The 71,269-nt window shown below is 49.6% G+C and overlaps 1 protein-coding gene across 2 annotated transcripts; it reads left to right on the forward strand.

Annotated features, from left to right (window-relative positions):
• The first annotated feature begins 11,283 nt into the window (after positions 1-11,283).
• Positions 11,284-58,717, forward strand: ANGPT4 (angiopoietin 4). 2 transcript variants are annotated; one of them, XM_061126978.1, is made up of 10 exons: positions 11,284-11,810; positions 34,445-34,600; positions 36,134-36,255; positions 38,944-39,176; positions 40,862-40,912; positions 43,195-43,310; positions 45,239-45,340; positions 46,816-46,982; positions 52,272-52,402; positions 53,333-58,717. In XM_061126978.1, the coding sequence occupies exons 1-10, from the start codon at positions 11,487-11,489 to the stop codon at positions 53,491-53,493; spliced, it is 1,563 nt and encodes a 520-aa protein (XP_060982961.1). In that variant the 5' UTR covers positions 11,284-11,486; the 3' UTR covers positions 53,494-58,717. The 2 variants fall into 2 exon arrangements, with proteins under 2 accessions (XP_060982961.1, XP_060982962.1); XM_061126979.1 differs by lacking the exon at positions 34,445-34,600.
• Positions 58,718-71,269: the final 12,552 nt, after the last annotated feature.

The following is a 71,269-nucleotide window of genomic DNA, read 5'->3' on the forward strand; positions in this document are numbered from 1 at the left end:
TGGTAGGGATGGGATGTTAACTTAAGTGAACATTAAATACTTAAATTCTCATGTTTGCTTTTACATTTAAATGGTGATACCATCATGCAGAAGCTTTGGATAAAGAGGGGAAGCAGGAAGAACCAAGGGGACATGAGAAAATTTGCCAAGTCTAAGAGTACCGGGACCTGAAAGAGAACCTGCTGGGTACCCATGCCTCGCTGGGTGACACATGTGCCACCTTATTTATCCTCATAGTGACTTGAGGGATAGGTATTATCCGCCATTCTACTGAGGAGGAACTGAGACTCAGCAACTTGCCTAAGATACACAGCCTCAGTGAGCTGAACAAAAGGAAGAGCTGACTGGAGCCACATCAGCTCTGGTGCTAATGTGTGCTAAATTGCTTCAGTTGTGTTTGACTCTCCCAAATTTGGTGGCTTAACAAAAGAAATATCTACTATCGTCATTTTTCTGTGAGTCACCTGGACAATTTTTCTGGTCTGGACTGTGTGGTCTAGAATGTCTTTAGCTAGGCCTGGGTGGTCAGGGATGGCCTCACTCATCTGGAGTTCAGTTTAATGTCAGCTGGGGTGATAGGATGACTTGACCACATGTCCTTCATCATCCAACAGGCTAGCTGGGGCTTGCTCACACCACGGTTCCAGGGTCCCAGGTGAGCTAGAGAGAAAGCCCCAGCCACAACCTCTTTCAGGCCTCACATTTGAAACTGTTTTGCTGGCCAAAGCAAGTCACATGGCCAAGGCCAGCTTCAAAGGGTGGAGACATAGGCTCCATCTCTTAAAGGGAGGAGCTGGAAAGACACATTGCAAAGAAACATGCTTACAGGGGTGGGGATCTGTGGTCAGTATTACAGTCTACCCCAAAACAAAACCCAGTGTCCAACAACAGGAAATGAATTAAGAAAGCCTTGGCTGTACAAGTGGAGGCTTATGCCACCATTAAACATGTGCTTAGAGAAGTATCTTCTGCTGTAGAAAGTACTTCATAATACATCAGTTCAGTTCAGTCACTCAGTCGTCTCCGACTCTCTGCGACTCCACGGACGGCAGCACGCCTAGAGCATTAAATACATAGGAAGTGCAGGCTATGAAATTACATATACCACTTCATAGCCATCAGATTGCCACAGAATTAAAGTGTGACAATACCAAGGGATGCCAGGAGTGTAGAGAATGGAAACTCGGTGCAGCCACTCCACTTGGAAGCACAGGCTGGAAACCTACCCAGACTGGCCACACATGTCCCCCACATCCCAGAAGGAGCACCCCTCCATTAAGACCCTACATAAGCACTTGGTCATGGCACAAGGGCTAGTGTGTAAGAGCCACAGAAGCCTGGTTAGGAATTACTGAAGATTGCACTAACCCCATGTCCATCCACTGAGGCTGAATAAATAGAAAGTAGTGTGATTACATGCTGCACAAATGCACAGCCGCGGAAAGACGAGGACCCCAGTCATGGGATCTATATGTGACATTTGTGTAGATCTGGGAAACACAGTGTGCCCGCAGGACATTGCTTACAGTTTAATAGCATATGTTTGAGTTTTGAAAACACAAAAATAGTACCACTATTTATGGATACGTACATATGGACCTGTGGGCCTGGAGGAGAGAAAACGAGACTGGAGAAGGAGGATGTCGGGGAGGCCGACTTAACCTGTATTAGTATATCATGTCTTTAAAAAATCTGGGAAAACTTGCAAAATGTTGACAGGTGCCCATTTGGAGTGATGAGTATAGGGAGTGGTATTATATTACCCTGTGCATTTTTTAAGTTCCTGTGTCAAAAAAATAAATCCAGTGTAAGTAAAATGAAATTAAAAATGACTTAGAAAATGTTGCTTTGACGTTTGGGGGAGGTTTGTTTAGGGTTTCGTTTTTTTTTTTTTTTTCTAGAAAATCACCCCAAAATATGTGCATCTATTTGTAGAATGGTTGGGGGAAAGATATTCCAAAATGCTAGCTATGGTTTTTGCCCCTGGCTTGGGAGAGCACAGGCACCATGTATTTTTTCCCTTCTGGCTAATATGTATCTTCTGATTCTTCTGCGAGGGACATGCTGTGCTCGTTTAATAAAAACAAACAAAATACAGAGGGGCCTGTTGGTTCTCTGGGTCACAGGCTCCCCTGGGCCTCCCGGGGATGCCAGGTTCCAAAATAGATCTGCCCTCCGACCTGGCAGCCTCACTCTTCATGTCCTGCAGTGAGTGCCAGGCATGGGCTCAGAGGCAGTGGGGCTCCCCAGGCCTGAGAAAGGAAGGACGTGGATGGTGGCCCAGCCTGAGCAGCACAGCCACGAGGTGCATGTACTCCATCCTGGTCCCCTCTGGGGTGGCAGAGCCCGCACAGTGCCATTGTTCAGAGGGGAAACCAAGGCCCACATGGAGACTCTGGGGAGAGCCGATTGTTGCTAACAGCAGAGGCAGCCGTCTGAAGCTTGTCTAGTGGGGACCAGACTGGGTGCTGATATGGTGGGTGACTTTGGACAAATCCCAGAGTATTTCTGGGCCAATTTCTCTGGCAGTCCCAATGGAAATAATCTCACTTCCTCCAACACCTTTAGCCATCAGAAGGTCTGGAGGACATTTTCGTGCAAAGAGATGCTGGATCTTTCCCATAACAGCAGGGGTAGTAATAACAGCTACCAACGATTAAGCACTTCTGCACTAAACACTTAAATGGCATTTTCTCTGCCCTTCTGTGGCAGATTATATTTTTCCAAAAAAGGCCACATCTCTCATCCCACATGCTCTTCCAAAACCTGGCCACTGTCCATTAAGAGGTAGGCTGTTGCCCTGCTCCTTGAACTCAGATGGGACTTCGTGACTGCCTCTATGAATAGAGTGGAGAAGAGCTGGCCTTGCATGATTCATGAGGCTAGGTCGTAAAGGTTATGTGCCTTCTGCCTGATTCTCTTGAAATGATCCCCCCTGATACCCAGGCCAGTCATGAACCACCCCAGCCCCCTTACATGGAGAGGCCATACATAGCCATTAGGGCCGACGGCCCCAGTTGAGATCTCAGTTATATCAACGGATGAGTTTTCAGATGATTCCAGGTTCTAGCCCTCAGCTGCCCCCACTAATGTCAAATGGAGTCACATCAAGCCATCCCCACTAAATCTGGCTTAAATTGCATGTCTATGAGTAAAATAGGTGTTGCCATTGCTTTAGAACACCAAGCATTGGGTACTTTATTACATAGCCCTGGTAACTGGAAGCCCCACTGCAATACCTTGCTAATGAGGGATTGTTCTCCCATTATACAGATGAAGAAACCAAGTCTCACCTCCCAAAGTAGAATCAAGATTCAGTGTCATGAGTGGGGAGCTCTTAATCGATAGGTGTGGGTCACAGGAGTGACCTCAATATCCAACCTGGGTCCTTTCTGATCCATTGATTTTATTGTGGCTCTAGGTTTGGGTGGCAGAAAGCAGAGGCAGGAAACAATTGACAGACTGCTGTCTTGAGGGGAAAGTATCATGGGGATACCATGACTTCTGCTCCACAAGAACCCTCTTGACCTCCTGAGGACACTGACAGACCATCCCCAGTGTGGTCAGCAGCTCTGAGCTTCCTGCCAGGACTCACCCCATTGCCACCAGAGGCCCTGGGAGATGCCAGGTCATGTTCTCAGGGAAGTGAAGAGTAGAGAACAAGAGGCTTGGGAAGCTTCAAGTTGCCTACTTGCAACCCTCAGTTATCACTCTGGGTGTTGAAATGTAGGAAGTTTGAAAGGGAAGGGGAGGGGGAAGTGCTGGATTGCAGAGATGAGACCAGGAGTGGGAGACTCAGACCTGTGACTTAATCCTCTTCTTTGGATCCAAAATCAGCAGGTGACTCTCCAAGAATGATCCCGTTTTCTCCGCCTTTGTTCCCAGGAGCAGGAAGGGCCATGCTTCTAAGAAAATCAATTCCAGTGTGTGACTTGGGGCAAAGTTGCTTCATGAGCTAAATGTGAGGTAGGAACTCATGGAATCCCCAGTTACGCTAAGGCTCCACTGGCTTGGTGGCAGGGATACCAAGAAACCAGTTGATGAATGACTAGCGTGGGGAGGCAGTGGGCAGGTGGTCTGCACCCATCAATATGCATCTCCCTCCTGGTCTCCCTTTCCCAGGTCTCCTTGAGAACCACCCTACCCTTCCCTCTATCACTTTGGGTGCCACGAGGTTGACCCATGAGAGGCACATAGCCCAGCCTGACCAACCAGAGTATTTCATCCCTCTGGCTACAGTAGTTGGTTCAGGAATGGCCATGTGACAAGCCAGAACTTTCCCAAGAGCTATTAGGAAAGAGGGTCTCCATTTCTGGGGCGGAGGCAGGGGCTTTGCTAAGTTGATAGATTGGAGCTGCTGTCATCAATTGTGGAGGTAATGGTGGTGGGAACTGTCAGAGGATAAGCTAACAGAGAAAAACGAGAGCCTAGAGTTGGAGGAAAAGGAGGGTGGGGAAGAATTCCTAATATCATTTGAGTACCTGGATCCAGCTATGCCTGAAGCTAAATATCCCTACACTTTTCAGTTTCATCAGCCAATAAGTTCTCTTTTGCTCCAAGACATTTGAGTAAAAGCCAAATTCTCCAGATGGATACGAGTATTTTCTCCAAGCTCTGGCTCCATGGCAACAACAGGCCAGCAAAGGGAAAATAAAGCAGGGGTAGAGGGGTTGTTTTAAGTGTTTGGAGGCAAGATACTTGAAATATCCCACACAAAGTTCCTGGGGCCGTTGCTCTGGAAAGGGTGATTTCCTGAGTCTCCACCTGGGGACTGCAGCTCCAACCCACATCCCAAAGTGGAGATTGTAGGGCACAGACCACTCAACAAGCACTCTTGAGAACCTACTATGATGCTGACCTTTGAATAGGCAACATAGAAATGGAAAGTGTGGTTGATACTCTGAAAAGGTTTTCAAACTAGAGGGGGATAAAAGCCTGCAAACAAGGGTGAAAACTGTGAGAAGCGCAGGCAGGGGGCCTCGGGCTTCTAAAGAAAGAGGACCTGTGTGCACCAAAGGATGGAGGTTGATGGAGAAGGCTTCCCAGAGACGGTGATACCTGAGGTTAAGACCCAGAGGACAGGTAGAAGGAAGTCAGTGAATAAAGGTGAAGAGGATTGTCCAAGCAGAGGTTACTACAAACAAAGGTACTGAGCTGGAGAGAGTAGAGAGCGTGTTGGAAAGTAAAAGCAATACCTTATTATAAAGTACCAAGTCCTAGGATAAGAGCAATGAAGCTGAAGGCCAGATCCTGCGGGGATTTATAAATCATATAAGTAATTTGGAGTTTCAAACTGAAGGGTTTTAATCAAAAGAGTTGGGAGCTGCATTTGTGTCTTAGAAAAATCACTGACTGCAGCACCAAAGATGGATTAACAAGAAGAGTTCAGTCCTGAGGCTATTATTCTCCCCTTGGCAAGGGATGAAGATGCTGGGCTAAAAAAGTGACAGTCAGGAATGATGACAATGTTGGCTATCATTTATTGAGCACTTAGTATGTGCCCAGTATCAGTTTTTTAATCCTTTTAACAATTCTACCAGGTAATGGCTAACATCAACCCCATTTGACAGAATAGAAAACTGAAGTACAAATGAAGCACATTGGCCTAGCCCATACATTTGGGAGATGGGAAAGTCAGAATTCCAACTCAGACAGGCTGGCTCCAGTATGCTCAGAAGAGTGAAGAGGGGCACAGAGGGGAGAACTATTTAAAGGGTCATGTTGGCAGAACAGGTTTGATTGGGTGACAGGTGGGGTGAAGTGGATGGTGGGGCCTCAAGTCTCCCTGGCAAGACTGGCTATGTAATTTGAAAGGCCCAGTGCAGAATGAAAAGGGCCAGACCCTGTGTTCAGAACTTATTAAGAATCTTGAGATGGTACCAGCAGAGCATTAAACCAAGCCATGGGAGGCTTCTTGGGAGTGGGGCCCTGTGTGACCACAGAGGTCATCACACACCCATGAAGCCAAGCCTGCTTCCAGGCTTCTGGTCCACGTGCCTGGTCAGGTTGGGCAATTCCCAGAGATGAAAGAACCCAGAAGAAATTCATTTGGAGTGGAGTCAGAAGAGGAGAAAATGGGGAGTTCTGTTTGAGACCTAAGGGAGTCATCTCCAGAAGGCAAATGGTTCTGGGTCTGGTGCTCAGAAGGAAATTCAGGGCTGGGAGTCCACGGCACAGAGCATGCTGGTCACCAAAGTCCGTTCCAGGTCCAAAGTTCACTGCTGAGCTTGCTAACTGACCCCAGGCCTCTTTCCAGTTTCCTCTCTGGGTTCAGCCACTAGCTCCTCCTGCCTGCTGCCACCTGGATACCTGCTGCTTCTCATGGGAATGGGTGGCTCCCATTTCCCTGAGGTTCAAGAGGTAACTTTGTAAACCCTCCACCTCCCAGCCAGACCTATGCCCAGACCATCTCCGACACTGGCCCCAAGGCCCTGTGTTCAAAGATCCTGTGGCCTGACAGTGTGCAAACCTCCCCCCCGAGAGCACTCCTCTGCAAGATCTCAGGAGACGTGGTCAAGCCTGTTCACGTCCTCCAGCCAAGGAGGAGGAAGCTTCGGCCCCAAATGCTAATCTGCCCTAGGCCTCCCAGCTGGGACTTGCCCTGGAGTTACAGCCCCATGGGAGCCCCACAGACTCCTGCCCCTCGTCGGTCCAACAGGAAGAGCCTGACTCTAGCATTCATTCATTCATTCAATAGATATTTATTTACTGAGAACATACTGTATATCAATTGCTGAGAACAGAGGGAGATGAGTAATTACACAAGTAATTAACCTCTGAGCACCTTGAGAAGGCTAAAGATAAAGGGGTGGGGCTCCAAGAGGAGCAATTCTGGTTTGGACAGGGCTAAGCCGCCTAAGTGTCAGTTCTTTGACCTGTAGATTTTCCCAGAGGTGGCTACTTCAATGCACTTTCCTATCCTGGAGGCTCATCGTATGACAATGATACTCCTCCACTGAGGGATGACATCCTGCCCTGAACCTGGGCAGACCCTGATCATATGGTAGAGCTTCCACTGAATGACTTCCCAGGCTAGGTCATAAAAGGCGATGTAGGGACTTCCCTGGTGATTCAGTGGTTAAGACTCCAGGCTCCCAGTACAGGGGGCACCAGGTTCAATCTCTGGTCAGCGAGCTAGATTCCACATGCTGTGTTGTGGCCAAAAAAAATAAAAATAAAAGTGATGTAACTTCCACCTGGCTCTCTGGGGATACGTGCCTTTGTAGCCTGGAGGGACTAGGAAGGAAAGCCAGCTGCCCAAAGTCACCGTGCTGGAGACATCATTGCAGGGAGTGAGAGGGGTGCTCACTTAGGTGCTGACAGGTGAGAGAAACCTTCAAGATGACCCTGATTCAGCCACCAGTGAAGAACCAACTCACTGGGAAAGACCCTGATGCCAGGAAAGATAGAAGGCAGGAGGAGAAGCGGGCAATAGAGGATGAGATGGTTGGATGGCATCATCGACTCGATGGACATGAGCTTGAGCAAGCTCCAGGAGATAGAGAAGAACAGGGAAGCCTGGTGTGCTTCAGTTCATGGGGTTGCAAAGAGCTGCACACAACTGAGCAACTGAACCACAGCAGCCACCATCTGTCTTCAACCTCATCAGAGACTGGAGTAGACTGCCCAGCTGAGCTGCTCCTGAATTCCTGACCCACAGAAACCGCAAGATAATACATGGTTATTTTTTATTTAAACCACTAAGTGTTGAGGTCCTTTTCTGGCAGCCACAGTAACTGGAATGCTGATGAAAGGTGGAAGAGGTGAGGACATGTGGACAGTAGTTTCTGGACAGAGAAAGCAGCATATGCAAAGGTCCTGAGGTGAGAAGGAAGTGCTGAAATGAAGGTGTGAAGGCTGGCAAGCTTTCCAAAACTCTTCTTTTGATTCTACCTGCATTTCTCCTGTGAATAGGTAATCCTATTTCCTCTCTGTGCAGAGCACCCTTCTGTGTTTGTGCAATTATGGGGCCCATGTCTACTTAATTAAGTAGCGGGGAGGGAGTAGGTAACATTCATTCATTCTTTTAACCAGTAAGATTAAATGCATTACCTGTGCCAGGAGCTTCCCTTGTTATCTCGATGCGTGTGTGTGTGTGTGTGTGTGTGTGTGTGTGTGTGCGCTAAGTCGTTTCAATCATATCCAGCTCTTTGTGACCCTATGGACTATAGCCCACCAGGCTCCTCTGTCCATGTGATTCTCCAAGTGAGAATACTAGAGTGGGTTGCCATGCCCTCCTCCAGGGGATCTTCACGATCAAGGGATCAAACCCGTGTCTCTTAGGTCTCCTGCATTGGCAGGTGGGTTCTTTACCACTAGCGCCTCCTGGGAAGCCCATCTTCCAGTATTAATGCTCCCTCCAGTGTATGGATGAGGAGGCCAAGGTTGAGAGGCGGTGTGCTCACGCACTGCCTTGACAGGTAAGTGGAAGGAAGTGGAATGGGTCCTGAGGCCAGCGTGGCTGGCCAGTTCTAGTTCCCAATCAAGTCCCTCCATAGTTTTTCTGTTTGTTTAAGGGTTTTGTTGTGTTGTTTTTTTTTTAATTTGGAGTATAACTGCTTTATAATATTGTGTTAGTCCAACGAAGTGAATCAGCTATATGTATACATATATTCCCTCCCTCCTGAATCTGCCCTCTAACCCCCCATCCCAGCCCTCTAGGTCATCACAGAGCACTGAGCTGAGCTCCCTGTGCTATATAGCAGCTTCCCACTGGCTGTCTATTTTACACATGGTAGTGTGCATATGTGAATCCTACTCTCAATTCCTACTACCCTCTCCTTCCGCTGTTGAGTCTGTAAGTCTGCTCTCTGTATCTGTGTCTCTATTCCTGTCCTGAAAATAGGTTTATTTGTACCATTTTTCTAGATTCCATGTCTCGCAAATAGATGGGGAAACAGTAGAAACAATGGCTGACTTTAATTTTGGGGGCTCCAAAATCACTGCAGATGGTGATTGCAGCCATGAAATTAAAAGACACTTACTCCTTGGAAAGAAAGTTATGACCAACCTAGACAGCATATTAAAAAGCAGAGACATTACTTTGTCAACAAAGGTCCGTCTAGTCAAGGCTATGGTTTTTCCAGTCGTCATGTATGGATGTGAGAGTTGGACTATAAGAAAAGCTGAGCACTGAAGAACTGATGCTTTACAACTGTGGTGTTGGAGAAGACTCTTGAGAGTCCCTTGGGCTACAAGGAGATCCAACCAGTCCATCCTAAAGGACATCAGCCCTGGGTGTTCATTGGAAGGACTGATGTTAAAGCTGAAACTCCAATACTTTGGCCACCTAATGCGAAGAGCTGACTCATTGGAAAAGACCTTGATGCTGGGAAAGACTGAGGGCAGGAGGAGAAGGGGACAACAGAGGATGAGATGGTTGGATGGCGTCACCAACTCAGTGGACACAGGTTTGGGTGGACTCCGGGAGTTGGTGATAGACAGGTAGGTCTGGCGTGCTGCAGTTCATGGGGTCGCAAAGAGTCAGACACAACTGAGTGACTGAACTGACTGATGTCTTGTGTGACTTTGGGCAAATCATTTTCTTCTCTGGGTTTCAGTTTTCTCCTCTGTAAAATGGGGAGGATAATACTGCTGGCCTCACTGAAATCAAGTCTCAGCTGGCACACTCCTAACAGTAGTTGCCTTTACTCTGGGCTCATCTGTACATGGCACTATGATAAACTCATGAGACTTGAATTAACACACTTCTTCCTTGCAAGGTCGGAGGTGGTGCGACCCAGTTTTCAGTGGAGGCAGAGGCGGGCAAGCAGGGCTCCGTGAATGCTGGTGGCTGATGACCAGCTGCCTTGCCTTTTCCTGCCAAAGGAAATCACATACCTGATTTCATGTTCTTAGTCCCCCAGATGAGCCCCTAGTTTGCTGCCGTCCCAAGCTAGTCCAGTTCAAAATTCCGTCAGGATTTGGGAAAACAAAGGGAAAAAAAAAAACAAAAAACAATACCAGAGAGCCGGATAGGCCCCCACTCTGGGAAAACAGCAGAGAAAGGCAGCCCACAGAGGAGGGGCCCAACCAATTCCTGGGAGTCTTCTGCCCAACGACCAGGTCTCCCAAGGACAAATCTTTGCCCTTGTGGGGTTTATATTCCAGTAGGTTGGACAAGGGGCGATACATAGTAACTACAACACTGACAACAGCCAAAACATGTATTCGCGCTCATGTATTTGTGCCAGCACTGCTTTGACTCATAATTTTCACACCCTGTGAAGTGGATGGTATTAATATTATTTCTCAGTTCACCAAGAGGAAACAGAGGCACAGAGAGGTTAAGTGACTTACCTAAAGTCACACAGCTGATGAGTGGTGGAACCTGGATTTGACTCAGTAAACAGGTAAACAAGAATCAAAAATTCCTCTGTCCCCATGCCAAGAACTCATATATATTCCTCATGCATGAGATGAGGTTTCCGCCTCAGGGTATGGAGGTTGAGAGAGGTGAAGCTACCGGTACAAAGTCTCAGGGTCAGTGGTTGGGGAGGAGGATTTAGAGCCCACTGCCTCTAAATTGGGAGTTGGTCAAGACACTGCTGTACCTCAGGCTCTTCTCCCCAAAATCTACTTGCCCATTCCAGCCAAAGGCAGCCCCAGCACAATCTGCCCCAAGACAAGAACACGTTCTCATTACTATCACAGCACTGGAGCCAGGGCCACCCTAAGGTCCGGCATCCCTCCAGGCTCCAAGGGAGAAGGGAGGATGGGAGCCTGACTGCGGCGCCCACTTCCCAGCCTTGCAAGGATTTTCTCTGTCTCTAGAAACAGATTGAACTGGCTGCCTCCTCCCCAGCCTCACCCCACTGCCCCCCTCCCCGTTGCTCTGTCTAAGGTCACTCTGCTGTGTTCCAAGGCTAACACGAAATCAGAAGGGGTAGGTGGAGCGGGAGAAGGAGAAGGCGCTGGGGGCTGAAATTTGAGATCCCAGCCTTGCGAGGAGAGGTTGGAGAGAGACACGGAAAGACAGAGACAGAAAAAGAGAATTCAGTTGCCTTTGGTTTTCCGAAGCGGGCAGCTTGCGGGTTTGGGGTGTGTGTGTGTGTGTGTGTGTGTGTGTGTGTGTGTGTCTTGTTTTCTTTCCTCCCCTCTGGCAGGGAGGCCAGGCCTCCACTGGATCATAAAAGGACTCAGAGGCAAGGCAGGCAGAGCCAGCCAGTGCAGGGAAATAGCAGCAGTGTGTGGACACGCGTGAAGAGGCAGGAAGGGAAAGGGGGAAGAATAGAGGTGAGGGGGTGGCCGGGGGCGGGAGCGTGCGGCGGTGGGAGGAAGCGGAGCAGCTGTGGTATTTGGAGCAATTATAAATAGCCGCCTGGACAGAGCTTGGCCAAACAGGGCTTTGCAGCTGCGGCGGCTGTGCAGGCAAGCCTGGCCACTGTTGGCCAACGGCGGGTGCAAACAGCGTGCAGAGATAGGTGGCGGACAGGCCCAGCCCCAGGGCTCTGACTCGACACCCCTCACCATCGCCACATCTCTGGATGCCCTCCCGACCAGCCATGCTGCTGGGTGGCCTCCTCCTCATTATGGCCTCTACAACTATGGCCTCTACAACTGTGGCCCAGCGGAAGGGGAAGGAAGCCGCCTGGCGCCACCGGGCCCACCGAGTCCAGCAGGGCCAATGCAGCTACACCTTCGTGCTGCCAGAGCCTGAGCCCTGCCCACCCAAGCCTAAGGTCTTCGGGAGCTCTAACAGTCTCCAGAGGGACTCCCCGGCGGCTACACTGAACCTAGGAGACTGGTCAAGACAGCGGATGCAACAGCTGGAAAAAATGCTGGAGAACAACACACAGTGGCTGCAGAAGGTAAGGGCTGGGTCTGCAGGGCGGTGAGGGCAGCGAACAGCAGGTGGAGCATCTACCCCAGAGCCCTGCCCTGGACACAGATGACCAGGCTAATAGGGCCCTTGTCTCTGAATTGTACATATTGGAATGATGAGGCCCAGAGAGGGGCAGAGATGAGCCTGAGACCACACAACGAGACTGGGAGAAGTCAGAACTGGAAACCTAACTCCCCAACTGCCATTCATTCATCCAGTGTGGACAAGTCCCATCTTAGGAGCAGCAAATGCAACAATAAGCAGAAGAGTACATTCCCTTCTGGACCAGTATAGGAAAGAGACAATAAAGGGATGAATAATATGTACTCTGTCAGAGGTGAAGCAAAATGAGAAAGGGAAAAAGGCAAGGAGTGACTAGAGGTGGCTATTTGAAGTCAGATAATCAGAGGATGGGGCTTCCCTGGTAGCTCAGACGGTAAAGCGTCTGCCTCCAATGTGGGAGACCCAGGTTCAATCCCTGGGTCGGGAAGATCCCCTGGAGAAGGAAATGGCAACCCACTCCAGTATTCTTGCCTGGAAAATCCCATGGACTGAGGATCCTGGTAGGCAGTCCATGGGGTCACAAAGAGTTGGACACGACTGAGCGACTTCACTTCTTCACTTCAATCAGAGAGGATTTCTCAGAGGAGGTGACATTTGAGACCAGAGAACAAGTGAAGTGATGGAGCAACCTGGGAAGGTTTCTGGGGGGAAGCTATTCCCAGCCAATGGAGCCGCAAGTGCAAAGGCTGTGTGGTGGGAATGTAGTTGGGGTACATGGGGAACAGCAGCATGGCTGGAACAGAGAAGGAGGGCGACAGAGGGTTGAGGGACAAAATCCAAGAGGTGAGGGGAGGGCAGACCATGTCGGGCCTTGAGGGCCACTGGAAGAACTTTGGCTCTTCCTCTGAGCTTCACAGGAGCCATCGCAGGGTTTTGAGTAGGTGAGACACACCTGAGTTAGTTTTAACAGAATAGACTATAAGGGACAGATTTGATGCTGGGAGCCCAAGGAAGAGACCACTGTAGCCACCAGGCAAGAAGTGATGGAGGTGTGAAGCAGGACAGGACAGCAGGGGGGGTGTGGCTGGTCAGATTCTGGTATATTCCGAAGGGGAAGCTAATGGGCTCTGCTGATGAAATGGATATGGGGTGGCAGAGCTGAGGGGGCTGAGGACCCCACTGCCATTTTGACCTGATGCTGGGGCCACTCTAGGGTCCCCTGTCCTCATTCTTTCAGCAGATATTCTGAGCATCTGCTGTGTGCCAGGCTCTAGGCAAGAAACCGAGGTGAACAGAGCAATTTCAACCCTGGGTGGGGCGAGGAAAGCATCCTATGACGTCCAAGATGGGGAGCAGTCCCTCTTTATCCCATGGTTCAAATTGTTCAAACCGTTTGCCTGGTCAGCAAACAATGTTTTGCTCCCCCAGTACATGCATATTTATTTAGTATTTGTGCACCCTATTAATATAATATGTACAGGGTATGACACAAATGAAAACTCTGAGAAGATAACATGAAATCACATAAATTAGAGTTCCAGTGGCTTCCTCCTGTTTTCTAAAGGACGGCCTTTTGCATACCCTGGGTTGACCATCTCCCAGGTGGAGAGTTATACTTATCTAACCAAGCTGATTTGTGCACATACTCGAATACACGCTTAAACTCCTGTTTCATTCCTGCCCTGACCATCTATCTCCTCAGCCTCCTATTCACCACCTTCCCATAGTCCCTGTCTACTTGCCCCTCCTACCTTGCAACACTTACAGCTGTCACCATCCTACTCTTAGGTCCCCCCTCAAGGGAGCTCTTGGCCGCATACACTGGATCGCAGAGGGCTCCATGCTGCCTGAAATCTATGTGTCTTCCGGCAGCTGTTTCCAGTCCTGTAAGGGTCATGCCAAGCCTCGTCTCCTCCTTAGCCTCCATTTCACCATCCTCTCACCAGACCATGGATCTCCTACTTCAAAGTATGGGGCCTACCCCACACTTGCAGATTCACCTATGCACCCACCAGTCCCCAGGGCCTTTCTCTAGCTCATGGGCCAAAGTCACTCTTTCACACCTGTGGGTCGCATCCCTTGCAACCCCTGAACCTCCTCAAACCAACCATTCCTCCTCTGTCTCTAACAACTCCTCCCTTTAGGCTGTTCCTTCCCCTCAGTCTTTAGTTGCATTTCCCATGTTAAAGAAAGAAAGAAAGAGGAAGGGGAGAAGGAGGAGGAGAGAGAACAAGACCCTTCTCCAGCCTATACCTTCTGACTTCTGGCCCGGCTCTCAGAAGTGTACAAGCTCTGCCTCCACTTCCTCCTCCATCCCATCCTTTCCCTAAGTAGCCTCCCACTTCCCATTTCCTACATCCAGTGGCCACCACTCAGTCTTCATCTTACTTGACCTCTTGGCAAATTTAGTATCGCTAACCAATACCATCCTTCCACAAACTGTCTCCATCAGCCCGTCCTCATCTACCACTCTGACTGCTTTCCCTACCTCCATCCTGGACCAGTCACCTCCATCTCCTACTTGGATGGCCATCACAACTGCTGTCCTAGGCTCCATTTCCACCCAGACCCTAATAGTCCATTCTGTGTTCAGCAGACAGAGGGGTCCTGTTAAAACCTAAGCTAGGTTAGTTTTTCCTCAAAACCCTCCTGGGGCTCCCACTCTCTTTAGTTATTCTTTTACTGAGCAAAAATCCTTGCTAGCTGCAACACCCATCACCCAGACATGTAAGTAGCTCACTCCTGACCCACCTCAGGTCTGCTACTTAGACTTCACCTCCTTGGAAAGGCCCCTCCTGACCACCACATTTAAAATAGCCACCCTCCTTATGGTCCATTCACCCAGCTTTGGTTTTCTCCCTTAGCACCTACCACCACCTGTCCTTAAAAACATTTCTTTTGGTCTGTGAGCTCTAAGAAGATAGGGGCCACGTCGGTTTTGTTTGTTACTGGGTTCTCAGGGGCTTAGAATAGTGCCTGGCACATAGTAGGTATTCAATATATGTCTGTTGAATGGCTGGATGCACCATGGTCTTCCCATCTCTCAGGCCATTCCTGCTCCTCCCCTCCTCCTGAAACGTTGCTGTTTTCCAGGGCAGTCTGTTTGTTGCTTCCTCTCACAGTTTGTGGCACAACCCCCAGGGCTGCCCCCACCTCCAGCACTCCCGTAGCACCATCTCCTCCTGCTCCATGATGACACCAAATCAACATCTGAGGGGCTCCCGACCTCCCCTCTGAGGGCTCACAGGTTCTCAACTCCAAAGCTGCGTGAAACTAAGATCTTCCCTCCCACCCCCCCACCCCACCTATTCTGCTGAAGGTAGTACCACCCAGCCAGCAGGTCATCTGTGGCCCTGGGGTGTCCTTAACCCCACCCCACTCCCAGGCAGCAGGTCCTATCCATCCTGTCCCCTCAGCTTCTCAGCTCATCCTCCTGTCTTCCTCACTGCCCTGGCCCTTGTCACCTCTCTCCTGGACACTGCTCTCACCTTCCACCTGCTTTGTCTACCCCAAGCCTCACCCTCTCATCCCTCTTCAACTCCCCTGGGTGCCTGGTGCTTGGATAACATTGGTTGAGCCAGATGATAGATTTAAACCAGTGGGTTTCAGGTTAGGAGGTCACCCAGCTCACCTCTTCATCTGGCAGTCGAGTGTCCTCTCCAAATAGCTGTCCACATAGCCTGATAATCCCGGGCAAGGCTCACCATGGAGCCCTGTGGGGTTAAAGATTTCCCATGTGGGAATCAGGTGGATCTGAGTTTACATCCCAGCCCCAGCACTTGCTTGCCACGTGGCTGTGGATGAGCAAGGCTCAGTTTTCCCTTCCTCGAAGTGGAGACAATAACAGTACGGTAGAGGGTTGGCTGCGAGGATCAGTGAGACCACTAACTCACCCCTGTCAGCTGCATGGGTAACTGACCCAGGCAAGGATGCAGTAGCTGAACCAGCTATTACTTAATTCAGCATCATCTTTATAGGAGCCCTGCACCACTGGTCCTGGTCAAGTCAATCCAAGGGTGGCAGCTAACTTGGGGCAGGGAGTGTCACTTGTCCATACTGGTGTTCTCTGCAGTCCCCAGTCCTACCCGATCTCTACTGGGGTCCAAGCAGAGGTTTGTCCTGCCATCTCCTGAGTGTGCTTGGGTTGCGTGTTCCCTTCAGGCCGTTTGGTCTTTGGGTCACCGCCAGGTCAGCCTGTGACAATGGAGCCTGCCCCAAGGTCAGACCCCATCAGCAGTCACTTTTCTCTGGGTCCCGTCACCTCTTTAGGCAGCAGCATAGCCTGGAAAGTGAGAGCCCCAACTCCGGAGCCCAACTTTTTGAATTGGAGACTCAATCTGCCCTTTTCTGACTGTGTAACCTATGGCAAGTTGCTTCACCTCTCTGAATCTCCGTTTCCTCACCAATAAAATGCAGTGCCAACACTACCTACCTCTAAGAAGGTTTACTGAGATAACGTACATGAAGTCCTTGGCCCAGAACCTGTCATACAGTAAATTCTCAATCAATGTTGGCTGTTTCCATGAGGAACTCTCCATGGAGAGAAACACAAATCCCGAAATTCTTGAGTCCTTCCTTCCCCAGATAAGACACGGGGCCACTGGCTCAGGGGTATGAGGCACCTGAACAGTCCTCTCTCTCCCTCCAATCAGGAATACTTGCTACCTTGTGACCATGACCTTCCTCTGGTTCTTCTCTCATGCATTCTCTTAGTCTGGGCTTGTCTCAGAGTCTTTGAAACTTGAGGGCCTCTTTTTGGCTTCTGCTACAATCTCTCAGAAGAGAAAAAAAAAAAAAAGAGTTTTAAAATAGTCTCATCACCATTGCCATCGGGGATGACTGGGGAAGACCGGCCTCCCAGACCGAGCTCTCAGCAAGTTTCATTCAGCTGGGAAGTTACAGAGAAGAGCTTCCCTCCCTCATGTCCCCAACCCCTCTTCCTCTTTCCAGTCCAGTGTACAGATGAGCAAACTCAGAGGCCAGAGAGCGGAAGGAACTTGCCAGAATGGCACAGCAGGGAGAACCAACGTCCACTTCTCCAAAGTCGGGGCTCCTCCTGCAACTCTGGAGGGTGTGAAGGAGGTGGGGGAGGCCAGATCTGAGACAATGGGGGTGCTCCCTTCCAGAATCCTGAATTCCCTAATACCCACTCTCTTCTTCCAGCTATTTGGCCTATGCTCAGGGTGCATGGGGGTGCCCCATCCCTGCTCCCTCTCCCCCTTCCTCACTCCCCTCCCCTTCCCTTCCTCCCACTGGTCTCCTTTTCCTCCCCCTCCCCCTCCTCCTGGAAGCCTCTGCCCCAATGACTCATGTCTGGAGTCATCAGCTCGGTGGGCTGCACATCAGCTCTTGGCTCTGCTCCACTCCTTAATCTGGGTGAAGAGCTGCAGCAGGAATGTTGAGGGGAACGGGGGGGTTGGGGGGGGGCAGAGCCAGCTGGAGAGCAGGCATCCCTCGCTGGGCTGTGCAGCCCAGTGGTTAGTGCCTGGCTCCTGAGTCCCTCGCAGACTCAGGAATACTTGCTGTGAGTGTGAGACAAGAGAGTGAAAGCACCTACTCCTGACATTTGATGTGGGGCTAAGAGAGGCAGAGCCCGGAAAGCATCCGCCCAGAGCAGGTGCTTAATAAAGACCCACTCCTGTCCTGTCACCCTCCAGCACCCCGGGCCTCTCAATCAGGAAGTGCCACACTTAGTCCTCGTCGCATGAGAAAGCGTGAGGAAACACAAGTCCCCAGGGTCCTGTCCCACCCTCAGCACCTGAGGGCAGCAGAGCTTCCACTGAGTCTCCAGGGTCCCAGGAGCAGGGCAGACTCTGAACCGCCAAACCTGGGGGCCCTCTACTTTCTCATCTGTACCAAGAACAGCTAGCCCTCTCTGCTTGTCTTCCTGTGTATCTCCGCCTCTCTCTCTCTGTCTCTGTGTCTCTCTGTCTCTCGTCCTGTGGCTCTCACGGTGGCCTGACTCACCTTCTCTAAGTCTGTGGGTGCCCGTCACTAGCATTCTCTCTCCTGTCTGGCTGGCGTCTCCCTAGCTTTCTCCCTGTCTCACACTTGGGCTCCCCCTGGTCCGCCCACTCCTATGCCACCCATCTCTCCTGCTTTTACCTCCTGGGGTGTCTGCATGCTCCGTCCACACTGGAGGACATCCCGGCGCTATGGCCAGCACCCCACTCCCAGCTCGGCTCAGCTGGGGCCTCCTTCTCTTCCCCTTCTGTGCCCAAAGCCAAGCAGAGGAGGGTCAGGGGCTGTACAGGAGCCCCCCAGCCTCTGCTGCTCTCTCCGGGACCCTGACGTCAAACCTCAGAATAACTCAGCCCCTCGGCCCAGTGGTCGTAAGGCCTTTCCTGGCTGGATGTGGGTCAGAAGCGCGTCCAGCGGGAGCACAGCGTGGGGTCCTGCCCCAGCCCAAGATCCTCCCAAACTGGCCAGGACTCCCAACTGCCCCGGCCTCCCCAGGCTGCCCGTAAATTCTTGGCATTTTCGGCCTTTGGTTATCCAAACAAGAAATGGATCTCGGCTGCCGAACAAAATGTCTTGGGGTTTGATTTCCTAACCTCACTGCTGGCTCCTCTAGACAGTTCGGGGCTGGGGGAGGGGGTGGGGAGAACAGCATCTGCTTCTTGGAAGAATGCTTCTCCCTTTTCCAAGAAGGGAGCCTAGAAACAGCTGGCACAGATGCCCTGGGCCTAGGGATGACCAGGGGGCAGCAGCAGTGCGGCCCCTCACGCGGGATTCCCCAGAGGAACCGGCCGGCCCTGTACTCTCTCCTGTCTCTCTCCTCCTGGTCCCCAGAGCTCAGCCGGGCTGGAATATACACAGATCCTCTCTCCCCTTCATTCCTTGAGCGGGAAATGTGAGAAAACAGGCCCCAGGTCTGCCCTTAAGCCTGTACCTCTGCCTAGACTCTGGCCTCTGAGTGTTTGCTTAGCCCTGGAGTTGGCTCTGAAATGCCTGGAATGGAGCCTGAATCAAGGGCCATGTCCCAGAGGGCTTGCCAACCAGCTGTGGGCCCTGGGGAAGCCACCTGCCTCAAATAGTGCCTCTGCAAAGTGGAATTTAAAATACTGCCTCCCAGCGAGAGGGTAGGATAAAGAAATAGACCAGGAGTTATGGCTGGCATTTATGAAGCCCTTCCTGTGTGCCAGACACTGTCCTTTGTGCCTTGTGAGAATGATTGCACTGAATTGTCACAATGAGCCTGTAAAGGAAGATTGCCTGCCCATTCGCAGATGAAAAAACAAGAGGTGGTGACTTGCCCAAGGTCCCATGACCAGGAAAGGTGGGTCACGTTCACCCTTAGACTGTCTAATGCCAGAAACCACACTCTCAGCACTTACGCCAGTTCCTGGCTAATCGACAAGACCCATCCATTGTGTCCTGGTCCCCGGGTACTCAGCTGGGGCCTGGGGAGCAGAGGTCCTTGGCCGCCAGAGGGGAAACTCACAGGGGCTAGATTTTTCCCCTTCCCCCAGGAGGCCCTCAGCCAAGGAGAACTTGTGCCAGAGAAGATTCACATAGCACCTCAGTCTTCAAGGACAGCCCTTGAGAACTGAGGAGACTCCAAACCTCCATCTTGGTGTCCTCACTGTTACAACCTCCCTCCTTGTACCAGGGCCTGGGGTAAATCCGACAGAAACTGAGCATGAGCCTTGGGGTTCCACTGACTCAACCTGAATCCCATCTCCACTGCTTGCTGGCTGTGTGTTCTCACTTTGCCAGTTTGTGCCTCAATTTTCTTGTCTATGAAACAGGGACAATAGTAGATGTCACTTTGCAGGTTGTCATGGAGATTGAATGAATGAATATACATGCAGGACTGAAGACAGTGCCTGACAGAGCCCAGGAAAGCAAGCTGTTGTAAACACACTGGGGGAACTTCCCCGGCAGTCCAGTGGTTAAGACTTCGCCTTTCAGTGCCCTTCAGCCAAGATCCCACATGCCTTGCTGCCAAAACACCACAACATAAAACAGAAACTATATAGCAGCAAATTCAATAAAGACTTTAAAAATGGTCCACATTTTTTTTTAATCTTCAAAAAAAAAAAAAAGAAAGGAAGAAAGAAAGGAAAACATACTGAGGATGCTCGGCCCAGGAAAGGAATCCATCTTGGAATCAGCACAGGAATGCCAACTTTTCTGCATCCTGCCTGTGTGAGCTTGGGAAAGTCCCTTTTTCTGTTCCCTGGGCCTCGGTTTCCTCTTCTTCAAAGTTGGGGGTGGTGGTGCATGAATCCAAGCACCTCAGGTGAGGACAAAATGAAGTAAAGCATGTAGAGACCTGGTGGGGTAGGCAGGCAGGTGAGGAGATGACTGGGGCTTGAGGCTGAAAGTAAAACTATGTCCCTTGGCCAGAGGAACAGAGCCTCAGAAGCTTAGAATGGAGGAGACTTGTGGCCCTTCGCTCCTGACTCCAGTCCAGCACTCGTTGGTCAGCTAAATGAGGCTGAAGAAAGGAAGGTGATTCCCAGGCAGCTGAGGGGAACCCCCACAGGAAAGCTCTGCAAAAGCTGTAAGTGGGCCCCCCAGGCAAAGAGATGAGCTGGAGAGAGGCTGCAGATGAGGGGCTGGGGCCTCTTCCTCCAGAGTCATGCTGACCTGGGGTCCAATCCCAGCTCTACCTCTTGCCAACAGCCCTAGTTGTTTTCCTCAGGTTATGACTAATTTTCAGCATGCAAATATTGAGAAATATGGAATTGTGTGAAGACGCAGAGGGGAAAAAAAAATCATTGTCATCACTATCCCCTGGTTATTTCCTTGCTGCTCATTCTGTGCATTTTAAATGGTTACTGAAATGTTTCACATGGATGAAAAGGTAGAGAGAAAGATCAGATGAAATTTCTTGTCCCTAAAAACCAGCTTAAGTAACAAAACTTCATCAATCCCTTTAAGCCCCTGCCCCACTCCTGCCTCCCTCCCCCACCAGAGATGGCTACTGTGAATTCTGTGTTACTGATCCCTTACTCCAGGTCCCTCCCACATCCTGTATAAGTGGTCACACTGTCCATCTCTTTCTACAATTTGCTTTTGTTCGCTCAACCTTGTATCTGTGAGATTTATAGCTCCGAAAATGTGCAAAAAGCCTGAGTCTCAGGTTTTCCATCTGTGAACTGGGGACAATGGTAAGTACGTGCCTGAGTTTGCTGTGAGGCCCAAATAACCAGTGCCTGCTGAGGTCTGGGAGCGTGTCTGGCACCACATCTGCTTGTAGGGAAATCAGAAATTCTGCTATCGCTTCTTCTGTCTTCCAGAAGACTCCACACACTGTCTTCTGAAGCCACTCCAGCGACTCCACACACTGTACTGTCTCTGTGCCAGGCACTAGTACCTGTATTTTACAAACATGACTCATTAAACCTCACAACATCCTGAAAGGTGAGGATTGTTATGATCTCCACTTATTGTGGGGAAACTGAGGCCCAGAGAGTTTATACATCTGGGAAGTGAGGGAGGTGGGCTTGAACCCAGGCAAGCCGGTTCCAGACCTCACACTCTTAATCACTACACAGACTGCCTCTCCCTGCTGCCCATTTTACAGATGGGTACACTCCCCTAGGCGGGAGGAATGACTTGACTACATTCACCCCGGGGTCATTGTCAGGGACAACTTTGCTTCTCCTCGCTAGTGCTGAGAGGCATGTCAGGAAACTCATGAAAAAGCCATGTGTCCTTACAGTTAGAAAACTCTGGGATTGTGTGCACACACATGTGTGCACAGTTCCGAACTTAATTTGCCAGGTGGAGGGTTCATTCCTCCATGTGCTTAATCACCCCCTCCGCTGATGTTAGGGCTTCTCCGGTGGCTCAGACAGTAAAGAATCTGCCTGCAATGCGGGAGACCTGGGTTCTACCCTGGGTTAGGAAGATCCCCTGGAGGAGGGCATGGTAATCCACTCCAGCATTCTTGCCCAGAGCATCCCATGGACAGAGGAGCCTGATGGGCTACAGTCCATGGGGTCGCAAAGAGTCGGACATGACTGAGCAACTAAGCATAAGCAGAAGCCATTGATGTTTACCACGAGCTTACATGCTAGTCACTGTGCAGATGGTGAAAATTCAACAGTAAGCAAGGAAGACCTGGTCTTTTGCCCTCCAGGAGCAGCAGCAAAGACACTAACCTGGTAATTTCTCATGTGTACTGATCAACCATGATATTAATACATGCTGTGAAGAAGGGGCTCACCTGTTGTAGGAGTAAATAATAAGGGGCCCAACCTTGATAGAGGAATGGCTCTAGGAAGAAGAACGGAGCTGGGAATCTAAAGCGTAGATTAGGAGTTCTTAGGCAAGGAAAAAAAAGGGAAAAACATTTCAAGCACAGGGACCAGCAAGTGCAAAGGTCCTGAGGTAGAACAGAACAAAGGGATTTCGAGGAAGTAAAAAATGTTCACAGTAGCTGGAATGCAGAGAGTTAGGAGAATGTGGCCCAGATGAGACCAACCTCCCCAGATGTTACCCTGCTCTTGAGGTTCTGGGGTGCTGGAAACTGACATGGCCACTTTTCTGTCCCACCCTCAGTGATGGGCAGTGGCTATGGACATCTGGACCTGCTCCTCTCCTCCTTGCCTGACCTTGGTTCTATCCTTGTCACCCTGTCTTCAGGGCCAGCCTTACTCACCAGTGATGGGTGAGTAGAAAGAGCTTAGCCATTGGATTCAGTTCCTTACTTACCAGCTGTGGGTAACGCTTGGCCTCTCTGGGTCTCGGTTTAAACTCATTTGTCAAGAGGGGAGCAATCGCTCTTTTCCTCCAGGCTGCAGAGGAGGAAGACCAGACGAGGGCAGAGTTACCCACCAGATTTCCTCAGACAGGAAAGCCTGGTGCTACCTGGGGGAGATACTCCAGCAATGCTTCCCTAAGTGAATCATTCCCAGAGAACCTGGACTTGCCCTAGTGAGCTGTTTGTCCTTGGACAAGTTGCTTAACCTCTCTGTGCCTCATCTGTAAAATAGGTAGATAGTATCTCCTACCACAGAGGATGGCAACAGGAATTTAACACACATAGTGGCTAAAACAATGTCCAGCACAAAATAAGTACTAAGTAGACATTTGCCAAGCATAATGGACACACCATCCCACTCCAGGTAAGGGCTGATGCCCAAGTGGCGGGGAGGTAAGCAACTGCAAGAAACGTCACCCTGTTGTTTCAACTCCCGGCTCCTACACTTGGGAGAGTAAGAAGGACTCATCTGCTGGGCCTCATTGTTGACAGTCCTCCCAAGATCAAGGTTTCGACACAGACAACCATAAAGGGACAGCTGAGGCCAAGGCCCCGGTTGCCCTGCCCCAGCTGACAAGAAGCACCGACATCCAGGCGGCAGAGGGGCCCACGTCAGCCGCTCTGCGAGGAGGGATCAGTGAGCCCAACTTTCTGATGAGGCCACTGAGGCCCAGAGAAGCTCCGTCACTGGTCCAGAAAGGACACAGCAAAGCAGTGATGGAACCAGCGCCTGACTCAGTGCCGTCGCCAGGCCCACGCTAGACTCAATGCTGCAGCTGGAAGCTTGGTGGAGCCAGGCCTGTGCCGGGAATCCGGGAATTGCAACTTAAGCTAAGAGCTGAAAAGCGCATCCCTCCTCTACAGGCTGTTGGTGCACGACACTCCCCAGGCCTGGCTCCCTGCCCACTCACTCCACTGAGCCCTGACCCAGAAGGAAAGCAACAGGATCTTTTGCAGCGAGGAAAACAGCCGAAGAAGGCTGGGCCTGGCTGCTTGATTAAAAACAAGACAAATCCCCTCTGCCTTGAGCCCAGGGGTCAGGGCCTGTGTGAACCCAAAGGGATGGGAGGGGCTGGAGATGGGCAGAGGAGGGGCCAACCTTGGCCGTCAAGTCCACAGATACAATGTTAGTTCCATTGGGAAAATGAAACTAGTTAGTTCCTTTGGGAAACTGTAGCCTGGAGGTGACAGGGTGGGATGTGATGTGTCAGGCAAGGGGAGTGGGCCGCCTGTGAGCAAGAGTGTCTGACTTCCGTGACCTCTGCGAAAGCAATAGAGTACTTATCTAGCATGGCATAACAAGTCACCCTAAGGCATTCAGCAAGTTGGGCTTCCCTGGTGGCTCGGTAAAGAATCTGCCCACAATGCAAGAGATCCAGGTTCGATCCCTGGGTTGGGAAGATCCCCTGGAGAAGGAAAGGGCTACCCACTCCAGTATTCTTGCCTGGAGAATCCCATGGACAGAGGAGCCTGGTGGGCTACAGTCCCTGGGGTCGCAAAGAGTCGGACACAACCAAACAACTAAGACTTTCACTTTCACACTTTCATTTAGCAAGTTAATTGAACCCAGAAACATTTGTTATCTCTCACAGTCAGGAATCGGGAGCAGCATAATAAGGTAGTTCTGACTTGGGTCTTTTTTCTAGGTGGTTATACTCAAGTGTCAGCTGGGGCTGCAGTCATCTGAAGGCTCGACTGGGACTTGGAGGATCAGCCTCTAAGGTGGCCCCAGCACAGGGCTGGGAGGGCAGTGCCTGCCTGTGGTGGGAGGCCTCTGTTTCTCTCCAGATGGGTTCTCAGGATTGCTTGAGGGTCCTCAGGATATGGTGTCCAGCTTCCTCCAGAGCAAGAGATTCAGGAGGGACAAAGCAGTAGCCACGACGTGATGATGTCAGCCTGGCTCACCACCACCACGTCTACAGTCCTGTTGTTCACACTGGCCAGTCTGATGACACAGGGGCATGAGAACTGAGAGGGGAGGAGATCACTGGGGCTGCCCTGGAGTCTGGAGGCCACAAGCAGCCCACTGAAGTGCTGACAGCCGTGGTCTTGGGAGCCCAAAGGCCTGGTCCTGAGCCAGCCTCTGCCACTCACAAGCTGTGAGACTTGGGCAACGGGCTCGTCATCTCTGTGCTCCTTTTCCTTGGCTGTGAAATGGGGGCGATGAGACAGCCAAGATCTAAACAGACCAAATAAGGCCCTCGGGGCCATGCCTGGCACCACCTCTGAAGCAGGAACAAGCCTCCTCTGGTCAATGCTCTCCCCCCAGTGCCCTGCATGGGTCCCAGCGCTTCTGAATGAGTTTGCTCAACAGACAAATGAGTCCCAAGACTATGTCAGGTTTCTGGAACTTTCTCCTTCAGATGCCCCAAGCTGTCTCTCTCCCTTGCTCTGAGCCTCCCTCTGCTCCTCCCCTCTCCCTCCAGCTTCCCCTTTTCTTCCTGCCCTTAGACTAGTGGTCTCTCCAAACTCTCTGACCCCCTTGGCAATGCCTCTCACAGGGATCCAGGGGAAGCTGGGGCTGAGTCAGAGTGTCCAAACTTATTTCTAGCACCCAGACTAATATTCCGTGGAAATCTGGTGCCCTTTACATAAAATGGACCCATATGTTTTTTTTTAACAAATAGTTACTGAGCCCCTCTTATTTGTTACTGACTTGGTATAGCTACTGGCACTGCTTGAGGCACAGAGGGTGTAGACATGAACAGGGCACCCCTGTGCTCCTGCGGCTGACATTCCCGTGGAGGGAGAGGGGCGAATAGGAAACGACTGCAGTGATTTCAGACACGGGACATGCTGTGACAAAAGCACAGTCATGGCAGCTGTAGTATGGCTGGGGGTGCACTTACCTTTGATGGGGTGGCCATCAGAGGAGGTGACACTTGTGGGCAGACCTGAAAGTCAGAAGGGAGCTGACAGGAGAAGCTCTGGAAGCTCCTGCAATTGGGGCATGTGGATGTGTGTTGGAGGATTTGAGTAGGTAACACCCCGGCTCTGTGGCCAGACCCCAGCATCCCTCTTCCAAACGCAGTGTGAGAACCACAGACACAACCCTCTGCCCAGAGCAGTTCGTCCAAATCTCAAATGTCCTTACCCTTTAAAGAGGCTGCTATGGTTTGAGGGATTTATCCCCAAGCAGCATTGCAGAGGGATTAGTGACAAGTGGGCAGGATGTTCCCAGCAGCCCTGATGTGATGGCAAACGCCTGGAAATGACCTGCAGACCCAGTGATAGGGGACCAGAAGGACAAACAATGGGGCACTTCAAACAGCAAGGCAAGTTCCTCTTGATGAACATAGAGCAATCTCCAAATTATATTAAGAAAAAAGATGCAAAAAAAAAAAAGAAAGAAAAAAGATGCAGGGTATGGAATAGTGAGCTGACATTGTTATAGACTAGAAGCAGGGGGATAGGAGCATATTCAATGCTGGTATGTGCTTAAGAGTTTCTCTCCTGCCCACTGGACCTGACCTCCTGGCCTTCTAAATCAGCAGACCTGGATATGAATCCAGCAGCTACCAACTTGATGGGTGACCTTGGGGAAGTGACTCTGCATGTCTAAGCCTCCATTCGCTTGGGCCCTTTCTTTGAGGTCCACATCTTCCCTCTTCACTCCAACCCCACATAGTGGTACTGTTACCACCCATTTATTAATGGCGAAATGGAGGCACAAAGGTGAAAAGTGGCAAGCCACGAGGCAGCTCAGGCTGGGGTTCCTTGGTTTTATAAAAGCACTTCTCTCCTTTCCTGTTGTTCTCTTCGCCAGTGGCTATACCACAGATCTACATGGGGTAGTTTATTTCAGAGCTAATTCTTCCAGGAGGGGAGATGTCCAATCCATCCATTCATTCAGCTCAACAAATATTCACGGAACACCTAGAAACTGTCAGACATCTTTCCAGGCACCAGAAGAATTGCTAGCAAAGGCCCTGTACCCGGAGTTAGTGGCCCACTGAGTGTCCACTCATGCAGAGATGTGTGTGGGAGGGGTTTTCAGAGTCTCAGCCTTTCCCGTGCCCTGGGCCCCTCTGGCATCTGGTAAAGATCTACAGCCTCTCTCAGAAGAATGTCTTTAAACATACATAATTATATGCTTCAGGATTTCCCTGGTTGTCCAGGTATTAAGAATCTGCCTGCCAATGCAGGGGACTTGGGTTTGAGCCCTGGTTCAGGAAGATTCCACATGCCTTGGAGCAACTAAGCCCTTGTGCCATAACTACTGAAGCCTGTGCGCCTAGAGCCTGTGTTACACAGGAGAAGCCACTGCAATGAGAAACCCACACACCGCAACTAGAGAGTAGCCCCTACTCACCACAACTCGAGAAAGCCCGCAAGCAGTAATGAAGATAGCGCAGCCAAAAAAGAAACAATTCAGTGTGTATACGTAGATTTACAATGGAAACAAATTGCCTTGTGATACAGATATCAAACATTTTTCAGAACAGATGTGTGATGAGAGAGTAGCACGCACTACCGTGTGTAAAATAGATGGCTGGTGGGAGCTGCTGCATAGCGCAGGGAGCTCGGCTCGGTGCTCTGTGACGACCGAAAGGAGCGGAATGCAGGGGCCGAAGGGAGAGTAAGAAGGGAAGGGATATATGTATACAGAGAGCTGATCTACATCGTTGTACAGCAGAAATTAACACAACATTCTAAAGCAATTTTACTCCAATTAACAACTAAATTAAAAGAAAAAAGAGCAGATGTGTGATACAGTCATATAGTACTTCTGTATTAGTCTATTAAATAAGAAGACCTCTGGTGGATCTAGTACTTGCTGTCATTTTTTTTTTTTTTTTCTTTTGGCTGTGTTGGGTCTTGCGGCATGCAGGATCTTCATTGCAGCGTTTGGACTTCTCTAGTTGTGGTTCCAGAGCATGTGAGCTCAGAGGTTACACTGCGCAGGCTTAGTTGCCCCATAGCATGTGGGATCTTAGTTCCCTGACCAGGGATCGAATCCACAACCCCTGTCTTAGAAGATAGATTCTTAACCACTGGACTGCCACAAAGTCCCCCTTCCATCCTTTTGAAGCTGTAATAAGTATAAACAGTATGTCGTAAATGTCTACAACTACTGGAGTGAGACACGGGATTATCTGTGGTGTCTACTGGTGACAGTCACACGCACTACCACCGCTGCAGTAATTTGTGGCCTACATTCATCACTGTAGGAAAAGCTCCTTTCAGTTAGAGATTAGCAAAATAAAAAAACAAACTGAACAAAACTATTTCCCATCCAAGTCCACAGATTCCCTGAATTCTAGTCATAGATCCCTCAGGGATCCAGGAATAGCTGTTAAGAACGCCTGGCTGACACACGGCTTTTCAATATTATAGTAATTATATCTGTACAGGCAGACCTTGAAAATATTGGGAGTTTGGTTCCAAACTGCTGAAAATAAGTGAATATTGCAATAAAGAAAATCACATGAATTTTTTAGTTTCCCAATGCATTGCAAAAGTTGTTTTTACACTATATTGTAGCCCATTAAGTGTACAATAGCAGTATGTCTTTTTTTTTTAAGTACAGGCCTTAATTAAATATACTTCATTGCTAAAAAATGCCAACCATCATCTGAGCCTTCAGCGAGTCATAATCTTTCATAGTAATTACATCAAAGATGACTGATCACAGATACCTATAAAAATATAATAGTAATGAAAAAGAAATACTGTGAGAATTACCAAAATATGACACAGGGGCATGAAGTTAGTTAATGCTGTTGGGAAAATGGAACCAACAAACTTGCTTGGCATAGAGTTGCCACAAATCTTCAATTTGTTAAAAAATTTTTTTAAAAAGGCAATATCTGCAAAGCATGATAAAATTGAAGTATGCCTGTATACAATCTCATTCTGTTTTTTTAGAATCCAAACAATTTAGAGATACAGAATATAAAAAACAAAAACAAAAAAAACAAAAACAAAACGTTACCATCACCACCATTGTAATCGCCTTCCCTGAAGCAAAGCACCACGGTTACGAGTTTGTGTCTCCTAGACTTTTATCTGAGTACACATAAAAACACATCATCTGGGATTTCTTACACACAAATGGGTCCACACTGTAGGTAATGTTCTGTATCTTGCTTTTTTCTCTCAAGAGTGTATCTGGAACATCATTTCATGTCTGCTCCTGATGAAGGCCGACCTGGTTCTTTTCAACAGCTGCTTGGTAACCCTTGATACAGACTTACAGACATACCAGAATTTTTCCTGTGTCAGTTACGTAATCATGCTTTAGGCCCTTTAAATGGATCATGTCTGGAATCTTCCCTACCATCTGGAGATAGGAGCTACGATTACCTGCATTCTAGAAAAGTGGCCCAAAGAGGTAGAGGTCACATAGCCCAAGGTCACAGAGCCATTAAGCTAAGGAGCTGTGATTTAAACCCAGGCTCATCATATATAAGGCACTACTCTTTCTTCCTGCCTTGGCTTTTATCTGTAGTTGACAAAATGCGTTTCCCAAATCTGAACCGTTTCTACAAAAGAGACAGGCAGGACATATCGTTGTGATTGACCTTTTTGATTCTCTGCCACACCAGACACATTCCCACCTTAAGGCCTTTGCACTGCCTTTCCCTCCTGGGATTCCCTTCCTCCTGACTTTCCTCCAGCTGGCTTCTTCACATCAGCTCAGCTCAGATGGCCCCCTCTGCTGAGCATTTCCCTGCCATTGTGGCTAAACATGCCCCTGACCCCGCTCACTACCCTGTCTTGTTTTCTTTGTAGCGCTCATCACCACTGGAATTTAACTGATATAGTCAATGGAAGTGTTCTGGAATCAGAAAGCTTGCCAGTTTTGTTCATTCCTTATTCTTGAGTACCTAATACAGGATCTAGCATATAATAGGTGCTCAAGAAATAATTTCTTGACTACATAAATGAAACTCAGAAGGTGAGGGATTAATTTGAGGAAACACATTTATAACATACATTTCCCATGGACTGTATCCTTCCAGGCTCCTCTGTCCATGAGATTCTCCAGGCAAGAATACTGGAGTGGGTTGCCCTGCCCTTCTTCAGGGAATCTTTCCAACCCAGGGATCGAACCCATGTTTCCTGCATTGCAGGCAGATTCTTTACCATCTGAGCCACCAGGGAAGCCCATACTTATATATAACACATATTATAACATATATTTTATATGGGACATTTTATAGAACCTTGTGTTGGTGGATTTGTTTTATATTGAGATATAGTCCACATACAGTGAAATTCACCCTCTTAATGTACAGCTCTGAGTTTTGACAAATGTATATCATCATGTAACCACTGTCACACAATACAAAATATTGCCAACACCCCCAAAAACTTCCCCTGTGTCCCTTTGCTGTGAATCCCCACCCCTGGGCCTCAGCCTCTAGCAACAAATGATTCTGACTTTTCCGGAAAGTCATATGAATGGAATCCTACAATCTGTGGCCTTTTAAGTCTGGCTTTTTTCAATGCAGTCTAATTGGAGGTGCCTCCATGCTGTTGAATGCATCAGTAATTCATTCCTTCTTATTGCTGAGTAGAGTTTATTGGATGAGTGGGCCACAATTGCTTATCCATTTACCAGATGAAGTCTTTTTCATTTAGATAATGCAGGAAAAAAAGCAGACTTCAGCAGATCTCCTTGGCCACTGAGACTCTCATGCCTCTTTGCTCAGCTGTATTCTATCCAGCATCCCCTCCTTCCTCCCCCAGGCTCTGCCTATCAAAACTCTTTCCTTTCCTTCAAGGCCCTTTTCAAATTCTCCCTCGCACAAAAGAAGCAGGGTTTACTGTCCCTGTGTCACAGGTTGGTAAAGTGAAGCTCAGGGAAAGGCAGCCCTCAGCTGCTAGAGGCCCACGCTAGGGCGTAGCAGAGCCAGAACCAGACTCAGGGCCAAGGGGAGAAGGGGGCAGCTCAAGGGACAAAGATCAGCCTCTTTGCAGGCCAGGGGCAGTGGGTCAGCGGGGGCAGAGATGCAGGCCCCCTCTTTCCCATGTCAGCCCTTTTACCAGCAGGAGGGTGACAGAGAATGGGCAGGTCCAATCCTGAGTGGGGCTGGGGGGCCGGGGCAGATCCCATCTGGGGTCTGCCCCTCCATGAGGACTTTTCCCTTCCCACCCTTCCAGCTGGTGCCTGAGCCCTGGGCTGGATCCAACCCCCACACACAGGCTGACATTACTCATCAGAGCTGCAGGCTGGCTGAACTGGGGCTCTTTTGCCCAGATTACCATTCTAGAGCCCATGAGTGGGCATGGCAAGTTGGGTGATGAGCCCCAGCTGTGGGTGGCCTTCGCCCCACCCGGCCATTTGCAGCCACAGAACAAATAGAGGACTAATAAGAGTGCTTAGGGGGTTCCCATTACTAGAGAGGACCCCAAGCTACCCTGAGGCCCCAGCCCTGCTGTGCAGACCTGAGGAGCCCCCTGGGCAGGGAGTCTTGGAACCCAGGCCATCAGTTGGTGACCTTGGACAAGTTTTCTGGGTCCCAGTTTGGGGACTTGGGCCTCTGGTCCTGGGTGGAGCTTATGGATACTTTCTCAGAATATTACTTAAAAAAATTTTATTTTATTTACGTAATTTTTTGGTTGCACTGTGTCTTCGTGGCTGCCTACAGGCTTTTTTCTCTAGTTGTGGAGAGCAGGAGCTACTTTCTAGTTGCAGTATGTGGGCTTCTCATTGTGGTAGTTTTTCTTGTTGCAGAGCACGGGCTCTAGGCGCACAGGCTTCAGTACTTGCAGCACGAGGGCTCGGTACTTGTGGCTTGTGGACCCTAGAGCTTGCAGGCTCAGTAGTTGGGGAACACGGGCTTAGTTGCTCTGCAGCATGTGGAATCTTCCTGGGCCAGGGATCGAACCCATGTCCCCTTTATTGGCAGATGGATTCTTATCCACTCTACCACCAGAGAAGTCCAGAATATTGCTTTCAAATGCATAAAATAAGAACACCTAGTGACATTGTGATTATAATGTGCTGTGGTTGTAACATTACCCAGTGGTGGGTTTGAGAATGTCCATTATTCTGAAGTCATGATCAGTATTTTTTGACACTCTAATATCTATGCTGTGATAGGAAATATTTGTGATTTCTGTTGGTAATGAATTTGCAGGATCAGCTAACAGTGTTACGATTTGGAATCTCTGCTCATAATTGAAAGTGAGAGCCGCTCAGTTGTGTCCAACTCTTTACAACTCCATGGACTATACAGTCCTTGGAATTCTCCAGGCCAGAATACTAGAGTGGGTAGCCTTTCCCTTCTCCAGGGAATCTTCCCAACCCAGAGATCGAACCCAGGTCTCCACATTGCAAGTGGACTCTTACCATATGAGCTACCAGGGAAACCCAAGAATACTGAAGTGAGTAGTCTATTCCTTCCCCAGCAGATCTTCTCAGTTCCTGGGGTCTCCTGCATTGTAGGCAGATTCTTTACCAACTGAGCTATGGGGAAGCCCAGTTGCAGGATCAGCTAACAGTGTTATGATTTGGGACCTTGGCTCATAATTGAAGGAAATGCCAAATTTTTATTACAGGTTAGTGAACAAAAAAGAAAAATGTAATTATTTTTTCACCCAAGTTCATGGACCCCCTGCATTCTCTTCATAGGCCCTGTGGTCCCCCATTAGGCACCTATGACCTACAGAGAGAATGCCCAGGACTAGTGCATGAGAGCCCCCAAGAAACCTGAAAAAGGAATCAGATAGGGGATGATGGGAGGGGAGAGGGAAGGAATAGGAAGGGGAGAATGAAAACTAGGGGAGGGTATACCTGGGAAGTACTTCCAGAAGAAGAGAGTGGCCATATGGGTCACTGCTGCTGAGACGGAGAGTAAGCTGAGGACAGAGAAGTGTCTGCTGACCACCCTTGTCAAAGACAGTTACAACAAGGTGTGTTAAAGTGTCTCTCCAGGGCTGGGGACAGGTCAGGGGTGCACAGGATTCAACCATATGGGTTGTATTTTTTTCTTGAGTGTAGTAAATACACAGATTTTATTATATTATTATTTATGCTGTGTGAATGTGTGTGTGTGTGAAGAACACCATAATAACATTATTTTTTTAAAGGTAAGCATAGAGAGGAAAGAAAAAATGGAGATAATTTATTCAAGAAGTTATGTTGTTTGGGAGTGAGCAAAGAAATTGGAGGCACAGATAGAGGGGATCTGTGGAGTCAAGGATATTTTTTTTTCTTTAATTTTTACCTAGGGACCCTTGGACCCATTTGCCTGTTGCAGAGGTTGGGGCCAGAGAGGAAAGAAGGGGTCAAACAGACAAAGGCTTGAGAAGTTCAGACACACTTATCTCCCTGGTCCTCAAGTCCCCTTTGTGACCTCTCCACTTGAGCGAACATCAGATGGATGAGTCTCTCCCCAGAATTTCTGATTCTGTAGGTCTGGATCTGGGACCTAGAAACTTGCATTTCTCACAAGCTCCTTGGTGATGCTTGCCCCAAGGACGCGCTTTAAGAAGCGAGGCTCTGATCGACACCACTTGCGCCCCCTTCAGGATTTGACATTGCACTACAACGAGCCACGCCCCTTAGAAAGCATGGAGGTGAGGGAGGTGTGGGAGCAGACAATTGAGATGGAAGAGAGGTGAAGAGACTAAGGAAGAAACAGCTGAAGCCTGACCCCCAGCCAAGGTCACCCCCTCTCCCTGGGAAGCACCAGCCTTCCCAGGGACCCTGGGAGCTGCCCTGTTGGACCTCCTGGAGGGCTGAGTGACAGGGGGTGGGAAGGAGCCAGAGCTGGGGGATGGAGATGGTGGCAAAAAGCCAGCAAATATGCCCAATGGAGAGGGAGTGGAGGAGGGGCACCAGCTTTCTGTCCTCAGGCACTGAGCCCTGAGAACACGCTGTTCACCTTTGCAATTTGACCTGGTCTCATGCCAGACCAGCTTCTCCTGCTCTTGGGAAAAAGAGCAGTCCTGTCAAAGAAATGAACATTAGCGTGTCAGATCCCAAGATATCTAAGCAGGGAGGACCCTTGGAGACTGGCCAGTTCATCTCCATTTCACAGACGGAGGGGGCCAGAAAATAAAAGTCTGGTTTGATGGATGGACTTGCAAACTCCAGTATAGGGAAAGATTCATCCCCTCTTCCCGCTGTTGGCTCAGTCCTAAGAAGCTGGGTCATGTGCATGACGTTGGGGACTATAATGACAATTGCTGCTTCCCCTCTTAGCAACTCATTGGACATATTTTTTTTTTTAAACACCCACTGTATGCTAAGCACTGTGCTAGATATGGAGATAAAGTTGAGAGCAAGACCAAGCTCCTGGCTTCATGGCATTGACGTGTCAAGGGCAAGTTTTAAAAGGCAATAAACAAATATGTAATACAAAGTTGGGGCGTGATAAGGGGTTGGAAGAGAACTGAAATGACATGAGGGAGTGAGCCTTGTAGATGGTGTGGGGTGGTAGGATCCAGCGAGAGGGAATAGCATGTGCAAAGGCCCTGAGGCAGGTGCATGCTTGCTGTGTTGGAAGGGTGTCACAGAGGCAAGGTGTCTGGAGTGGAGTGAGGGAGACTAGGAGAGGAAACCACAGTGGTAGCAGGAGGCAGGTCATAAAAGCACCTGCAGTCAGGGAAGACTTTGGCTTTTCCTCCCTGACTTTTCTGTGGAAGACTTTGGTGAGATAGGAACCCTGGGAGAGTCCTGAATGGAGGAGAAGTGTGATCTGACTTCAGTTTAACAGGATCCCTCTGGCTGCTGAGTGGAGAATGGGCTGTGTATGGGACAAGGATGGAGGCAGAGAGGTTGAGGAGAAAGCAACAAATAGAGTAAGCAAGAGGTGATGGCAGCCTGACCTGGCATCAAGGCCTCCCCCAGTTGCTCTATGTCCTTCCAGGGGATATATGGAAGGGACAGGAAGCTTCCCCTAGCCCTTACCCGTGACCCCAGCACACTGTCTGTCTCCTCACAGCTGGAAGGGTACATCCAGAAGAACCTGAGGTTGGAGCTGGCACAGGTTCAGCAGCACTTGGCCCAGAACCAGACAGCCACCATGCTGGAGCTGGGCACCATTCTCCTGACCCACACCACTGCCCAGACCCGCAAGCTGACCAGTGTGGAGGCTCAGGTACTACAGGGTGAGGGGGTGGCACTGGGGGCACTGTGGCAGGCCAGGCTGGCTCATAGCCCTAGTCATCTTGCTTTGACCCTTGTCCCTGGGAAGGTCAGAGCCTCCTCTGACCTTGCAGCCCCTGACGACCCCATCACAGAACTGTCTCCCACCAGGCCGTGAGCCCAGAGCAGGATGAGGGGGGACAGTAGACACTGGGTTTGGCTCTTCTGCCTCTGTGATTCCAGTGTCCGGCCTGAGCTGGGATTCAGCAGCACACATCTGCCCTCGGGGGCTCACAGCACTTCAGGAAAATGTGGATAACAAATTAGACCTGTTTATTAGACCTTAGGGGGACAACATCTCTGAAAGAGGAGGCCACAGGGAGCAGCAGAGAGGGAGGAAGGAAAGGGACAGGAATATAAGTGAGAAGGTGAGTAAATGAATGGCTGAAAAGACAGCTAAGAAAGGACCACGTGTTTCTTAAACCTTACTATGTGCCAAGCACTGTTGGAGATGCCTGGTTCTAGTTTACAGCAGTAAATAAAATAGGTATGCATCTGTACCCCCCCCCCCCCCGGAGCTTCCTTCTATGAGCACCAAGAAAACAAACAGGATAAATAACATGTGTATGAGACAGTGATAGTGCTAGGGAGAAAGTAGCAAGGACGAGATGACCGGTGGAGAGTGTGTGCCAGGACTGGCGAGAGGGCCAAGTTGCAAGCTTAGACAATACAACCAGGAAGGCACTACTGGGAAGGCAGAGTTGGGGCCAGGCTTACTAGAACAGCCTTCTCAACAGGGAGAGCAGTATGTGCAAAGGCCTGGAGGTGGAACAGATCTGGCAAGCTCCAGGAACATCAAGGAGGCCAGTATGGCTGGAGTGACCCAGGGAGACTGTTCAGCCAATGTCAGAGGTGATGGGGGCAGATGGCATTACAGGGTTTTGCCGGCCCATGTGAGGTGGGAGCAACAGGAGGATTTTGAGCTAAGGGGCCGCATTTTAAAAGTCTACCCCAGACTACCAAGCAGACAGTGGCCTATAGAGGACACGGTCAGGGACAGGGAGCCCTGTGAAGAGGCCAGCACAGGACACAGGGTGAGAGATGGAGGTCAGGGCCAAGCGGGGCATGGAGGAGCAGGAGAGTGGTCATGTAGCCATTTGGAAGGTGGAGCAAATATCTAATTGCTGATGGATTAGCTATTGGGGTGGGGGGGTCAAGGGTGACTCCTCCCACATACATGGCAGGAGGAATGGAACTGTCATGAACAGGGATGGGGAAGAGAAAATTTAAGATAATTACAAGCCTAGTTAGGTGTCATGGTCCATGCACAGGTTGGGAAAGAATTTCCAGACACAAGGCAGAATGAAAGAAAGGACCACAATATTAGGGTCTATGAGTGAGTGAGTGAATGAAACACTGAGAGGGTGTAAATAGGTCAGCACGTTTCTGGAATGGCAGGGCCTGAGGTCATGTGTGTGGCTGCTGGGCAGGGCTCCTGCAGGGCTTATTACAAAGCTCCCTATCCCCACCTCCCTTGTCGGGGCAGTTCCTGAACCAGACATCACGAATGGAGATCCAGCTGCTGGAGACCTCACTGTCCACCAACAAGCTGGAGAAGCAGCTGCTGCTGCAGGACCATGAGCTCCACCGGCTGCAGGGCCACAACAGGTGGGCACTGGCCCCCTGACATGGGGCAGGGACCAGGGCTGAGCTCCAGGGCTGGGCTGGGCCCCAGGTGGGCAGGGGATCCGGGGTGAGCACCAGAACCAGCCTGAGCTGGGCTCCACTGGGCGGCGAGGGGGCAAGATTAAAAGGTGGACTTGAGCTAGTGCCCAGGATGGGGGCTAGGGCCAGAGGTAGAGGCCTGAAGACCGGAGTGAGGGGCACTAGGGCTGGAGCTAGAGCTGGGACGTGGCCAGGGCTAGGGCAAGGCCTGAAACCAGGGTAGGAGATCAGGCTAAAGTTGAGAGTGAAGGTCGACACTGGGGCTTGGCTGAGGCCTGGCCACCCTGTCCTGAGTGGGGTAGGAGACAGGCATTTTCCTAGGGCTCGGGACACCCTGATTCTTCCTCTCTTCTTTCTCTCTCTCTCTCTCTCTTTCCTTCTTTTCTATCTTCCTTTATTTATTTTATAGATTTTAACAGCTTTCCTGAACTACCATTTACATACCATACAGTTCACCCTGTACACCTTAATTTGATCTACATATCTGGAAATAAATAAATATAATCTCACCTACCAACTCCTCTCCTTCCCAGAAACAACCACAGTGATATGTTTCTTATCTGTATTAGCAGAGAGTCTCAGCATTTATAAGCAAATAAACACAAAGGGAACACCCTTTAAATTACAAAGAGTCCTGGGGTACAGATAAGGCAGAGACATGGACCTCTGAAGCTGATTTCATCTCAGTTTCGAGCTGAGTGGAGAAAAAACTGCCAAGCTCAGGCTGGTGGAGAAAGCAGAACCCACACAGGTAAGCAGTCACAGGCCCATGTACAGAATGAGAAGTTATTGTTGCTTATATGCTGAGTCAAGATACGGACACAAGGATCCTCAAGCTCCCTGTGATCTGGGGACCATTAATGATAGTTTGTGTACCTCCTTATACTTACTCCCCACCCCAAGGGAAGTGGGGAGCGCTGGGACACTACCCAGCGCTCTGAACTGAATTAAAGCGCCTAGAAACTAGCAAGCCAGCAGTGGGTTTCCCTGGTGGCTCAAATGGTAGAGTTTGCCCACAGTGCAGGAGATCAGAGTTCAATCCCTGGGTCGGGAAGATCCCCTGGAGAAGGAAATGGCAACCCACTTTAGTATTCTTGCCTGGAAAATCCCATGGATGGAGAAGCCTGACAGGCTACAGTCCATGGGGTCGCAAAGAGTTGGACATGACTGAGCGACCACCACACACAGAAACCAGTGAAGATGGAGGGTGTCATCAATACACGCTTGGCCCATGGAGACAGCTAAAATTCTAGAATCCAGGTGTGCCCAAATCCTGTCTCTTTCTGAGGCATAATCTGGGGTCCAGGGAAATTCCTCCGGCCCTGGCTGGACTCATTTTCTTACTCTGGAGAATGGTTGGCATAGCCTTGTGCATAAGAAAATATCTCCCTCCTGCCTCATCAATCAGCTACCCACCCACCGGCAGCAGAGGCAAATATGTATGCATAGTCCCCTTTTTAACCCTTTTAAACCCAAATGGAACATACTATTCTTTGTCATGATAGTATTTTCTCTTTTTTTTCCCCAATTATCCTGGAGATGGTTCCATAACTACATGACACACTTGGGCATTCTTTTCTCCAGCTGCATAATGTTCCACTGGACACCTGTCCCCAGATATATTTCCCAGGGCCCAATTAGTGGATACTGAGGTTGTTCCAGTCTTTTATGATTCCAACACATGGTGCTATGAATATCACTCCCATCCCTTATTGAACACACATGTGAACAAATCTGTAGGATAAAATGCCAGAAGTGCAAAAGCTGAGTCAAAAATTTCTTTCTTTTTAAAAAAACTCATTACAAAAATGCCTCATGCTTATTATATCCTCAGACAATAGACACTTGTACAAAATGAAAGGGAAAGTTGGCCCCCTCCACCCATCCCTTCCTTTTCATTTCCATCTGCTCAAACCGGCACCACAGAAGTACCAGCACTTAGTAGATTTTCTTTCACATTCTCTGTAAACACAGGTCCCACCAAGTCCTTCCATATGTCTATCCATGCCTCTTCCTATAAGCTCCCAAGTATCCGTCTACATTTACCTTCATACCTTTTTCTTCCTCTTTTAATTTCTTCCATGCAGGGTTAGACCACAGGCAGTGACGTGCCACTCCGAGTCCCTGGCCTCTTTCCCCTTCTGCACAGCTGTGCTTAGCCTCCTTGCTCTTCAGAACCGCTCCAGATCATTTCCAGGGAAACCAGAACAGAACAGCCTCAGCCACTCCTGGCTGTTGTGCATTTTGGCTGTTTTGTTTTTCCGTATTACAGCCGACTCCCCCAAAGGACATTCTTGCCCATGCCCCCCGCAGGCTGTCTGCGGTGAGTGGACTGCTAGGTCAAAGGACACACATATTTGGGATTTGATCACGGCTACCGGGTTGCGGGTGTGTCCCCCCACCCCACCTGTTTCCTCTACTGGACCCTGAGGCATTTTACTCCAGGGCCAGGTTTCTCTTTCCTCCCTTCCTCACTCTGCTATCCGTGGGCACGGACCTTCCGGATGTGGAAACCTAAGGCAGGACGCTCCCTCTCCGAGCCTCGGTGCGGACCCAGGGGAAAGCCCTTGAGTGTGACTGCACACTGGGGGCGGCGGGTTCACCCCTGTGCGCCCCCTCCCCTCCCCACAGCGCGCTGGAGACGCGGGTGCAAGCCCTGGAGACGCAGCAGCAGGCGGAGCTGGACAGCCTCCGCGACGAGAAGGAGCAGCTGCGGCGCCTGCTGGGCCTCCAGAGCGGCGCCCTAGCCGGCCTCCAGAGCACCCTGCGCGCCGCCAGCATTAACTCCAGCGTCCTGCAGCGCCAGCAGCACCAGCTGCTCCAGTCGGTGCAGCGCCTGATGCGCGTCATAGCCCAGGGCCGGGGTGAGCGACCGGGGCACCCGGGGTGCGGGCGGAGGGCAGCAGAAGGGAGGGAGACCCTGCTTACCCTCCTGCCCTTTCACGCTTGTTCTGGCAGCCACTGCAGGAAGGACCATCCCCGCCCCTACCCATGAAACGGAAATGACAAAGAGTAGTCATCATGGTGACAACAACCAGAGTCCTAAGAGGAACCAATCCAGACTCTCCTGACTCCATGAGTGACCTTGAGCGTGCCCCATCCCTCTCTTGGTCTCCCTTTCCCCATCTGTTCAATGGCGGTGATGATAAGAAGGACACCACCAGCCCAGACTGACAACTTGGGGATTCCAGGATCCACCCTCCATCCCCGCTTGCTTGGGCTTGCCCCCTCATCCCCAGGCCTCAGTTTCCCTGTCTACAGAATGGAGAGGTTGGATTCTGCCCCACCCCACCCCGCAAGGACTTCTCTTGCCCCCTAAACCAAGAGGGCCAAACAGAAGCGGAGACGCACCTCTGGATCAGTTTCCTAAGGACAAAGGCTGGGCCTGCTCCCCAGCCCCCACTTCTAATGGGGCCGACTTCAATCACTCAGTTCCAGGGTCAGTCACTCAGTCAACAAGCACTTACTGAGCCAGCCCAGCGCTGAGTGCTGGGGGTACAGCAGTGAACAGCATAGTTCCACAAATGTCTCTTGCCAAAAAAAAATGGCTAGCCCCCTCTGTGGGTCTCTGAGGGAAGGAGGAAGAAATGCATATTTGTTAAGTGCCTGGTATGTGCTAGGTGCCCTCCTAGCAGTGTTCCTGAAGTTTCCAGACTTGTTTAATTGCTCAGCTGTGTCTGACTCTGCCACCCCATGGATTGCAACACACCAGGCTTCCCTGTCCTTCACCATCCCTCGGAGTTTGCTCAGGCGCATATCCATTGAGTCGCTGATGCCATCCAACCATCTCATCCTCTGTCATCCCTTCTCCTCCTGCCTTCAATCTTTCCCAGCTTCAGGGTCTTTTCCAGACAATGGAAAGCCTAAAACGCTATGTGCAGGAGAGGGGACTTCAATCTGAGGGCTGCAGGGAGTCACAGGAAAGTTTTGAACAGGGTGGGACTAACTCATTTTCTAGGGACTAACTTTTAGGAAGTGTGATTGGAACCAGGGAGGGGAGAATGGGTGGTGAGAGAAAGGGAAAGGGTTCCTACCGCTGCTGGGTCACCATAGGGGGAAGTTGGAAAGCCTTTAAGGCACAGGAGTTGAACAATAATGATGGATTCCAGACACTGTGGCTGGCAGCAATGTGGAGACAGAGGACAGTACCATAGCGCCATCTAAGCTGGGCACCCCCCAAGGTGGAGGTTTGAAAAGGTTTGAGGTAGCCACAGGCAAGAAAGGTGGATACCGTCCATACCATGAGATTAACTGTGACCTGAACCCATCACTGGCTTGTGCATAGAGCCGTGGCAATGAGGCTGCCTAAATTCATCCTGTAGCTCAGCCAAAGGAATGGGGACTGGAGCCAACACCTCACCCCACAGGCTCGATGCCAACCCAGTCTCCAGTTGTGGCCCAATGTCTGCTTCCCTTCCCCAGGGACCAGGGGCCTGGCCAGTGAGACCATGGAGATCCTGTCCAGGGAATGTTTTTGCACAGACTGGGTTGGATTGAGGGCTTTTGTCTCTTCATTTGCGATCTGGGAATAATAGCCTCCTTTCAACAGGGCCTCAGCTCCAAGATCCAGGATTGAGGTTCACGTATGAAGCCAAAAACAGTAAGTCACACACTTGGTAGCTTCCTGGTTCATCCCTGGTCAGGATACCTATCCATCTGGAACTTTAGCCCTGTCCATGGATACCCACCTTAAACTTAGTGACTCAGACATTAAAGGATCTCCCCGCAATGTGGGAGACATGGGTTAGATCCCTGGGTCAGGAAGATTCCTCGGAGAAGGAAATGGCTACCCACTCCAGTATTCTTGCCTGGAGAATTCCATGGACAGAGGAGCCTGGCGGGCTACATTCTTGGGGTCGCAAAGAGTCAGACAAGACTGACTGATTAACATTATTGGATACCCACCTACCCAAAGATTGGATTCTGGTGGATTCATAGCCCAAAGCTCTAATTGGATTCCACAAAAGGAGCCAGAGAGGGGATTTGAATAGTTTATTTACCAATAGTCACTTTTTTCGTGCTAAGCCTGGAGGCACCCAGAGCCCTGGTGGAATTTGGCCATTAAATTAATATCCTCTCTTAAGGCCAATGATCAGTTCCCAGGGAAAGCAAAATGTAGGGGAGGGGCCCACCTAGGAGATGCTGGTAGAGTGGACTCTGGAGGGGACCCTGGGCCACCTACCCCGAGGGAGCTCTAAGGACAGCTGCCCAGTGAGACCCAGAGAGAAGGTAAGCCCTACTCATCCCTTCCCACCCGACCCAGTCGTGAGTCCTTGTGCCAGTTACCTCACTCTTGGGCCTCAGTTTTCTGGTTTATGAAATGGAGAAGTACCTCAGTGAAGTTGGAGCCCCAGTTACCTGTCCTGAAAGACTGTAACAGCCTCATCTCTGGCCTTCCTGCTTTGAGTCTCATCCCTCCCAGTTTCTGTCCTACACTCTGGCCAGAGCACTCTTCCTAGCCACAGTCTACGCTCCTCAGCCCCATGTTCAAGACTGAAATCTCAAGACTCGTCTCTCCTTCCTTGACGACACTTTCTAGTTCATCAAACAGCCAGAGCTCCCTCTGGCCTCAGGTCTGAGATCAGGGTGAGTCATCTCCTTTCTGTGGCCTCAGGCAAATTCCCCATGTGTGTGTGTGTGTGTGTGTGTGTGTGTGTGCGCGTGCGCATGCTAAGTCAGTTCAGTCCTGTCCAACTGTTTGTAACCCCATGGACTGTAGCCTGCCAGGCTTCTCCGTCCATGGGATTCTCCAGGCAAAAATGCTGGAGATCTTCCCACTCAGAGATTGAACCCACGTCTCTTACATCTCCTGCATTGGCAGGCGGGTTATTTACCACTAGCACCACCTGGGAAGCCCCAAATTCCCCTCACCACACCCCAACCCCAGCACACACCAGTCCTGTTCCCACATCAGAGCCTGCGCCTGTGCTGTTCCCGATGCCTGAGACGATCCTCCGTCTACACCTGGGCAGTCCCTGCTCCTCGTCCAGGTCCCAGCTAACTGTCAGCTCCTCTAGGAAACCTCCCCGGGCCTGATACATTCTGTGTCCCCAACATCTCGCAGCCCAGAATCTGGCACAGAGCAGGCAGGAGTGCCCACTTGGCCCCTTCCGTCTCACTTTGTTATTTAGTTGATCAGTCATGTCTGACTCTTTGCAACCCCATGGACTGTAGCCCGCCAGGCTCTTCTGTCCATGGGATTTTCCAGGCAAGAATACTGGAGTGGATTACCATTTCCTTCTTTTAAAAAAATTTTGTAATAATATATTTTATTGAAGTATAGTTGACTTACAGTGTTTTAGGTATACAGCAAGATGATTCAGTTTTACGTATACACGTATATAATTTTTCAGATTATTTTCCATTATAGAATATTACAAGATATTGATTATAGTTCCCTGTGCTATACAGTAAACCTTTGTTGCTTGTTGTGTGTCTGTTTTCTTTTAAATTAGAAATATGCCGTTCTATTCATACTAAGTCAAATAAGCAGAATCAAAATTTGTCATAAATTTTTAGCTAGGCAAAATTTCATAAGTTTTCTAAAGGGATCTTCCTGACCCAAGGATCAAACCGCATCTCCTGCATTGGCAGGTGAATTATTTATCACAAAAGCACACCCACCTTCATCAATGTACATGCATGCTCAGTCGTGTCTGACTCTTTGTGACATCATGGACTATAGTCTATAGGCTCCTCTTCCCATGGGATTTTCCAAGCAAGAATACTGGAGTGGGTTGCCATTCTCCAGGGAATCTTCCCAACCCAGGGATCGAACCTGAATCTCCTGTGTCTCTGCATTGGCAGGCGGATTCTTTGCTACTGAGCCACCTGGGAAGCGTTTTGCTCTCTGCTAATTGTTTTCACCTTGTCTCATTGCAGCCTCCATGAAGGCAGTTGAACAGGTGTTCCAGGACTGTGCAGAGATCCAGAGCTTTGGGGCCAAAGCCAGTGGCATCTACACCATCCATGTGGCCAGTGTGGCAGAGCCCAGAAAGGTTAGGGGGCTCCTTGGGGACTGAGGCCATCACAGGGTGCTCACCCCCACCTGCTCCCCACATTGACTTCAGGCCTTGTCCAATATCTGAGATCCCAAAGAAGGTAGGGGTCACCCAATGAGGGGTCAGATCATGCGGTTAAAGCAGATATTTTCTAGCTTGTTCCATGTGGGATGTTAGGGACTGGGGCTGACGAAGACCCTGAACTTTGAGGACCAGTTAGCAAATGTGTGGAGGGAGGGTAGTCAAGGCAAAATGTGGATGTCAGGAGGGAGGGTTTTGGGGCCAAACCCAGAAGTGGAAGAGTTTAAGGAACAACTAGCCCATCTTCCACTTCATATTCCCTTTTCAGTTTTCTTTCAACCTTGCTGAGTATATCAAGAAGAATGGCTCAGATTATCTTTAACAGTTCTCACACACCTGCTGAACCCCCTTTTAACAAAGAGAAATCAGGCCTTCAATTTATAGCTAGAATTTTATAACACTATATTGTTTTATTATATATAGTTTTATAATTATCTGAATAAAGGCAAGTGTTACTAGTTTTCCTTTCATGGTACTAATAAGATATCCTTTCTAAGATGCATTACTTAAGTGAAAAAAGACACCACTTTTAAAGTAAATATTTTATATGAAATTAAGTGAATTCAGCTATGGTGGAATTTGGGAAGTGTGAATAGCTGAAATTTGGGAACACTGATAGAGGGGGAAGAGCTGGCCTGGGAGGTAAGAGATCTAGGCTCAAACTTCAGCTTTACTTTTGACTCATTCACCTTGAGCAAGTACGTTCCCCTCTCTGGACCTCAGTTTCCCTTCCTGCAGTCTCTGCTAGCCTCACAACACATACCACTGTCTTCTCTCCTGAACAGACCTTTAACATCTCAGAACCTCTCTTCCAGCTATTCCCCTCCTCCACTGGAAATGCTGTTTCCACTCATCTCTATCTGGCAGGCATATCAACATCCAAAGCCTTGTTCCAATGCCACTTCCCCTGGGCAGCCTTCCAGGGCTGCCCCTGACTCTTTCTTGGGAACTCATCTTGTAGCTGCCCAGATGTTCATATTCAGTAGTCTGCCAGTTGTATCAGACATGCTAGCTGTATCAGTCTGCTAGCTTCCTCCAGATGAAACCATCCCTGGGGGTTGATTTATTTCTCATTTGTCTCTGATTTGTCTATTAATAGTATGGGACTAGACACCAAGTATGTCTTCATCAAACATTGAAATCTACTGAACTGGCTGAAAAAATAATATGTAAACAAAAGTTAAACTGAAAGATGTGATTGCAATGGATGGTAAGCTCTTCAAAAGAATGAACTCTTTGTCTTATCCATATTTACATTCTCCATGCCTTGAATGGAGTCTGCTACCTAGTAAGTACTCAGAAAAACATTTGTCCACCAAATGTAATAACATTTTTTTTTTTTTTTTTGGTATCTTGTCCCGACCACATGGCGTGCAGAATGGTTCCCCAACCAGGGATTGAACCCAGGCCTCCATAATAAAAGCACTGAATTCTAACCACTAGGCCACCAGAGAACCCCTATAATAACATTTCCTGAGTCTACACCATATATCAAGCACTTTATACCTCTTGGCATTTCATTCTTAAAGGAACCCTGCAATAATAGTGAATAAAAAGCCTCCGTTTACTGAGTTCTGTTCTTTAGATGGATGACTCATCTAATTCTCACAGTTCCAGTGTGCAGACGAAAACCTAAGGCACAAAAATATGAAGGTATTGGCATCTTCAGTGGACAAATGAAGAGAGGAAGGGTCTGGGCCTGGATCTGTGCAATGCCTTTGACCACCTAGCTCACTGCTTGCTTTGTGATATTCTGTCAGTCAGATGACCCTCAGGCTGGCCCAGACCTGGCTTCTGGCTACCTCCAGGGACTTCGAATTCCCCACCTTTTCAATTCTCTCCAGGTGTTCTGTGACATGGAGACCAGCGGAGGTGGGTGGACCCTCATTCAGCGCCGTGAGAATGGCAACGTGAGTTTCCAACGGAACTGGACAGATTACAAACAGGTAACATTACTGCCCTGGGGAGGATCTTGTCAGTCCTGAAACCTGGGTCAGGGCTTGGGGTGTGGGCAGGCATCTGGTTTGCCCTCAACCCTTCTCAGAAAAAAAAATCAGCCTGCCTAAACCAACTCCCTTTAAACAGGTTTGGCCAGCACACATTTACTGTCAGGGACTCCAACACCCAAAATTGAACCTTCTTTTTGCAAGTCCTGACATATATCCTAAAAATGAAAGTTTAGCTTTCATTTTATTTTAGTTTTTGCAGAAGATACACATTGCTGGAAAAACTTTAAAGAATACCAAAAAATGGAACAGAAAAAAGTAACGTCTGCTGCCCACCCCTGGATGTACTGCTTAAATGAATGTCTTTGTCTTAACACACATACATGACTACATTTGCAGGAGAGATTTTTTAATGCAGAATTGCTGACTCAAAGACCCCATGCATTCTACAAGATGAGGGATAATGTCTGATTGTCTTCCAACTTTTTAATTAAATTTTGAGTAAAGGATTTTTGGCAAGCTGACTTAAAAGCTCTTAAAGTTTTTAAGAGCAAAAGAAATAGAAAAAGATACTCACACGGAAATATAACAACACTATTTTGTGTGTGTCTGCTTGCTGTCCTTTTGATAAATACTTGAAAATGAATACCAAATTAAGCAATGAGTGTTCTTGAACCAGTTGGGTTTTAAAGGATCATTCAAATGGAAAAAAGAAATAGGGTGCTCAGAAGCAGAAATACACAAAAGGGTGCTGACTATAAACCATTAGACTGATCAGTGGTACTAAAAGGGGGAGTGGGGCTTAGGTATGCCCTGTCCTTAGTGCTGAATTACTGTCCTGGCTAAGGGTGTTGGATACTTGTCACCCTGGGATACTTTCCACCTCAATGCTCTTCATTTTACATTTCTGTTACTGAAATTTTGCAGTGGCTGCCATGTCACTGAACAAAGTTTGCTCTACCATGTATGAAGCTGATTTAAGTTTTTAGTTAGTTTTTAATTGAGATTTAATATACATGCATTTCTGTGCACAAATCCTAAGTGTAAGTAAGATTCAGTGACTTTTCAGTGAATATGTATTCACCCATGTGACCACCATTCAAAGATAGATATGCAACATTCCCAGCACCCCAGAAAACCTCCTTGTGTCCCCTCCAAGTCAAGACACCCCCAAAGTAGTGGTTATTCTGACTTCTACCACAACAGACTTTTTTTGGCCTGTTCTTGAACTTCATAAAAATGTGCTTTCAATTGCTTTTAACAGATTTTTACATTTACAAAAGTCTTAGTCTTTTCACTCTAGAAGTTGGGGAGCTCCACCCTTAGGCCTGCCCACACTATTCTTTATGAACTTGGTCATTTAGCAAAATGGCTTTGGGTGAGTGTCCCCAGAGCCCGGCCCAGCCCAGATCCTTAACCAGAGGCATAGCCTCTGTCCTCTGCATGCAACCCACCCCCATTCTCCCCTTCCCTAGGGCTTTGGCAACCCAGCTGGAGAGCACTGGTTAGGCAATGAAGTGGTGTACCAGCTCACCAGCAGGGGAAACTACTCTCTGCGAGTGGACCTGCAAGATTGGGAAGGCAACGAGGCCTATGCCCAGTATGAGCACTTCCAGCTGGGCAGCGAGGGGCAGCTCTACAGGTGGGCTTGGGGCCCAGGCTGGTGGGCGGCGGGGGACCCTGGGCTAGTGGCTACGGAGTCTGCACCAGGGGTCAGTCCCTGGGCGTCTCCTGTTCCTGCCATCTGTCCCCCATCTGGGCGCGCGTCATGGGCTCGGGAGGCGGCTGGTTAGCACTCAGCACAGCCCGGCCACTGGGTGGGGTGGAAAGAATGCCGCTGACGCTGCCGTGCCAGGAGCGGGAAGGGGCCTTCCAAGGTCAGTCACCCCGAGTCAGTCATTTTTCACAGGCCTGGAGTCGGGGAGGTGATGTTCCCAGCCTGTCCTATGCTATGAGGTGAAGTGGAAAGGTCTCCGGGCTGGGAAGTGAGAGACCTAGGCTTGTTCTCGCTCTCTCCAGCTCGCTGTGTGAACTCAGGCGAGTCAAGTCAGCTTCTCCGTACCTCTGTACCACAGGATGGGCTTAAATATGAGCAACTTATAAAATCATCAAGCTCTCCCACCATCCCCCTCAGCCTGGGTTCTTGGTCCCATGCAGAAAAAGAAATGAGCATTTCTTGAGCACCTACTATGTTCCAGGCACATAACTCCGTTTAATCCTCCTGATAACGTTTTGAGGGCTTCTCCGGTGGCTCAGATGGTAAAGAATCTGCTTGAAATGCAGGAGACCTGGGTTCGGTCCCTGGGTCAGGAAGGTCCCCTGGAGGAGGGCATGGCAACCCACTCCAGTATTCTTGCCTAGAGACTCCCCATGGGCAGAGGAGCTTGGCTACAGTCCATGGGGTCGCAGAGAGTCAGACACAACTGAGTGACTAAGCACACATGCACACATAGCCTTCGGAGGTAAGTATTGCTATACCTGCTTTAGTGATGTAGGAACTGCCCAGAGTTACAAGGTAAGGAGGGCCTGGTTTTGAACTCATTTTTGCTGCCAAAACTCATTGTGTTTCTCCTCCATCTTGTTATGTCTCTGAGAAACTCAAGGATATTAAAGATAAGCTATCTTGGAACCAGGGCAGAATTAAATTCATAGACTCATGCTCCTGGGCCACAAGGGACCTCACATGTCATCTGGTTTTTCACATGATGCTAGAACCTCCTCCACAGTCACAGTCATCATCCAACCATGTTGGAATGCTTCCATTAATGGGAAGCCACTTCCTTCCAAAGAATCGCTGATGACTCTGACCCCTTGCACTGTATGCCTCGTTCCCCCTCTGACGACCTCTCAGTGATGTGCCCCCAAACCCTCTTTCTGTGAAATTTTCCTGGTTCCTCCAGTTGGCTGCTTCTGACATCCCTCTTTATGGGACTCAACCCAATCTGACAATGCTCTTTCCTAAAGTGTAAGGTCTGGAGCTAAATGAAACATCCCCAGGTCTGGGCTAGGCTGGCTGAGCGGAATGCCCCCTGACTCCTCGAGCTGACCAGTGAGTAGCCACAACACCCAGCTGACCTCTCTTTAAGCCACTGACCACCAAAGCCAAGGCTTAAATCCTGGCTTTATCCTTATCTCCCTGAGGGATCCTGAGCAAGTCGCTCCCTCTACTGTCTCATCTATGAAATAGGTGCCCAAAGTGTACACACCTCAAAGTGCTGTGAAGCTTGAATGAGACACTACACATGGAGCATTAACACCAGCACTTGGCAAACATTCAACAAATAATATTATACTATTATATTACAGTTATTGTTCCCAAGCCATCCCTTCACACACTTTGCTGGCCTGCTCTGTGCGAGTTCACTGCTGTTCCCATCCCCAGGGCCTGGGACATAGTAAGTGCATAACAGGAAGTGGGGGGTCCCTCCCTTTCCTACACATGTAACAGTTAAACTTCATTTCATCTCCATGACCCAATTCTGGGGCAGCAGCTTCTGTGGCCCCAAGTCCATGATCTGCTATTTTTTAGGGAAGAAATATCAGGAAAATATTATATCTCATTGTGCTAAAGAACATGGCCCTAGAGCCAGATTGCCCGGGGTCTGAACCCTGACTCTTTCACTTGTCAGATTCATGACCCTAAACAAGTTACTTACCTCTCTGTGCCTCAGTAAAACACACTATCCATGTCATAATTGAGATAACCTGTGGGAAAACACCTAGCATATGGTAAGTGTTAAGTAAATGTTAGAGATATATAAGCAATATATCCAAAGACAGAAATACAGTACCTCTACATCTATGTATATCTCAGTTATTTATGTCCGTTTATACAAACATTGGCATTTATGTTAAATTTGGAACTACTTGCTGTGCTCTCCTATGTGAATTTGATGTGCTGCCTCTGACTTTTTATCTGAGACCCGGAGAAGCTCCCTGCCCATTACTCTCAGGTCTCAAAGGGCCCACATCTACTTCACCCTTTGCAGACCCCAAAATAATAACAACAATATATTGAACACTTGCCCTGCGCTAAGTGTGGGCTGGCCTTGGTCATTTGGAGAAGAATCAGACCTGCGCTCTACCCCTCAAAGTTGTTCACAGGCCAGTGTGTCGTGTGTATCTTGGGATGAGTGTGTCTTCCCACACCCCCAGGAGTATAGGAGTTGCCTAAGGGGACAGCACAGGAGCATAGAGACACTTGTGCTATCAAGGAGGGCTCCCTGGAGGAGGTGATGGCTATGAAGAGTAGGCATTCTCCAGGCAAAGAGAGGATAGAGAGGACACCCCAGGCAGCAGGGATATTCTGGGGGGAAAAAAAGACAGAAGAGTTGCCATCTAGCTGGCCATGGAAACCTTAAACTTAAGCCACGCTCTTTCAAAGGCTGCTGGGATCCTAAAGAATAGGCCCTGCTCATTCAGGAACAGTTTGGAAGGTCCTGGAAAACACAGAGGGGCCTGGAAACTGCCAGAGAAGGGCTAGGGGAAAGTGACAGAAACAGATGCTGGCCCCTGGGCCCCAACTGTCCAGAGTCAGCTGCCTGGTAAGATGAGGAGGATCCTCTGAGGGAAGCCCGGAGTGGGGGAAGCCTGCCGGTCAGCAGCTGGGGTGTGGGCAAGAGGGGCACCCTTATATGTCAGATACAGTGATGGGGACCCTCCGGAGCCCAGCTGGGGTGCATGCAGAAGCCTGCAGAGAAGTAGCCATGGAGCGGGGTGAGGGAGGCCCAGACAAGGCGCAGCACGCACTGAAGTAGGCACAGGCCTCCCCGAGGTGCCCACACACCCAGACCCGGCACAAGCGCAAGATACACACAGAGGTGCGTAGGGACACGCACAGACACACATGTTCGTACGGAGGGGCTCACCACACCCCTGGGGTACATACATGGACCTTCAGAGCACAGAGACTCATACAAGTGCCATAGCTACCCAAACCAGCACAGGCACGCAACCAGGCACCTGTGCAAACATGCCTCAGAGAAGCCCTTGCAGATAAACACATGCACAACCCCAGCCACAGACAGATTTCAGAGCACGCATTCAGACCCAACCCACCATAGATAATGCTGCACAAACTCAAAACACAAGCACACATACACACGCAGGCCCAAAGACGCATATCCAAATGCTCACGACCTCAGACACACAGGCTCACACCCCTTCTGTATCTCGCTTGGGGACGTCCAAGGACCCAGGTGTTTGCGTTCCCCAGGCCTCGGCATGAATATGTTCAAAATGTATCTGAAAAATGGGTCAAGTGCGGTTTCCTGGCCCATGACTTCAGGGTCCCCTAGAGATTGCAGATCCCCCTGCTGGCTCCCAGAGGAGAGGGGAAGGGAGGCTGAGGACTTGGGCCCAGTAAGGGGCTGATGCTGCTGAATGACCTCATGAGATCGTTTGGCTTTGTCCAACACTGATTTCACGCAGCCCCAGACTAGACATGACCCCCAACCTCAGCCTGAGTCCCAAGCCTGGCCTTGAAGTGACATGTCTGAGCCCTTAAGGGGAGCCGTCAACAGTCACAAGAAGCTGGGACCATATGAGCAGGTGGGCCGGCCAGCCTGTTCCCACCCCAGGGAGGCCCTGGCTAGGTGGGCCTCTTGGAAGGGGGTTTGTAACACCAGTCATGGGAGCCCAGGGTGATATATTTAAGGGCATAGTTGAGGCTTCATGACTGCCTGCCCTGAGTTGGCCCTGCCCTCTCCGCAGGCAGAATCCATGGGTGGGAGGTACCAGGACTGAGCTAGGCCACATGCCCAGGCACCACCTTCCCTCTGGGGGTATCTTGCAGGCCCTGCCCTGGGGAACTCCCCTGAGCTCCCCTGAACTGCCCTGGCTGGACCTGGTGTCCATTTGCCTCCACCCAGAAGACCTTCTTGATTGCCCCCAAAGTGGTTCCTGCCGCAACTGTCAGTGGAGCCCCTCCCCCGCTACAAGCCCCCAGCACTGTCTTCAGTCAGGCTCAGTGGACGCCTGTGCCAGCCGCGCGCCCCAGGCTGGAAACACATGGACAGGACAGGACGGATAACAACAAGCCCTGAATGTGCTGGGCACCTAGCGTGTGCCAGCACTGCTCCACGCTCGTCACATGCTGAGGTCACCTCCTCACAATGATGGTTAATATGCTATCATTACCGTTTTAAAAAAATGAAGAAGCTGAAGCTGAGAGGTGAAGAAATCTGCCCAAGAGCATGCAGCTGGTGAGCAGCAGAGCTGGGATTTGAATCCAGGCATTTTGTCCCCAAAGCTCATGGTTGTAATCACCACACAGGCCTCAAGGTGCCTGCCAGGGTCTTGTAGCCTGATAAATAGAAACCCTCCCCAGCTGGCTGCAAGGGTTGAAGTCACAGGTGTTGGGGTGCCTTGGGGCCTGATCCATGTGGGCTGGTGTGGTCAAGGAAGTCTTCCTGGAAGTGGGGGCTGGAGGATGAGTGTGAGGAGGTGTGACAGGGCTGGGGATGCAGGATGGTCAGCTGGGGAGGGAAGGCACACAGCTCCCAAGTCAGGCCACTTGGGGCAGGCTCCTTTGGCTCTCGGGAGCTCTGTTTCCTCTTCTGTAAAACAGGAGTTTTAGGGTATGGTGAGGATTAAGCAAGAATGAGTTAACTCATGTAAAGTGCTTTAAACAATGCCTGGCACATAGTCGATGTTCAAAAAGTGTTAGCCATGGTCCTCATTAATACTATTATCATTATCATGATCACTCTCACAACTGTCCAAGACTCAGGTCCAGCTGAGAGGGTCCTGGCACACATGGGGACTCTGTCCCTGGCGGCAGCAGGCAGGGAGGGCAATCCAGGAGGGGAGATGGCCCCGCATCCCAGGATGGGGCTCCCTTCCCAGGACAACCAGAGGGGAGCCCCTTCCTCAACCAGCCCCAACCTGACTCTGGGCCTCTCTCCCATCACCACCTCCGGGTGGCCTCCAGGCTTTCTCTGGGGGGGTACACTGGCTCAGCAGGGCACCAGAGCAGCCTGATCCTCCGGAGCACCAACTTCAGCACACTCGACTCGGACAACGACAACTGCCTCTGCAAGTGTGCCCAGTTGCTGTCTGGAGGTGGGTGCAAGATGGGGTGAACCCATGCCTCCACACAGGCTCACCTGGCCGAACACCCTCATCCCCTCCCCACTTGGGTCTTTGTGCAGCCAGGTGCCATCAAGAAGTGGGTACAGGTCAGGGTCTCACTCACTCGCGGGCTGGCCTGGCTGTACCTCATCCAAACTCCCCTGCTTCCACTGAGTCCTTAAGGTCCCCTCCAGGGTCTCCCTGCCCCCTAAAGCGGGCACCTCCAGTTTTCCGCTGAGACCTCGGAGCAGCACTGATGGTGGGGACCAGGGTGCACCCTAGAGGGGTGAAGTGCCTAATCTGCTCCAACCCCAGATCTGAGACTCCCCCCCAACCCTCCAGGCCAAGCAGGATCGGGAGGAGGGAGACCTGGGTGGGGGGCAGAGGGGCAGCTGCCCATCAACTCTGACTCAAGCAGTGTTTTCTGCGGGGAGCAGGAGATGGGATGTGAGAGATGGAATGAGAGGGACAGAGATTGGAGGGGACCTCCGGAGACACAGAGACAGGGACAGATGGAGATGAGAGAGACATCAGGATAGACAGACAGAGAGGTGGACACAGTGCTGCAAGGGGACAGGGGTAGGTACAGAGTGAAAGGTGGAGAGAGAAATGTAGACCACATTTCATCCACGAAAGATGGATGGAAACTGGGTGAGAGGCAGAGAGACCCAGAAAGGCAGGGTCACAGGGAGCAGAGACAGAGACATCAGAGAGACGGACCCAAGCTCCCAGCCTCTGGAGGCCCCAGGCTGAGGAGAGGGTCTGGGGATCTCCCGCCCATTCCCACCCAACCCCACCCTCAGCAAGCTGGCTTCTCTCAGGGGCCAACAGCCCCGATTCATCTGTGGGGTATGGGGGCTGCCCTCACCCTATTGACTGCGTCCCCACCTCCCTAAAGCCTCTTCCTCTTGCCTCCACCAGGGTGGTGGTTTGACGCCTGTGGCCTCTCAAACCTCAACGGCATCTACTACCCGGTCAGCCACCACCTGCGCAAAATCAACGGCATCCGCTGGCAGTATTTCAAGGGTCCCAGCTACTCACTGCGCGCCACTCGCATGATGGTGCGTCCGTTGGGCATCTAAGGGACAGCCACGCCTGGAGGCTGGTCCCACAGGAGGACCTGGCCATGGTATCCCCTGGACAAGCTGGACTCAAACACAGGACACAATGCCAGGACCTTGTCCCGGACAGCCTGGGGGTCCCCTGAGCCAGCCCTCCTTGCCCCAGGAGTCCAGAAGAGTCACCTCCTGCCGTTTTCCCCTCGAGTTGTGAAATGGTGGACATTTGGGGGTTCCTGCCTCTTCAGTGTCCCTTTTTCCTCTTCCCTCCTGCTTTCTGCAGGGCTCTCCTGCCTGCCTGAGGGTTGCAGTATTCTGAATGAGATACTGCATAGCGGAGAACAGATTTAACTGGGCTCTGCAAAGGAATACGCAGCTAGTGGTGGAATCTCAGGCAGGTGGGAAGGTATTTACAGGAGGAAACCGCCCAGGTGGAGGCCCAGATTCTGTCCCCGGGTTGTTGGGTAGGCCATCTCTTGTTCTAAGCTTTCTCATGTCCTTGAACATCCTTAAACTTTCTGTTTGAGACAGAAGGAGCTGTGTCCCCCTATAACGGGAATCGCCATTTGCACCCACACTGTCCATCACTCCTAGGCCCCAGCATCTAAAGCTCAGACATGGTTTCTCAGGAGCTCTAGGAGATCTAAGAGGTACTCCTTTACCCCTAGAATGTTCTAGAATATGTTCCAGCGAGAATAAAGGTACCTATGGTCTAACGAGGGAGGGAAACACCAGGTTAAATCACTGTAGACAGGCATTTTTAGCTCCAGGCCTTCTCAGAGCCATCAATGTGGTCATGTGCTTTGTGACCGCCCATGAAAGGGCTCGAGGGGGCTGCTTTCCCCAAATTTACTAATTTGAAAATGGGACCTGATTATCCCAGAGCATCTCCTGGGGCTGTGGATGCCCTCAGAGAAAATTGGTTCTCCCAAGTCATGAGTTAAACCCCAGGCCCCATCCCCACCCCCAGCTGTTTTCACCATTTTCAGCGATGAGGGACACCATGACATTTTCAGACAGCCTCTAAAAACAACTGGAAGGAGGCTTTGGGTTAAAACAGACATGCTGTCACGGAAAAAGAGTCTAGAACTAAGTCTTTGGTCTTAGAACTAAGCGTGCCAAGGCTTCTCTGGCCCTAGGAAGCCAGTTTTCTGGCTGGGGCTGCCCTCCACCCTTCTTGTGTCCCCAGCTCATGCCAGCTCTCAAGTTTAGGGACTCTTGGGGACTGCCCACTCTGCCTTGAGCAGGACACCAATCGCTGGGTCCAGATCCTTCCTGCCTCCAAGCCAGAACTCCTAGTCTCCTCCTCTCTCATCCAAGAGCGACACTGCAATTATCCATGGAGACTGGGCTTTGCTGAGTCTGGGCAACCAGGGGCCCTTCATGAGCTTCTTTCAGAGGACAGGAGCAGAAAGGGGCCACGGCCACTCTGCCACCCACTCCCATTACTGTGTCACCCACCTCAATCCTGATGTGGCCACTGAAGACCTGTCGTCCTCAGCCAATACCTGGGCCCAGCCAGGACCAACCTGCCCTCCCGCCCAGACACCCCTCTATCTTCAGAAGGATTTTCTCCTGCATGATGCTGTGTGGTGGACATAGGGCACCTTCGTCCCGCCTGGCTCTGCCCCAGCTCCCACCTCCACCAATCCCCTGAGTCAATCCAGCACAGGTTAGTGCTGCTCTCCTTCAGGGAAACCAAAGGGTGTGGTTGCTAATGGTGACATTTCAGGCAGGAGGGAAAAGTACCTAGGGGCAGGTTGCAGCCCAGAAGGCTGACACCACCTTATCCAGCATTTGCTAGGCGAGCCTTTATTTAGCACTTACTGTATGCAGCGTGGTGCTCTGGGCAGGACTTTGGAGTCAGACAGACCTGCTCCGGCTCTTGAACTTGAAACCGGTGGTCCGGCCTCTCAAGGTCTCGATCATCTGGTCTGTGAGATGGAGATGGTGATTCTCCCTCCTCACTGTGCCAGGGAAGGAGGAAATGAGACCGCGTCTTTCAGCCTCTTAGCAGAGCCCAACAGAAAGCAGGTGCCTAATAAATGTTAGTTCCCAAAGAAGTGAATGGGGTGGAGAAATCAGCCCTAGTAGTACATGCCACCCCTTCTCCTGGACCTAGGGATGGTATGTGCTTTATTTTTGTAGCTACAGCAATTTTTTTTTTTTTTTTTTTTTTTTACTGCAAGTGTATAGGCACTGCTGGGAGCCCCAGGAACAGAGCTCCTCTGGGTGGGGTGAAGGCTCCAATCCCTACCTGCACTCCAGTTGTCTAAAAATGCCAAGAAGCCAATTGGGGTAACCCTCACATATCTGTTCTTTAAAATGGTCATCCTTCCTTTTTAACTTTCCTTCCTTCTCTGTGCCAGGATTCTCAAGTGCAAGGGACAGAAAACTTATCCCGAGGAGTAGATTGACTCACATACAGGGAGTCTAGTGATAGATTCAGGTGTGGTTAGATCCAGGTGCTCAAATGATGTTGCTCCTCACCTCTCAGGCCTGTCATCCTTCCTGCTGACCTCATTCTCCATCAGGTTCTCTTCTGGCAGATGGCTCCAGCAACCGTAGGCTCGTGTTCTGCCTGCTTAACATCCCTCAGCCAGAAAGCTCTCCTGTCCCAGTGATTCCAACAAGGGCAGGATTCTTTCCAGCCAGGATTCATCCTGTGACCATCCTTGCACTTACCACTGTGATTCTGGTTGACGGGACCTGGGTCATATGATCGTGCCTGGAACCAGGGACTGAGGTCAGTCCCCTCCAAGGCATTGGATTGGCCTTGGAGAAAATGAGGAGCTGCTTCAGGAAGCAGGGATGCTGGGTAGTCGAGAACAGGGGTTCACTTTTTCTCCTTCCCTCTTGCAGATTCCCATAGCTCATCTCTATCCCTGCCCCTTCTCCTAGCCTCCGTGCCCCCAAGGCCTGTCCCTCGGGCTCCAGGTAATCCCCGGTTTGTCCCAGACTATCAAGGACACTGCTGTGTCCTGCCCAGAGGTGTCAGACCCTAGTTCACAGTCCCAGCTCTGCCTCTGGAGCAGCGCCCCTGGCCCTCTGAGCCTTTACTGTTCCCATCTGTGCTATAAGGACAGAGCACCTGTGGATGCCTAAAAGACAGCAACACTGACTCAGCACAGCTGCAGACATGAACAGCTAAAGGACTCTGGGTGCACAGGGTCCTGGGGCCTGGCTGACATGGCCTTGGCCTTGGCTGGGTCTGCTGAAGCCACTGCTTGCAGAAACTGCAAGGATACCTACATCTGCAGGTTCCTACGTAGAAGCCTTGTCACCTCTCTCTGCATCAGACCAGCATTCTCCCCATCATAGTGATGAAGAATTTAGAGCTCAGAGAGGGAAAGAGTCTCATCCAAGCAGCTCAGCCAATACCACCTCCAGTGCACTTGCATCTTTCAGTTGCCTTCCTTGTCCAGAGCTCTCTGGAGGCATCTTGGCATCAACCACAAAAAGGCTGGAGTGATGTCCTCTCCACCTATATCAAAGGCTGAACAAACCTTCTGGAAAGTTTTCCAAGACTATTCTTTCTTTTCCACTGGCGTCTGGTAAATCCCTGTGGAGCCAGGCAGGGAGAACACATTGTTCCCGAGATCTCTGCATGTTTCCAGCAAAGGCAGTTTCCACACTGGGGAAGAGAGTTCACTGTGCACAGCCTAGAGACAGCAACCATGGGTGGGGTACGAGGTGGCCCTTTCCTGGGTGCAGTGGAGTGGCCAGCATCAGGATGGTTTGTTTCGGTAGAAAGGGATATTTGTCCCCTTTCTGCAGACTGTACCCCCCCCACCACCACCACCACAGTGTCCATGTGGGCCTTCACCTCTCTCATGAAAGATGCTTTGGAAGCTAACAGTGTTGCCTTGGCGACAGCAGCATCAGCATCTTTTGATGGAGCAGCCCTTCAGAGAAAGGAGTCTGATTCAGGCCACAGCCAGCATAAATGTGTTACTTCTTGTATTAGATCAATGTGTAACGTATCCTATTGAGCTGCTGTTGGATGTATCCAGAGGACAGGGAAGTCCAATGGCCTTTAGCATCCCACACTTTCCTACCCTTCCCCGTTAGACCTCTCTGACCCTCACTTTCCTCATCTGTACAATGGGGAGATTGTGATCTAGTCACAGGGAAGTCGTGCAGGCTCAAGGCAGCAGTGAACGTCCAGGCTTGGCACAGTCACTCAGGTATTTTATTCGTTCATGCACATATTCACTCATTCATATAGCAAGGATGTACTGAGGACCTTGTCTGGGCCAAAGCCTGCCTCAGTGATGGGGGAGCAGCAAGCAAGACAGACAGGCAGCCACAGTCCAGAAATCATAGTGCTTAAGAGACTAAAGGGAAAGACTCACCAAAATCAAAATGTTTTAATTTAAATTAACTGATTAGTCAATATATTATAAGTGAAGAAAATAAATAGGAGTTACAGGTAAAAGATTTCAGAGGGTCCAACTGGGCAGGATGATCAGGGAAAGACTCTGAAGAAAGTCACTTAAGTCAAGGACGAAAAGTGAGAAACAGGCTGTCAGGTGAGGAGCTGTGGGAAGAGCTCTCCCACTAGAGGGAACAGCATGTGCCAAGGCCCTGGGGCGGTCGCAAGGAACTGTAAAGAAGTTAGTGCGGAGGAGTGATGCCACTGAGCCAGTGCTGCCGCTCCCCAGTGAGCTGGGGAGAGGGTGGGAGAGGTGCCCCCAGCACCTTTATCAGAGATCTACTCCTTGCCCAGTGCCCACCAAGAACTGGATTTGGCATCACTCTGAATGGACCTGTGCAGCTGAGGCAAACCCCTGCCTCTCTCTGGACCTCAGTTTCCCGATCTGTAAAATGCAGGCTAGGGATCACTTCTTTCTGAAAGTCTTTCAGATCCTGGGTCAAGGGCCCTGGAGGGCCCTGTGTCCACTGCCCTGAGCCGTGAGCCACCAAGGGAGTCAGAAGGAGGAAGAGAAAAATAAAAGGCTTGCCCTTGGGCTAAATGAGAGTTAGGGGGTTATGGGGGGCGGGGAGCTTGTGCAGAGATAAGGGGCTTTAACCACATGCCTCCTCCGTTTTAGTTCTACACACATCATTTCTGAATCCTAGCAGGTTCTACTGTTGCCCCCGATTTACAAAAGTGGAAATTGAGGCTCAGAGAAGTAAAGTGCCTTGCCTGAGGTCACACGGTGAGTTCTGGTTCGGGCTAAGTCGCTGTAGCAGAAAGACCCTAAAACTCAGTGAGTTAAATATTTCTCTTTTGTGCGAGTCTGGAGTTGAGTAGTCTGTGTCTTGTGCGTGGCTCTGCCATCCTTGACCACAGCTGCCTTCTCTGGGACCAGGGCAGCTGTACTCAAAGGTGACACTTCCCAGCTGGCAGGAAGAGAAGCAGGACATCCGGCACTGCTTCCCCTCCGGCACCTGCCCTCTCACCCCAGCCTCAGGTTTTGCCTGGAAGATCCCAGCAGCCTCCTCATAGGGACCCGTCTCTAGGTGTGCTCCCTCCTGGCCTACAGTCATGTCACTTCCCCTGTCTAGAACCTTCAGAGGCTCCCAAATACCCTGAGTTCAGCCTACCCGCAGGACTTTATCACTCAGCTCAACCCTTTCCCAGCTCCACCCCTGCTCCAGGGGTTCTTTCACTGAAGTTCAGAGACTTCCAGTCGGAAGCATTCCTGCTTCCTGAAGAAAGGGTCCCAGATGGCCACCGGGTATCCTGGAAGAATTGTCCATTTCCACTTGACCTTTATGTCCCTATGGCATGGAAGTCAGGGCCCAACATGCAGTGGCTGCTCTCTCTTTAGTGGTTCAGCTCTCTGATTTCTGCAGAGAGCTGGGTCCCCGTCCCACTTCTGCCCCTTTCAAGCATCACGCTGGAGCCTCCGAAATCCCCATGAAGTCTTAGTAAATTGCGGACCCCTATAACTGGCCCTGTACATAGTAAAGTTCTCTGTGATGCTGTCTCCAATTATTTCTCTATGCCAGGCATACCATGGAGAATTTCCCTTAGAATATCTGGGGAAGCCCTGTAATGACCATGGAAGATAGGTAGTATTATCATCTTCCCCTTTTACAGATGGGGAAATTGAGGCCCAGAGAAGCCAAGACATTTGGCCAAAGTCACACAGTGAGGAGACAGTTTTGGACACAAATGACCTGCTCCAGAGTGTGTTCACCCTGTGACCAAGGTTAAAGGAAAATAAATATATACATAAGCAATTTCTGAGCTCAAGCTGGCCAGTGCTTGAAACACACAGGAAGACAAAGGCCCACTGACGCCGCTGGATCCCCCTGGGGCAGGGATGCGAGTTTCCTTCCTGCTTCTGACTTCCTGACTCCCTTGCCCTGGCTTCGGAACACATGACCACAGCCCCGCCACCTCAGGCTCTTCTGCAAGTAGGACTTAGCTTTTTTCCTTGTCAATTTCCTTGGCTTTCTCCCCATCCCCTTGCCCCCTCCCCGATTTCCCCCTGCCCACCACATCCTGGGCAGGGGAGAGGCAGAGACAGGTCACACTTGCCAATTCTAATCTGGAGAGCAGGGGAGGGCTATGGGAAGCTGGGAAGCCCCCTGGATAGCTGAGGCCCTTCCTCTCTGTCTGAGAGAGGTGTCAGGACCACGGTCACCCAGGCCTGGCTGGTCACAAGTCACAGGGGACTGGATCCCTTCCCTCGCTGGGCCTCACTCTCCTCGTCCATAGAATGAGAGTGAACAGCCCAACCCTGCTAGCTTCACAGAGTTGTTGTGAAACTCAAGTAAGATGGTTCCTTCCCTCAACAAATGCTTACTGAAATACCAGCTGTGTGCCAACAACTAGGCAATGCCAACACAGCCATGAACAAGACAGACACACCTGCTCCAAAGTGCCTACAGTCTAGGGTGGGTGGGAGGACACAGAAACACAGTAACCAAACAGCAAAAACAGCACAGTGACTGGGATAGGTGAACTACACAGTGCTATTGGAGCAAGCGTGGCAACTTAGGGAAGGCATCCTTGAAGGACAAGCAGAAGTTAGGTGAAAGAGGAGAAAGAGGGTTCCAGGCAGAGGGAACAGCACATGCAAAGGCCCAGGGGCTGGTTCAGGGGAAAGCTTCAGAATATTCAGGAAGGGAAGGAAGAGGCTGGAACTCTGACAGAGGCAGAGGTAGGTAGAGCCTTGGGTGCCAGACAGAGAAGACAGGAAGATGCAGTCTAAATCAAAGGAAGCCAGGGCTGTCAGGGAGCCCAGAGCCTCCAGCCTCTCCCATCTTCCATTGTGAGCAAGGAACCTTGACCAAGGTACTTCCCCCCTCAGAGCTTGGGTTTTCCCTCCCCGTGAAAGAGCAATCACAGTACCTATTTCGCCAAGACTTTTGAAGATGAGAGAAAATCTACAAAAGGGCTTCCCAGGTGGCGCTAGTGGTAAAGAACCCACCTGCCAATGCAGGAGACATAAGAGACATGGGTTCAATCCCTGGGTCGGGAAGATCCCCTGGAGGTGGGCATGGCAACCCACTCCAGTATTCTTGCCTGGAGAAGCCAATGGATAGAGGAGCCTGGAGGGCTACAGTCCACGGGGTGTCAGAGTCAGACATGAGTGAAGCAACTTAGCACACACGTACATAAAAGTCCTGTCCCAGTGCAAATGACTTCTCCACAGAGGATGACCACTTTTACTCTCAGTTCAGCTCATGGCATTTCTGGGTTTCCCCCTGTTTCTTGAACATCTGTCATTGTTAACACTAGGTAGCAGACAAGTGGGAATGAACCCCAAATGTTTTAGGGAAATGTTTGCATGTAGAAGAGCCAATCCACGCATTTGTTCTTTTTCCTGTCATTTGAGAAAGGACCCCAGGGTTCCACGGGAACCTAGTTTGAGAACAACATCCCAACAGAATAGCAGAACCATAGAGAAGGATCTAACAAAGCTGACATCTGTGTAACAGGTTTTGATGGCTGTAATAAAAACTAAAGAGCATAAAATGTATTAGCCTCTAACTGGAAACACCAAAAGGAAACTGGATACCATGGAAGGGAGTATCTGCTGGGAAGGGGGACTAGGGCAGCTTTTAGGGGGCCAGGAATGTTTGTTTCTTGACCTGGGTGAGGATTACACGCATATGTTTAGTTTCACCAAGAATTTGTCAAGCTGTACCTCTATTGGTGCATTTTTCTCTACGTATTTCTCTGTAGGTATGTTGGAGAGGGAAATTATACATGTACAAATATATTGTAAGCACAAAGAAAGTTGTTTAGAGAGGAATTTGGCAATAGCTAACAAAATTGTGTATGCATTTTACCCTTTGACACAGTAATCCTCATTTCTAGGAATCTAAATATACACAAACTATGCACAAAGTTATTCATTGCAGCTTCATTTGTATTAACAAAAGGTTGGAATCAACCCGAATGAATAAACAAGGATACATTTCCTTCTGCATATCAAATGACCCCAATCTGGTGAAATACAACCACCATGGGTTTTATTTTGCTCAAGGATTCTGTAGGGCAGGAACTCAGGCAGGGTATTGCAAGAATGACTTGTCTCTGTTCCCCAAGGGGTGGGTGTCTGCTGCAAGACCCAAATGAACGGGAAGTTAAGCTGGGGCAGGGGGAGGGTTAGGAGAGGTGGGAATGCAATCATCTGGAAGCTTTGTTTCTGTCACCTGGGCTGAGACACCCCAAAGGCTAGGCTTGGGTAGGACCACTGACTGGAGAACCTACACATGCTCTTTCCATACTGCTTGGGGTTCCTCCCAACATGGCAACTGGGTTCTGAGAGGAAGAGTCCTGACAGCAAGCATTCCAAACAGGGCCAACAACATGATTTGCAGCACGCTCAGTCACTTCAGTCGTGTTTGACTCTTTGTAACCCCATGGACTGCAGCCCACCAGGATCCTCTGTCCATGGGATTCTCCAGGCAAGAATACTGGAGTGGATTACCATGCCCCCCTCCAGATGACTTGCAGGGCTCAATGCAAAGTGAAAATGTGGGGTCCCTTGTTCAAAGACTAGAAAAAACATGCCAGTAGGGGGTACCAAAATATAAAACTTTTTCTTCTAGTCTCTCAACTTGTCATGATGGTTTTTTTTTTTTTTGCTACAAAATGTTGTTCCAAGTAAAGGAAAATTAAAATTTTATATTATCAGCATAAATTTTACCGTTCATCTTTACACTGTGTAATGATAGTAAAGAATCCGTCAGCAATACAGGAGACCCAGGTTCAATCCCTGGGTCAGGAAGATTCTCTGGAGAAGGGAATGGCTACCCACTCCAGTGTTCTTGCCTGGAGAATCCCATGGACAGACGAGCCGGGCAGGCTACAGTCCATGGGGTCATAAAGAATCGTACACAGCTGTGCGGCTCACTTTCACTTTTCACTTAACAGAAAACTCAACAAATTTTTAAAAGAAAGTGACTTGCATAGCAGTTAGCTTTTGCTGCATAATAAACTACCCCCAGAAGCTAGTGGCTTAAACTGACCCCTGCTGTACTCATGACCCAGTGGGTGGGCATTGTGGCCCGGGCTCAGGGGGCAGAGCTCGCCTCTGGGTCCATCATTCATCTGCAGTCAGCTGTGAATGAACGCTTCCAGCATGTGGCTGTTACCTGGCTGTTGGCAAGGGTGGGGCAGGTGACTGGGCCACACCACTTCCCGTCCTCTGCAAGCTGGCTCCACTTTCTCACTTGGTGGTCTTAGGGTCCCGAGTACAACAGCCCCAATGCACAAGCCCCTTTCACGCCTTGGTCTCTTCCCCTGGGCCAAAGCAAGTCACACAGCCCAGCCCAGACTCCAGGGATCCAGAGAGAGGGCCAGGTCTTTCTTGATGCCAGAAGCTATAATAAAGTCACATTGTGAAGGCATGAGAATGGAGGAATGGGAGGAATTTGAAACCATGGTTGTGAAAAATCTATCTCAGTTTGTTTTACTCAGGTGAAGAAGTGAAGTGTGGGGAGCCAGCAGAGCAGCATCCCAAAGACCAAAGATGGAACAATTTAAGCAAAAAAATAAAATAAAATTGTACTGAATTATACCCCCAAAGAATAAAATAAATATCCATGAGCCCATATAGATATAAATAAATAAATAGAAGAGATAACACTCCTAAGTATTCCAAATATTTATGTAGATACTCCACCCTTAAGGAGGGAAAGTAACTCCCATTTCTTGAGTGTGGGTTGTGCACAGTGACATTAATCCAAAGAACACAGCATAGAAAGAGAGGGAAAAGGGTAACTCTGCACAGAGAACTTGACAGTGATCAAAGTTCCCCTCCACACCAAGAAGTAATATTGACAGTGTCTACCCTTGACAGAAGTGAAGAGGCTGCCACTTCACCTCTGCGACCTCCCTCCCCAAACACATCACCTGGTCCAACAATAAGAAAATCATCAGACAAATCCCAATCAAGGGACATTTTACAAAATACCTGAACAGAACTCTTCAAAATTGTCAAGGTCATAAAAAAAAAAGTCTGAGAAACGGTCACAGCCAAGAGGAAGCCTCAGGAGACATGATGATAAATGTAATCTTGGTGTCCTGGGTGGGAACCTGGAATATAAAAGGGACATTTGGGGAAAACTGAAGAAATCTGAATGGAGTGAACTTTTTAGTTAATAATAAGGGAACAACATTGGTTCATTAATGGTGACAAATGTACCATACTAATATAAGATGCTAATAATAAGGGAAACTGGGTGTGGAGTATATAGGAGCTCTCTGTATTATCCTTGTAATAGATCTGTAAATCTAAAAGAATTATTTTTAAAAAGAAGTCTGAAAAGATCAACCTGAGCCAGAGCCGGTGCAGCCTCCACAGTGTTCATCAATGTCTCAGGTTCCTTCCAGCTTCATGTTGCTCATATTGTTCATGTTCATCCTTACCACGTATGGTTTCATCCTCCAGGTCCTTTCTGACCCAAGATGGCTGCTGGGGCTCCTGCCTTCATGCTTGATTTCCAAGTAGGAAGATGAAAAAGGACACATTGGTTTCCTTCTCAGCTGCATCCGAGTCTTCTAAGGATATTTCTCATAAACCTCACCTAACAACTTCCACTCATTGGCTACAGGTAGCTGTAAGAGAGGCTAGGTAGCATTTTGGCTGGGTACATTGCCACCAGAAATAAAATCAGGGTTTGGCCAACAAAGAAAAAGAAGAGAAGGGAATGGCATAGGAAACCAGCAGTCTATCAGGCACTATTATAGTCCCATTTTAGAGATGAGAACACTGAGGCTCAGAGAGGTTGAGTGACTTGCCCATAGTCTGAGGACAAGACAAGGAGGAAGATGGATTTGAACTTGGAAATCATGTCTCTTTAGCCCTAAACACTAAGTTATGCTGCCACAGCATCAATGTAACAACATTAATTTCAGTGATACAGAGGATACTGCTTTGCTAAACCTGGACTGTCACTAGCAGTGTGCATGTGGGACACTCATCATGCTGCCATTTCTTTTGGGTGTGTCACACACTTCCACCCACCCCTGTGTGCTGCTGACTATTCTCCCACCACTTGGCTCTATTTTTCCCATGGCAAAACATCCTTCCCACTCTCTACCTTTGCATCATGTGGCCTTTCGCTTAGCAGGAACTCATTATACATATCAAGGCTCTATCTGCCCTTTTCTCACCCCTCCAAGCAGGTGACAGTGGTAAAGCATTGTGGTCAAGATCACAGACTCTGAAGTCAGCCTGGGTTCAAATCTTGGCTGCACCCTGTCACTCGCTGTTGATCATGTTGCAATTTACTTAACCTCTCTTTGCCTCAATATCCTTTGTGAAATGGGGATGGTAATGGTACCTATTGTGTGGGTGAAATGAATACCATATGAAAAATACAAAGCACAGTGCCTGGCCCATGGTTAGTTCTCAATAAATGTTATTCTTTTTTTAAGGATAGTTTTCAAATGGGGACCATTTTTAAAGCCTTTATTGAATTTGCTACAGTACTGCTTCTGTTGTTTATGTTCTGATTTTTTGGCCAGGAGGCATGTGGGATCTTTGCTGCATGACCTGGGATTGAGCCAACACCCTCTTCCCAGTGGACTGTCAGGGAAGTCCCAAACGTTATTCTTTTATGCCAGTGTGACTCCAGATCCAAACACAATCCCAAGTAGGTCTTATCTGTGGTTATGCAGATGGTTCAGAATATACTTGAGTTACTTTTTTAAGATTACCATCAGAATAAAAGCAAGCAACTTAACAAGTCTTATGGGGAGCTCATTAACCACTACCCTCAATGCATTCCCAAATACCAGCCTGGGAAACATTCACTTAGAACAAAAAGCCCAGACTTTTCAGATCTGGCTCAAACTGCAATGAACTTGGGGTGTGACCATCTTGGGGCTCTCTGGGGTTCATTTGCTCAATCTTTGAGGTGATGTTGATAATACTGCCAGGACAAATGTGACAACTGGTTGGGAAAGGAATTTGTGATCTTCGAAGTGCTTGGGGCCTGAGGGTCTTCTAGGGAAAACCGGTCCCACCACTAAGTAGAGACATACTCCCTGCTCCAGGGACTGTCTCATCTCCAGAGCTGGCATTTTTTGCAAACAAAGGAGCTCTCCAGGGTCTGTCCTAAACTTGCTGTGTGGCTTTAAGTAAAGCCCTCCTCTTTCTGGGCTTCATTTTCCCCATCAGCTCATTGAGGTCCCCTCTCATCCCATCCCACTGGACCACACAGAAAGGCTGAGTGATTTGCCTAAGATCACACAGCCAGTAAGTTTGTAGAGAACCAGAATTTGAGTCCAGTGCTCTTTCTGCCTAGAAGCGTCCCCCAGCTGCCTGCGTGGACCAGAGGGTCACTGCTCTATCCCACAGATGGTCCTTAATTCCTCACAATGTTCTGTCCTCCCAGTCACCACGTCAACCAAGGTGAAGTGGGTGACAAACACCAGAAAGTGACTAACCAAGAGTCTGGGGGTGGATTAATGGGAGGGCCCACCATTCAAGTTTCAAATTCCTGGGAGAGACTCTGGCCTGGCCAGCCTGCCATCAGGTATCTGGAAACACCTGCGGATTAGCTGTGGTCAGAGGATGGACACCACAGAGATGCCCACCTACGTTTGTGTCTATGATACACATCCCCGCCTCCAGGTGTTGGCACAAGCTACTGGCATCCCTCTAGAGAGAAGCAGGAGGCGATTCTCAGAACTGGGAACAGAAATAAATGCATAGTTTTGTTTCCCAAAGCCTGTCTGTAGGGTTATCGTTTATAAGCACTGTGATCCTGGCTCTAGATCTCTAGATTGATGGAGGACTTAATGGCTGGGGGAAAGTTTGGATTTCCCAGAAATGCTTGTAGGCCCAACCCACAAACATTATCTCCAAAGAAACTGAACTTACCCACCCTGGGAGGCTCTGCCCTATTGCCCGTGTCGGCTGGCACTGCCTAACTCACATGTTCGGAACTATGATAATGATGACAGTAATAAAACTAGCTGACATTTTTTGAGACACTAGACTAGGTATCTGACCTGCATTTCTCATATAATGATAGGTATTGCTTTTTTTTTAATTGGAGTATAGCTGATTTGCAACGTTGGGTCAGTGCTGTATAGCAAAATGACCCAGTTATACACATACATCCATTCTTTTTTATACTCTTTTCCATTATGGTTTATCACAGGATACTGAATATAGTTCCCTGTGCTATACAGTAGGACCTAGCTGTTTACCCTGTCTAAATGTAATCATTTGCATCTACCAGCCCAAAACTCCCAGGCTATCCCTCTCTCTACCTGCCTCCCCCTTGGCAACCTCGTCTGTTCTCCACATCTGTGAGTCTGATTCTGTTTTGTAGATGGGTTCATTTGTGTCATATTTTAGACTTCACATATAAGTGGTGTCATATGATATTTGTTCTCTTTTTCTGACTTACTTCACTTAGTATGATGATCTGTAGTTACCTGTTGCTGCAAATGGCATGATTCCCTTCTTTTTTACGACTGAGTAGTATTCCATTGTAAATATGTACCACATCTTCTTTATCCATTCATATGTCGACATATGTTTCCATGTCCTGGCTATTGTGAACAGTGCTGCTATGAACATAGGCGTGCACATATCTTTTTGAATTATAGTTTTCTTCCAGGTATATTTTTGGATCATATGGTATTTCTATTTTTAGTTTTATTAAGGAACCGCCACACTCTTTTCCATAGCGGCTATACCAACTTAAATTCCTACCAATAATGTAGGAGGGTTCAATTTTCTTCACATTTTCTCCAACATTTGTTATCTGTAGACTTTTTAATGATGGCCATTCTGAATGGTGAGAGGTGGTACCTCACTGTCGTTTTGATTTGTATTTCTGTAATAATTAGTGATGTTGAGCATCTTTTCATGTGTCTACTTGCCATCTATATGATTTTTTTGAAGAAATGTTTACTAAGGTCTTCTGCCCATTTTTCTTGGGTTGTTTTTTTTTGTTGTTGTTGGTTATATGAGCTGTTTGTATATTTTAGCGATTAAGCCCTTGTCTGATGCATCATTTGCAAATATTTTCTCCCATTCTGTAGGTGGCCTTTTCATATTTTTTAATAGCTTCTTTTGCTGTGCCAATGTTTATAAGTTTGATTAGGTCCTACCTGTTTATGGCCTTGGGAGACTGACCTAAGAAAACATTGGTAGGATCTAATGTCAGAGAAAGTTTTGCCTATATGATAGGCATTATTAATAGCCCATTTTACAAGTTAAGAAATGTAGGCTCAGAGAGACTAAATTACTTATCCAGGTCGCACAGCTGATAACAAGCAGAACCATAATCTGAACCCTAAAATGGTCAACTGTTAGAGCTAAAAGGACCCCCAAAGCATATCTAAAGCATGAGATCAATTAGCAAATGGGGAAACTGAGGCCCACATGAAGGAAAATGTTGGGGATGTGCATTTGCACATTTCAGAACTCCCAACAATAGTTCCATGTACCTGAGCTCACTGGCCACCTGGAGAACAGCAATCCTGCTCCCATTTCACAGATTGGACCCTGCAGCTCAGCAAAGGGTTGTCCCTGGCCAGAGTCCTACAGCCAGTGAGCAGTAGAGCCAGGATTCTAGGCACTGTCCCTCCTTGCCAGGCTCTCAGATTCAGGTGTGGCTCTTCTGCCCTTGGGCCCTGCTCTGTTGTGGGGAGGAGGATGCTACCTCTCTCCTGGTCACTGGGCCTGGCCCAGCGGGGAAACTGCCCAAGCTTGCTGGCCCGGGAGCTGAGGGTATTCAGTGGACACCCAGAAGCTGGCTCTCTAGGGGACCAGTGCCCAGACGAAGGAGGGATTGGCAGAGGAGCTGGTATTTCCTAGGAGATGAGGGGCTGGGCCTGGCAGGGCGTCCAGCTTCTGCCTGATGCTGCCTACCTGGGTTCAAGGGTTCAAGGGTTCAAGGGGGTTCAACCCTGGGACCAGGGTTCAAGGCCTGTCTTCTCTCTGGACCCCAGTTTCTCCAGCTGTAGATGAGGAGGTTGGACTCAATAGTTGCCAAGGAACACTTTAGTTCTGATGCTGTAGGATTCTAGGATGTCTGTATTAGTCACCTGTTGCTGAGTAAAACATTATCACAAACTTAGTGACTGAAAACCACCATCTGAGTTACTATGGATCAGGCTCTGGGTGCGGCACAGCTGGGTTGTGTGTTCAGGGTCTCACCAGGCTGAATCAAGCTCTTAGCTGGGCTGCATTCCTTTGGGGAGGTTCAGGGCCTTCTTCCAAGCCCACTCAGGTGATCCGCAGAATCCCGTCCCTCGGGGTTGCTGGCCTGAGGTACACGTTACCTTGCTGGCTATTGGCTGGGAGTCACTCTCAGCTCCTAGAGGCCACCTCAGGTCCCGGCCATCCTTCATATCTCTTTCCCTCACCTCCCATGTCCAATGGTTCCCCTCTGGCTCCACCTTCAGAGTAGACCCAGAATCTGACACTCCTCACCCTCCACCACCTCAACCCCGGTCAGCTAGCTCCTGTGTCTCCCCCAGGACCATTGCAGCAGCCGCCTCACTGGCCTCCCTGCTCTCTGCCCAACAGCCCATTCTCCACTTAGCAATCCAGGGGGCGGTTGTTAAAATACAAGCTCAATCCTGTCCCAGCTCTTGTTCGGAACCCTCCTGCGGCTTCTCAAAGTAAAAGCCAATGCCCTCAGCATGACTTCAGGGCCGGACAGCATCCAGCCCTGTCACACACTGACCTCACCTCCTAGGCAGGCCTCTCCTGTGCACTCAGTCTAATCCTGCCACGTTGGCCTCCGTGCTATTCTGCTGACACCCGATCCCCCAATTCCCTCTGCCTAGAACACTCTTCCCCACAGACGCTCCCCTTGCCTCTGTCTGGCCTCTGCTGAAACGTCACCTGGTAGGTGAAGCCTGCTCTCACCACCCTATTTAGGAGCACAGTCCTCCCTTCTAATAAAATTACACATATACTTCCTACTAGGCCCAGCAACTCCACTCCCAGGTATTTACCCAAGAAAAGGGAAAATATATATGCACACAGAGTTGTACATGAATGTCCATAGCGGGCTTATCTGTAATAGCCAAAAAGTGGAAACCACCACCCAGATGACCATCAACAGGTTGGATAAATAAACAACACGGAGAGCCATACCATGGGATGCAATTGAAAGGAACCAACACACAACAGCATGCATGAATCATGAATGTATTATGCTGCGTGAAAGAAGCCAGATTTCACTTGTAGGAACTCCAGAAAAGACAAATTCAATCCACAGTGGAGGGAGACTGATCAGCAGCTCTCTAGATGGGTCGTAGGGTGGGAGCAAGAAATTGACTACAAAGGTACACGTGGGAACTTCACAGGATGCATGGAAATGTCCATACCTTGTCTGGAGTGGTGGGTAAGCAGATGTATACAACTTCAACTCATTGAACCATACACCTGAAATGGGTTGATTTCATTGTACATCATTTCTACATCCCTGGAGAAGGAAATGGCAACCCACTCCAGTATTCTTTTTTTTTTTTTTTTTTACTCCAGTATTCTTACCTGAGAATTCCATGGACAGAGGAGCCTGGTGGGCTACAGTCCATGGGGTCACAAAGAGTCAGACACGACTAAGCAACTAACACAATTCTACATCAGTAAAAATGGAAAAACCTGAGAGCCCCACTCCCTTTGCCTGCTTCTTCTTCCTCCACAGAACTTTCACTCCCTGGTAGGTATTACCTGTCCCCACACCAGAGGGCATGAGGTTTTTACTTGATTTGTTCCATAGTGGCTCAGTGGTAAAGAATTCGCCTGCCAATGCAGGAGATGCAGGTGTGATCCCTCGATAGGGAAATAGCAACCCACTCCAGTATTCTCGCCTGGAAAATCCCATGGACAGAGAAGCCTGGTGGGCTGCAGTCCATGGGGTCACAAGAGAGTTGGACATGGCTAAGCACACACGCACACTGCTGTTTCTTTAGTGCCCAGGAGAGGATTTGGCGCATGTTGTTATTGTTGTTGTTGTTTAGCCACTAAGTCATGCCCAACTCTTGGCCAACCCCAAACCCACCAGGCTTCTCTGTCCATGGGATTCTCCAGGCAAGAATACTGGAGTGGGTTGCCATTTCCTTCTCCAATTTGGCACATAGTAGGTGCTTAATGAATATTGGGTGTATGGATGAATTCAGTCCCTAAAGGCTCAGAGCTAGTTAATGGAGATGGTTGTTTTGGTGTCCACACACCCACCTAGAGGTTGCAAGACAAGCCCCAGACCAGCCAGGCCTGTGGGACTGTGGGAAGAGTTATCATTCCACTGGGGGCTGCGTCATCACTCAGGCACTTGGATGATGCCATTAACAGAGATGTGTCATGCCCACCACCAGGCGGTCCTGCCCAGAACCTGATGCCTATTGGTT

The sequence above is a fragment of the Dama dama genome, chromosome 23 (genome assembly GCF_033118175.1).
Source record: "Dama dama isolate Ldn47 chromosome 23, ASM3311817v1, whole genome shotgun sequence".
Lineage (NCBI taxonomy): Eukaryota > Metazoa > Chordata > Mammalia > Artiodactyla > Cervidae > Dama > Dama dama.

What these genes read in the sequence shown, in the direction of transcription:
- ANGPT4 (XM_061126978.1), top strand. Translation starts at nt 11,487, where the DNA reads ATGCCCTCCCGACCAGCCATGCTGCTGGGTGGCCTCCTCCTCATTATG. An exon ending in ACACACAGTGGCTGCAGAAG is followed by an intron (nt 11,811 to 34,444) that starts GTAAGGGCTGGG and finishes GTCTCCTCACAG; the next exon opens with CTGGAAGGGTACATCCAGAA. An exon ending in GTGTGGCAGAGCCCAGAAAG is followed by an intron (nt 43,311 to 45,238) that starts GTTAGGGGGCTC and finishes AATTCTCTCCAG; the next exon opens with GTGTTCTGTGACATGGAGAC.